Here is a 65,377-nt window from a genome sequence, read left to right as displayed (position 1 = left end):
CCTCCTTTGCCAGCCTTGTAAACCTCAATTGGCCCATACCAATCACAAAGGATCCTTATTTCTTCTTCCTCACACAATTGAATACCAACGATTTGACATTTGAGTATTTATTACTTCAATTAAATTGCAAGAAAGACTTGATGTGATGGTGATAATGAAATTCTATTATATACCACCAAAACATCTAAATATCTAAGCTAATGTTACAACGTTTGTAGCAAATGTTACAAAGTTTTCTATGCTTCTAGCAATTTCGTAATTACTTGGATCAACTTCAGAGCCATATGACCCTAAGACTGTACCAAAGGCCAAAGGGACATCGCCATTGACATATTCATAAACATTCACACACAAAATTAGAGTCAAGAACTGCCGTAAGCATATTCGATTACTTGTGGTGCAAATTACGACTAAAAGGTCAAATAGTTGTGGTGTGATAGGTATTTGAGTAAATTAGCGTATCGTAATTACAGCAAAAAAGTAATTGTACCGTATGTTACTGTATTGTGGATTAGGAATCAAGGCCGTACGAAACAAGGCATATAATTAAGAATGTTATTCATATTATGAATTAACAGAGAAAGAAAGAAAAACACAATTTAACTCTTTACGAGTAAATGTTGTTTAAATATGATAAATGTTTGTTGCTTAGAGGTTAGGACATGAATGCAATCGTCAATCTTGGCAGTGGGTGTACCAACATCGGCTAAAGAAAACGTACTCTCCCTTATAAATTAGAATTTTAAAAAGGGCTGCTTTCTTTTTCATCTAGAACCCAAGCACACAACCCAAATAAGAATATCTTAAACAACTTACAGCTTGCCTATGCAATAATTAAAAATAAAGTTTGCTTTATTTTAATCATTTTTGTTTTTTAATAAGCTCACAACCTTATCTATGAAGTGCACTAAAAGCAGTTCCACCGGGGGTGAGAAAGGCTAGCACCCAGCCAAAAAACCAGCTCGGCACCCAGTTAAACCACTCCAGCCCAGCTTTTTGACCGACACCTAGCCCAAGCTGGTCTCTAGGCCAGCCTAAAATCGACAGAGGCGTGAGCCGGCTCGTATGACGCCAGCATGATGTCGTGGGCTTTTTTAATTTTTTTCTACAATCTCTACCTGCACCGACCTCACCGCAATCTCCACCTCCATCACTCTCCGTCACGCCTTCGACGCCTCCCGATCCCTGGAACCCCATCTAATACACTCGTACGCCTTTTTCATCTACACCCCATTTCAAATCCCTCATTCCTCTTCCCTCCTTCCTGCTAGTCCTGGGGCTCCGGTTGCTCTACGCAGAGATAGCTCTCTTTGATTCGAGGAACAAGAAAGATACGCTGGTCTTTCGATCCAAATGAAATTGGGTGCATAATCAGCTTCCTCATTTGAAGAAGAGAACATGGAGAAAAATGGGAGAAAAAAAGAGAGAGGAGAGAGACGGTTGGTCGGAGAAATAAGGGGAGAAAGGACCGGAGAGGGAATGGAAGCAATGGAAAGGAAACAAAAATGCTAGACATTTCGAGAGAAAGGAAGAAAAAATAAAAATTAAATTAAATGATAAAATATTAATTGATATGAATAAAATAATATAATATTAGATGGGATGGGTGTTAGCGTATTTTTAGGGGTGGAGATGCTTTGGCCAATTACTGTTCATTAAGGTCTATTATTGTTCACTTAAGTGGATAAATGCGTTGGGTACTGGCGCAAAGTCTTTAGGGGTGGAATTGCTCTAAGTGACAACATAAAGAGCTCAAGATACGAATCCAAGTTAAGGTTTTTTTTAGTTGAAATTGTATTTGAGATTGACAAAATCCTTACTTTGATTTCTGAGATTTGAAATCTATAAAAGTGGTCATTGAGTTCGTCCACAGTCAATCATTTTGGTCATTTCGGGAAAAAATCTCTTTAACTAATCACCACAATGACAAAGTATCCTCAATTTTTGTCAAATCATTTTGGTCAATTGTTTATTAAATTAAGGGTATTTTGTCATTTTGGCCCTTATTCAACAATTTTTTTTACGGAATGATCAAAATAATTGACAGTGGATAAACTCATGGATCATTTATATTGATTTCAAATATTAAAGACCAAAGTGAGAAATTATATTAATATCACGATGATTTTAGCCATTGCCCCAAGTTAATTAGCCTATGCACAAGAACTATTATTTAAATTGTTTTTTCCTCCTCACTCTGATCCACATTTACAAATGCCAAGTGATTTATTTAGTACATACTACACAGGCCGGTCGAATCTATTCCTTTGGAAGAAGGCAAAAAACTAGGTCTAATAGATTGGACCATAGTTAAATAATACCTCTATTGTTCATACCCAGTCAGGTATTAATAAAATAGTTAATTAGCAAAAGATAAAATTATTTTCAATTTGTTGAATCTTTCGCACCTCCAATCAAATTATTAAGCTACGACCTTTTTTACATATTCTTTTATATAAGTGATATTTTATTAAAACAGTTAAACTAGTCTTAATTGTTGGAATAGATATTTTCACTTGGGTAATGCTAGAGAGATTATACTTTGTAGATCATATTCTGTGACGGTTAATGGTTGAATTCTTTCATTAAATCGTTAAAAATAGAATTCAACCATCAACCGTCATTTTATGTGATTTGCAAAATATAATTTCCCTAGCATTTTCCTTTGTGGTTGCAACATAAAAGCATTACATTCAAGCGGATATAGCCACATTTGGACCTGAATAAAGTTAGTTGGGTTAATCTCAGTTTACTACTCTAAAGTTTCTTGGTTTTCAATATTTAATACATGAAGTTTTTTTATCCCAGAGTGATACATAAAATCATAATTTTGAGACACTTTCATACATCTGTTAAGTTTGCTGTTAAAACAGTCATTAACTGGTGACGTGGTGCTCACATGGACAGTAACTAGGCGCCACATGTCATAGGGGCCCACATAAATATAAAAAATTTAAAAATTAAAAAAAAAAGTTTATGGTTGTTCCCTACCTCAACCCCCGACCCTATCTCTCCATTCTCTCGTCTGCATACCCTCTCTGCACACACCATTTCTTCCCCATCCATTTTTTATTTCTTTCTCTCTCTCAAATCCCTCTCTGCAACCTGCAATCTGCCATGCCATTTCCCCCTTAAATCTACCCATCTCCACCTCAATCTGATCTCTTTCTCATTCTCTCTCCGTCCTAATCCCACATATAATCCCCAACTGATACGATGTCGTCTCTGTGCTTAGATTTGACCTTCTCCTCCAGAGTCTACCCCGAAACCCTATTCCTCAATCGACGACGACCTCTTCGATTGCTTCTCGGACTCCCTCATCCTCCTAGTCTTCAACAAGATCGGCGACGTCAAGGCCCTCAGCCACTGCTGCATCATTCTCTGTAGCAGTGAAAGACAAGTATTTATCAAATATAGCCAAAAATTAATTTCAAAAATGTCACTTTTTATAAAAACTTTCAAATATATCCAAAATTTCATTTAAATAAACACAAATACCCTCAAATTTAACAATTAATATATAGTATAGGCTTTTTAGCTACTGTCGCCTCAAGCTTCGGTCCAATTTCACCTTCGCTTCTACACTCCACCACAACAACCCTATCCCCTTCGACCCCCTCATCACCGACATTGAGCGCCGCTACGGTTAGCACAAGTGGGAGTAGCAGAATTTCAATCATGCCTTCAACGCCTTTTTTCTTACTAATATCATTTTTAGTTTTAAATATAAAAAAATAGTTTTTAAAGTTAATCCACATGTCGTTATATAATTGTATTTGTGAAACCCACGTGGTGTCACATCATCACACTAACAGAGCAATTGATAGATTTTTCACAAAAAAAACTAAAATGATCACGATGGACATATTCAAAGAATGGATCTTTTGATATGGGTCCAAATTAACTAAAAATTAGACATATTTCAAAAGTCAAAAGTCACTAAAAATTGGATCTATTTCAAAGGTAGGCTTATAAAATTGGACCTATTTCAAATTTTCCCTTCAAAGAAAGACAAATGATTCATGATAACAAATTCAAGAACACTACTATTGATTATCATTAATTATTAAGGACCAGATTAACGAGTTATGTCAATGTCACGAATCATTTTGGCTAAAATACCTTTAATTATATTTGATTGTGAAATTTGAGGGTATTTGTGTCTATTTAAGTGAAATTTTGGATACATTTGAAAGATTTTATAAAAAGTGATATTTTTGAAATAAGGGTTAATTGTTGTCCACATAAGCGTCACGTCATCAGTTAACGACTGGTTTAACAAAAAAAACTTCATGTATGAAAATGTTCCAAAATTATGATTTATGTACCACTCTGAGATAAAAAAAAACTTCATGTATTAAATGTTGAAAACTAAGAAACTTTAGGGTGGTAAACTGAGATTAACCCGAGTTAGTTTTATCCTTAAGGGTCATGTTTTAGTGAGAGATTTTCAAGTCATAAGAGATTGAGATTAAGCTACTAAGGAATGCATCACAAGATGCTCATATAAGACATTAAAATTTTCCTAATACGAGCTTTATAAAGGCGTGCATGTAAGTGGATTTACTAAATCCCTCCTATTAATATATTGTAATTCATTTCTTAATAGCATGACCCAAATCTCTTAAATTTGAAAATTATCATCCAAACATAGCGTAAAGAAAATTGGACTTTCAATATTAAATCAATGTGTAATGGCCTAACTTGCAAGTGGGATAAAAGTATTTAGCGGCAAAATCAGGTCCCCAATGCTTTAGCTAGGGTTGGATACGGCTGAAGCAGTGACTGAATTGGTGGAACGTCACATCTTGAGCACATGCTCAAGTTACGGAAACTCAGGGTGGGGATCCTCATGAGCAGCTCATTCAAACTTGATCCAATGACTCCAATTATTATAACTTTTAGAGGGGTCTCTGTTTGGAGCCGTTGAATCAAAATTCAACAGTCCGAATGGACTGCTCAGGAGGATCCTCATCTTGAGCTCAAGAGAGGATCCAATTCCCCAAGTTACAAGTGCGTCAAGAGTTATTTATTGAGAAAAAATATTTATTATCTTTAGATGAAAAACACAAAATTCAAAATTATTACAATAATTGATACAAAATAAGAGCTTCGAATTCAAGATGCATGTGTTAAGAGTTGACGAAGATTTCATTTCTACCATTAATTTTACGTTTTGCTAGCTGTTACTTCAAGTTGCAAGTTTCAGGAATTGAAAGCTTGAAGCATATTCAACTTGAATCTTTGTATAAAACCAAGCGAGTTCAATTAAAAGTTTAAAACGTGTCAATGAAATCGGCAAAAGAGTGCGTAGTCGAATCTTCTTCTTTCTTGTGCGCCCTCCTTCAAGCTTAAGAATTATTCATCAATTTGAATTGGTCGTCTAAGAATTCAATATATTGTACTCACTTGGAAATTGGACTTCTTCTAGTGGGTGTAACCGTTTTTATAACCGAGATTATGGACTTCATATCCGTAAAACAACCGTTATTAAATTATTAAATTTAACAAATCAAATGAGAATCAAACAAAATAATTGAATCATATGATGCGGTAAGCCTATGGATGTTCAACTAGTAAGAAAAGTACTGTTTGAATAAATTAACAATAACTCGGTCATCAAAATTGAACGATACTTTGGTCTCACACCACAAATTTGGCCAAATTCTCATAGTTTTGAATTTGATCAAACTCCTAAACTATTATAATCGTTTTTTTTTTTTACAAACGATATTATCTACACTAAAGATGAGAGGATGTGCTGAGCCTCACAATGAGTTAGGAATATTCTAGTTCAAATTTACCTTTGACGAGAATATAACTTAAAACATTCTACTTACTAATAAAAAAGAATACACTAGATCTTAGTTTACTCATTCTTTGTATACCTATCAACATGTGGTTTGACATTCATGAACATCAGTTTATATATATTTTTGTATATAAAATATATGTTTCCCTTCACGTCCAAATTCTCTCTAGTGTATGTCTTAATTCACTAGACATATAAAGGGAGAAGTATGATTCTCTTCCCATTTCTTCTCTTCTATTTGAACGGTTACAGTTAAGTCATGTCGACGCTTTGTGTTAATTTTTTAATAGCAAGAAGAAGACAAAAAATAATATGTAAGAATAAAAAAGAGAAGAGAATGAAAATAGAAAGGAAGATAATTCTCCTATGTAAAAAGATTCTTTAACTTTGTTTTTTATTTCTTTCTTGATTCTTCGAGTGAATACGAAGATTTGCATTTTTCCTAGACAAAGGTAAGAACAAAAAGAAAAAAAAAAAGGTTAAAAAAGTGGATTAAGAATTCCACTAATTTGAGCAACCAAGTGCCCACTCGCCTAAAAAGATTAAATTCAACGTAAAGGGACCAACTGCATCATTATTATCCTGAACCACCCTGCCCCATTTTTTGCCTCCATACCAAAATTCGAAAAAAATAGATAAACAACCAAACCTACCGGTCTTCTTATTTTAAAAAGGTAAAACAATATAAGGGTGCGTTTGTTGTACCGGACTGTCTCGGACTGGACTAGTTGCAGGGACTAAACTGGACTGGCTTAGACTAGACTAAGCTAAGCTGGACTAGCTTAGTGAAACGTTTGGTGCAGTGTCGGACTAAAAATAAGGATAATGAAATAGTTATCAATGTTCGAAAGAAACGGGGGCTTTTGAGCTCTCAACGTCAAAAGAAACTCAACTAATTTTCAGACATTGCAACCACAGTTGGAATCAAACATGCATCCATAACCCACAATCTATGGCAAATAAAATTACGATTCTTCGTCAGTTTTCTCAACAACCAAACAACTTGTAAAATATCCATTGAAGAACAGCACAATCAACATTTCCAAATCTTTATCTTCAATGTAAGAACAACATAAATTCGAAGAATAAATGTAAAACAAAAAATGACCAAAACAAAAGAACCGATCTATATCACCAATTATTCAAATCCAGAAAACCCAATTGAACCCAATTAAAAATAAACCCAAACAATCCAATTTTCCAACAGATCTTTTAAACTAGACAAATTGTTAAAATCCCAGATGACAAGTTCACTGCTTGGATCCCAAAGATCAAAAGAGAGAGTAGTGCTTGGAAAAACCCAAATTGATCCAATTTCTCTAGCAGATCTTTGCAATCCGTTTTTGCCTTCAAACCTCTGTCTTCGAACCTCAACTTTCAAACCTAGCCTTCGGTCGTCAACCCCAGCCCTCAGCTGATCGTAATATCAAGTAAACTTTCTCCTTTCTAATTGATCCACGGATTGAGCCCGACCCATCGGTGGTGGTAAATAGATTTTGGGATTCAGGTGGTGGTTTGGGTTGGCGGTGCACAGAGATATAGCAAGGGAAGATCCATGTGGGGAGAGAGTGGGAGGATTTGACGGCGAGGTCGTCCAGTAGGAAGAGAACGCGACGCGAGTAGACAAAGTAGACGAAGCAAATAGCGGTCTTAGCAGTCCGCTTCATTTTGGGGGGACTATCTGAGACCCTCTAGCGAGGTCGATAGTCGGGACGAGTCCCACCTAGTCCCACTAAAGTTAGTCCTTGTGATTAACAAACACAACACTACACTAACTTTTAGTCTAGTCTAGTCTAGTGAAGGTTAGTGAAGCCAAACAAACACACCCTAATTGTATAAATCTCTACTGATTAATGAAACCTCTTTGTCAATAAAAAACATGATGAAAAGATAAATTAATCTTTTATTATACAAAAAAATAATGGGTAATAATGTAATTTCATATGTCTAAATTTTACTATTTTTTAATAAAGCCTCACCTACAGATGATGTTAATATACCTCCAATATTAAAAAAAAAAACACTAAAAAAAAACCTCTCACTCCTCCCACGTTTTCTCTCTGTCCCTCTATCCTTCTCATTTTCTAAAAAAATGTGTTCATACACACAAAATATGTAGGCAAATGCTAGTATAAAACACTTACTGTCAACCAAAACTCTATGAAATTACCAGTTTAGTCATCTAATTAAAACAGAACATTAATAAGAAATATGAGGTAGAAATGTAATTTCACGTAACCAAATTTTACTGGTTTTTTTTCAAAACATCACCTACATGTAATTATAACATATCTCTAATTTAAAAAAAATAATAAAACTTCTCACTCCCACATTTTCTATCACTCTCTTCCTCTCATTCTATTTCAAAAACAAAAATAAAAAATTTTCTCACACACTTTGTGTGTGCCTGCTAGTTTATATTAATAAAATAGTAAAAAAGCAATAAACCTAGGGACCTAGGAGAATAAAGCCCAAAAGTGTGGGGTTAGATAAGGGATTACACGCCGAACGAGCCAATGGCAATACGTAATTAAGAGAAGATTACTGGGCCTCTCGTCCTTTCAAACGCAAGCGTTTCCATAGAGTTTGTACGTGGCCTGCTCTGGAGTGGCCCCACAGCAGAAGCTGAACAAGCGGCTCCAACTTTCGTCCTGTTCGGCCAGTCCCCATCACTCCAGCCGTTGGATAAGATTCCCAATGTCAGAAAACCCACCAATCCTGCAAACCGGGATTTCCAGATAACCCCCAGATATCCTCCTAATTACCACCCGCCATCCCCCTTCCTGATCTATAAAACCGGCCCTTGAAACTCGATAGGTTTGCCAAATCCAACGCCCTAGGGGCCTTTAGGGAAAAAAGACCTCTCTCTCTCTCGTTTCTCTCTCCTCTCATCACTTACTTTCTCTCTCTACTCTCTCCAATGGCGACCGCATCCTATTCATCGAGAGCGAGAACCCGGTCCAATGGAAGCGGACCGGTGCTCCGCTCGCTCTCGCCTTCTGGGAGGTTCTACGCAGCTTCCAATGGATCCGCATCAGGTTTCGCTTCTTCGACAAGCTCCAGCTTCTCGTCTCCGGCTTCCACCTTCTTCCAACACCACCAGGACCACCACTACTACAATCAGCAGATCCACAATAACCACCACCACCACCACCGATCAGCGTCTCCGACGCGTGTCAATCTCTATACCTCCTCCTCTCCGTCTCCGTCCGTCCGATTCTCCATCGACCACCGATCCATCTCTCCCAACCATCATTCGAACCGATCCATCGCCGTTTCGAAGAAAAGCGGCCCGATTTCGATGCCGAAGAAGACCTGTATGTGCTCGCCGACGTCGCATCCGGGATCGTTTCGCTGCAGCCTCCACAAGAACCAGGGAGGGAGTCAAAACACCGGATCTTTCCCGTCGAACAGGTTGAATATGCGCAGATCCGCTATGACGAACTCGCTGGTTCGAATCGGTGGAGTCGAAGGCGAGTGGGTGAAGCGTGCCTTGACCGCCCTGATTCGGCCTTGCGCTCACCAGCAGCGGCGGAGAGCTGGGTTTCAGCCGCGGCCGAGCCGGCTCTCCGTCATGTCCACCGCCCACGACTAGAGGCGAGTTACGATTCACATCGATCTCTCTGATTTTTCATTTACAGAGTGACAGAACAGACAGGTTGGTTATTTTCGGCCATTTCTCTCTTTTTCCGATCTTTGAACCCGGCGAGTCGAACTCGGAGCGCACAGTGATCCGATCCGACCAGATACATCCGATGGCCCAGATGAGTCACCTCAACCAACTCGGACGAGTTATGAAGCGGCGGCGCCGAGTCAAGCCTGCGAGTTTTGCACTTTTGGGGATACACGGAACGGAACCGACGTCAAGTCAAGAAACCCTGTGAAAGAGAAACCCCATATTTGTAATTGATTGCTATCGAAAATTGGAAGGACAGTTGTTGGACAATCTGATCTAATCCCCCAATTAATCCCCCTAATTAAAATCTGATTAAGGACAAATTAACTAGCAGTTCAAACCATTAGTGACACCGCGGTTGAGTTCAATCCGTTTGTGTTTGCGGCGTTTGGGGTGTTCCGTTATGTTTGCCGTCTCCGTCCGTCACCGTTCCGTTCAGTGCGTTCGCGTTGTCCGATACGTGCGTTCCGTCCGTTCAGTCCGTCGTATTGGTATACCAGGTTTCGTTTGGGTCCGTTGAAGGTATATTCTTTTGAACTATTTGATTATTTATTCGATAATTTATTTTTCTAATTATTTACTCGTTAATTTATTTTCTCTGACTTTTGTTCCTGTTAGCTTTCGTGGTTTATTGCAGGTGTGAAGGTATTGGCTGATAATTTCCGTGGGAGATTGTTTAAAAAATATAAATATATATTCGTGGGACTTTTGAAAATTTTGAACATGACTTTTGGAACTGAACATTGGAGTTGGCGCCTCCCATTTGACAAATTGAACCTTCTTGGGAAGAATATATTATTATGACCAAACAAGTTAAAAAGAAATAAAATTGAGGTAAAAATAGATAATAATTGGATTTAAGGAATGAAAAATATAAGTTTAATGTTAACATGAAAACACCAAGAAAGCTGTGTTATTCAGACTTGAAACATTATTTAAATTTCAAAACACCAAGGTTATTGAGACGAAGAAGAAGGTTATTGAGACGAAGAATGATGTCACTGAGACTCAAAATATTATTTAGAAAAATGCAATGTATTATCTTTTGAATTGTGGGATTAAGATCGAATGGCGGGTTAGATTATAATTATTTTGGACCGTCGGTTTTAAGAGAGGAGGTAGATTGTCTGCTCTTCTCATCTTCTTCTATTTTGTGCAGTTACGGTTAAATTATATCAACATTTTATATTAATTTTTTTTTTAGAAATAATAAGATAAAAAGAAATAAAAATATAAAATATTGACGTGATTTAACCGTGAGAGCACGAATAGAAAGGGATGAGAGCACGAATAAGAAGGGATGAGAAATGAATTCAAACAGGAGGAGGGCGGACAATCTACCTCCTTTAATCCTTTAAGAGAAGGGGAGTAAAAGCCAAAGAGCGTGACCTGGCCCCATTTATATTCCTTAACGTTTAATCTGGCGCCAAGCGTGATGGGTGCCGTGATGGGGAGAATTAAAAAAATAAAAAAATAAAATAGTAATAATAAAAGGACCAATAATAAAAGAAAAAAAAATAAAGGAAAAAGCTAGATGGAATTGAGGGAAAGGGATCAAGAGAGGATCCATTCCTTCTAATTCACTAAATCAGGAAATCTGTGTCGTTGAAATTTAATACAACGGTTACAAACAGAAGCTCACTTTAAAAGTTATAATAACTTCAACCGTTAGATTAAATTTCAATGTCACAGATTTTCTAATTTGATGGATAAAGAAAAAGGGATCCGGAGATGATTCCTTTCCGGAATTGAGTTGGAGCCTGGAGGTGGTGGACCAGAAATTTGTATGATGGAAAGCTGACGGAGCTTTGGAGAAGCATCTCCAAAGTTCAAACTTTAATTCGAGGTGGTTGTTGGGAGGTCCATTATTCTTTGTTTCCTTGTTACATATTTACATAGAATTGCTTGGTGTGCAAGTGGCATCCACAATCCAACGTCCTTGAAGAACAAGGAAAGGAAAGGAAGGATGATGATATGTTTTCTTGCATCGAACGCATGCGGGGTCACTCTCTTGATGTCTAGGTTTGAGGTGGATGTGTACTGACGCTTTGTATCATTGCTCATTGGATTTCACGCTTCTAAAATTGTCTAAACTGTTAGATAAACATAATTTCGCTTATAAATATGAGATTATTTCTAAATTTCATCGAGCGCATGATGTAAGAGATTTGCAGTTCGGCTAATCAAAACCGTTTTCTAGCATCTAAATTTTGAGTGCGATTTCAATCATCTCGATATGTTTTACACTACTAAAAGAAAGGAAAAAAAAAACCTCCTAGTTCAATATTCTACCAATCAACTATATAATAACACGCAATGTACATGTTGTCCCACTTATTCCTTCTACACTTGTCACTTGGACTATAGGGGTTTAAGAACTGATGAGAAGAAGATCAAAACGAAGTAATATATTAATTTTTTTTTCTTTTCATAATTTTTTTTTTTGAAAAAAAGGAGGTAAAATTATAAAAATTAAATTGACATGAACACAACATGTAATTCGCATGCCCTTTGACTGAATCATCCTATGAAGTTAGGAGGATGAATCTATAATAACGTACACACAATACGTGTAAATATGATATGATAAGAGGTGAGAATAAAAGTAGGGGTGTGCTATCCACACATCCTTTTTTACTTCTCACACACCCTTATTAATTTTTGTCCGTCGATCTTCTTTAATTCATCTGATCCAACGGCCGAAAACCAAAGGTGTGAGAGAAGTAAAAAAGGGTGTGTAAGTAAGCTAGGGAGGAAAAATGGTGTTGGACCAAATTGATCACCATCCTAATTGGATGTTGGGAATCATAATGGTGTTGGACCAGCGCCATCCGCCAAGTCTCCACCGTCCTCTCCATCTTCTTCACCTAAGTCTGCACCATCATCAACGCCCCAATCGGCGCCAGCCAGTTCACCATCATCCAAGACCAAGAGTGACTCATCAGCTTCCGGAAAGAAGTCCACCAGTCCGGCTGCATCCCCCAAGTCTGAGACTAGTCCCTCTCCTTCACCTCTAGCTCCCAGAAGCCCGCCGAGGCTCGAACACCCCAAGCCTCGGCCAAGGCTCCCTCTAAATCTAATTAGAATCAAAATCCAGAAAGAAAAAGGGATATCCATGTGATCACCATATGGTCCAAGATCCCGAACTGTGAGTAATAGCCTCTAACATTATGGGGTCTGCAGAACAGGCTCATCTAGTTACTACTTAGTAGAACCAATAAATTACATGGTCGTTTTGTTGGCCTGACCATACACATCAAAGAACTGCAGGGGTCGTTTTCGATGAACATGGTATTTTTCTGATAGAAACTCTCTTCTACAATGCCCATGATCAACATTCAAGTTGCACACTTTGGATATGTATTAATAAAACAACACGTAGTTCGTCAAATTTGAAGGAAAAATAAACACGATAAGTTGGCATTACTTTGAAATGTAAGCACAAAAAACAACTGTTATCGGTGTACAATTTGTATGACAATCTGATACAGTAAAATTTCTTCATACAGCCATGTAAAGGAAGAAAATGATTTTTTTAATTGAATATATCTTATGCAACCAAAAAAATAATAATAAGGGAACAACCCTGTTTCTCTTAATGGGCAGTCTCCTGCAATGCCAAACTAAAATTTTGAAAAACATGGAGTTGACAGTTGGGTTGCGATCAGGAAAATACCTAGTACTGTTTCTTAAGGAGCTCTGTCAAAGGGCTGGGTATCATTGTAACAAACATCCCAAACAGCTTCCATGGCATCCTTTGCGGCTGCTTCTGAGCAATGCGGATTACAAATGACTGATTTCATAACTCTTCGTCTCACACAATCCTTCCAATGTCAAATCAAGAATCCAATGACAAGATACAGTCAGTCTACAAACAATAAATTAGAGCAAATGGAAAACAACTAAGAATATGGGAGATTTTCTGCATCTCCAGTTTATTTCAACCAATTACCATGATTCATTAAAACCCCTATTTTTTAATTGACAGTGAGACAATCAAAGAACAAGAGAAATCAAATGACTTTGTATTCGGTACAAATCCAAACTTTGTTATATATGAAAAGGGCTGTTTCCCCCTTCCTACAACCGTAGGTCTTTGGCATTCATCTTTCCAAATCAAAATAAGGTAAAGACTAGTTCGCTTTGTACGCAAAGAAAGTATCCAGAAGAGTATATCTTTAATTTTTATTTAAATTGAAGCCAAATAACTCACTTGTTCATGACCTCGAATCTTTACAAAACCCCGCAACAATTCCCTTTTATAGTGGCAGTCACCACTTAGATGGGCAGCACGAATCTGTTCCAGAATGACGGTATGTAAATACTTGTGAAAAATATAAATAAACTTGAGGTTTGAAGATTACACTACGTCCAGTACAAGAAAAAGATTCAGTTGCTATATCAACGCACACCTCACTGCAAGCATGATGAGCACAATTAGCCCAGTCCAAGTTTTTAGCACGACAATCGTCAAAAGCGTGGATTAGCTCGTGTATCACTACTTGGTTGACATCGTCTTGCATTGTCATGTGATTACTACACACCAGTATCTAGTACAAATGCAGACATAGAGAACAGATAAATATATCAGATTCAGAACAAGCTCATCCCACAAACATTTACTATTCCGAACTGTAACAGAATTCTTCTACAAAGAATCAATTGGCCGAGATAACTGAATGGCAAGAAACTATGTTCCGCCACTCAGTTCACTCGAAGATTGAAACTTTCGAAACACAATGTTCATTCGAAGTAGTAATATGCAGATTCTATTGCATTTGCTAAATTCCAATTGCGAAATGAAGTTTGCTGAAATCTGAAAAAATCAGAGCTTTTCAACTAAACAAATAGAAACGAAGAGAAATAGCGATTGAATTGTACCCCTTCGCCGCGAATATAACCGCCAGCAATCTGCTTATTGCAATTAATGGCCTTGATGAACCTGTCCCCAATCCCACACCCAGACTGCTCCAAATGCTTCAACAGAAATTTCACCATCGGAGCTGTCGAAGATAACAAACGACTGAGAAACCATGCTTGGTTGCAGATAACAAACGGAATTCAAAGATAAACCCTAGAAGACCTAAAACCCTAAACCCTGAGCAAACATTAGAATTCATGAAATGAATTTGTTTAAAGGAAAATAAAACGCGAGGGAAAGTAGGAACGTACTCCGGAGGCTCCTCTGGATCATGGTTTGGCATTCCTCCAACTTCTTGCCGCCGTTGACGGCGGTGGAGAAGCTTGTGGATCCGGGTTCCTGTGGGGGTTCAGCCGCCATTGATTGTGTGAATCGAGTTTAAAATTCTTTCTATCTGGCAGAGGAGCAAAGAGAAGGTGTTGGTCGGGTCATCCGGTTTGGATTTGAATAAAAGGTTGTGTCCTGGGCTTGTGGGTTTATCTGGCCCACGTTCACTGGGTTTCACATTGCGCTCACCAGCAGGCGGAGAGCTGGGTTTCAGCCACGGCCGAGCCGGCTCTCCGTCATGTCGACCTCCCACGACTAGCGGCGAGTTACGATTCACATCGATCTCTTTGATTTTTGTTTTACAGAGTGACAGAACAGACACATATTGGTTATTTTCGGCCATTTCGCTGTTTTTCCGATCTTTGAACTCGGCGAGTCAAACTCGGAGTCGCACATCGCGGCCGCTGCTAATCCGATCCGACCAGATCCTTCCGATGGCCCACATGAGTCGCCTCAACCAACTCGGACGAGTTATCAAGCTAGCAGGTCAATCCATCAGCGACACAACAGTTGAGTTCAATCCATTTGTGTTTGCCACGTTTGGGGTGTTCCGTTATGTTTGCCGTCTCCGTCCGTCACCGTTCCGTTCAGTGCGTTGTTCTCGGCGTTTGCGTTGTCCGTTACGTGCGTCCGTCCGTTCACTCCGTCGTATTGGCTTACGGGGTTGCTTTTGTTTTCGTTCAAGGTATATTCTTTTGAATTATTTGATGATTTATTCTTTAATTTATTTTTCTCTAATTATTCTTCGTTCGTTTATTTTTTCTAACTTTTGTTCCTTGTCGCTTTCGTGGTTTAGTGCAGGTGTGAAGGTAATAATTTTCGTGGGAGATTAGTTACTACAACAACAAAAATATTTATGGGACTTTTGAAAATTTTGAAAATTAACACTTATGGAACGGAATTTTGGAATCAAACTCAGAACCTGCGGTGGGAAATACTAGCAATAAGAATCGAACTCAGGATTTACAATGGGAAATACGAACCTGGAATTCATTCTCGACTACTAATCACCCGTGATGGTTAAGCTGGATGGAATTGAGTTAGTGGGCCATACATCTATACTATTATTAAGAGAACCCTGCTTGTCAAATTTTTGTTTTTTTTTTCAATTTTACCCTCACTTTTGATACACAACACTTACATAAGGAGGGCAAAATAGTAATTTTGTATCTTTTGATAAAATGACAATCTTATTCCTATTTTTCATATTTTACCCTCACTTTTGATACATAATATTTACATAAGGAGGACAAAACAGTAATTGTGTAATATTAAGATAAAATATGCACTTATTGAGATAAATTGTTCTATCATCATTTTTTTCATACTATTTTTAAAATTTTAAAAACTAATCACACTCCTTAATAAATAAATAAAACAAAAAAAAAAAATGAAATTGTTCACATACACACAGTGTGTGCTTACGGGCTAGTTTGTATGATGGACAGCTGACCGACATTTGGAGAAGCATCTCCGAAGTTCAAACTTTAATTTGAGGTGGTTGTTGGGAGGTCCATGTCCACTATTCTTTCTTTCCTTGTTCTATATTTACAGCGAATTGCTTGTGTGTGTGTGCAGAAGAACAAGGAAAGGAAGGATAATAATTTGAGGTGGACATGTACCTCATCCCACGCTTTTATATCTTTTGCTTGATGGGCTTTAAGTTCACCAAAATTGTCTAAATCGTTAGATCAACATAATTTTGTTTATAAATATGAGATAATTTATAAGCTTGCATGAACCGCAAAATGTAAGAGACTTGCAGTTTGATTAGTCAAAATTATGTTTTGACATTCGATGTTTTGAGTTCAGTTTCACTCTTCTTGATATGTAGAAAAAGGAAAAAACAACTTCCTACTTAATATTCTATCAATCAACTATACATTACTTTTTTTCTTTTCATTAAAAAATATATATATACACACACACACACACACTTGGATAAAACGAGATAAAATAGTGGAAACTAAATTACATGAACACGAGACGTAGTTTGTGTGAAATCTATAATCACGTATACACACTATGTGTGAAGGATGATATGATAAGAGATGACTGAGAATAGAAATAAATGAAACAAAGGAAAAAAAATGGAAAAATTAGTATCCGGTCCCTAGTTCTTACTGTTCATTGACTAAGACCTTATTAGTTCTCAAAATTTGATTCAAGTCCTTAGCAATTAATGTGATAATGAATTTATATGTTTATTATATAATTTTTAATATAAAAATTAGTAATTAATTTAGGGTTTAATACTCACACCTCTATTAAACTTCTAATTAATTTTCAATTCAAACATTTCCAAAATAATAATAAATTAAATTAAATTAAGTTTGTACCTATTAGTTTTTTTTATATATTTATAAAGATTCTCAATTTTTTAATCTTAAATGTACCTATTCTCAAATATATCAATTTGTTATATTTAAAATGTACCCTTTTTTTTAATATAAAATCCTTTCAAAATTTTTAATCCATGTTTAAACTTATATGGGTACATTCTTCTTCGTTGATTTGAGAATGTATCCATGTTTTTGTACAATAACTTTTTTTGTTAATTTTGGTTATTGTACCCATGCATATATGTGTATATACACACACACACAAAATATAATAGAGAGTATAATTTATATTTTATTATTTTTAATCCCATAAATTATGGGTTTTATTTAAAATCTAATTAATATAAACAATTAAAAATTTCAATTTTTAATTTTTAATTAAAAAAATATAGTAACTTACGTTATTACATTAATGTTAGGGACCTCAATAAAAAACTAAAAACTAACAAGGTTTCAATCAAAGAATATTGATAATTAAGAACCGCATTCAAAGTATCCCAAAAAAAATAGTGGTGGACTAATCCAGAATTGAGGGTTGGAAATAATATTTGAACACAAAATGGCATATCTTATTTTTGTATGGCAATAGAAATGACCCATCTTATTTTTGTATATATATATATATATATATATATATATATATAATATCTTTGAGTCGCTAAAAAAACAACGGAAGCATCTCCTCAGTTTACATTTTAACCCAATTAATTATGATATAAAAATTTCAAAGCATCAATATCTTAACTTTTTTATCAAGTACACACATTAGTAATTCATAGTTTTCGATCCTCCAAGTGATTTTGGAGTTGCCATCCATATCAATGCAGAGCATCAGGTAACAATAAAATATGATTTGACTCTAGGCTTTGCCAAGTATGGGGTTCGAACCCATTACGCTTGTGAAAACTAGGAAGCACATGACCGTTAGCCTTGTAATATTTTGCACATAACAATATATATATTATATATACATGAAAACAAAAGTTTGGGGCTAGCAAAATACGAGAACAGTGTGCATTGACGCCACTTGCATACAATTTGAGCCGGTTGTGGACGCTAGTAATATTTAGGTTGTTTTATGGTCGTCAAAAATATATTATTGTTCTCGATTATAGTTCAATATTTAGTTTTCTCAAATATCTCAAAAGAATTAAATTTAACCATAGTAAACTTATAAGTTGTTAATTCACTCACTCAGTACCTATCCAACGTTTCGTATATATACCAAAAGGTCATTCAATAGTGAGGTGATAAAATCATGATTCACGTTAAACTGATCTATTTACATACAAATCTCATGATCGTTAATAAACGAGTTTATCATTTTACATCTAGTTTTCTAAATTTGGGCTATTCACCAAAAAAATAAAATGGGAACAATTTGGGCCATGTTCAATCCTTTTTTGGGCCTTTACAGGCCCATAATACATTCACCGACCCAACATACATACCATGTGCGCGCGGTCCCGCCCCCGGTTTTTTTTTTGTACAAATCTGACGGCCCAGATTCCCTTATCATCGTTTCCTTCTCCAACTTTCACAACGTCGTCGTCTCCGTCCTTTCCTATCTCTGCAACATTTTGCGCAAAATTTTCCCATGTCCCGCTTACGATCCCTAATTCGATCCACACCGTCCATCCACAAACGCATCCCAGTCCGCCAACTGTCCGCCTCACCACAACCGTCGTCGCCTCTCTCTCTGATCGCCGCGTCGAACTTCGAGTCAAACCCTCCCCAAAACCCCTTCCATGGCTCGTTCCTCAAATGGATCTCGGGCTTCGCGGTGGGCTCGGGAGTAGGTCTTCTGTACTGGTCTTCCCCCGATTCCGATTTATTCAAAACGTCATCGTTCGCTGACTGGTCAACGGCGGAGTCGGGACTGGCCGTGGAGGATCGGCCGTCACGGTCCTTTTTACGGAAGTTGTCTTTGCCCGAAATTGGCCCTGGGTTTCTCTTCGGAGGCAAGTAAAGTGGCTTCTGAATACTCTGAACATTTCAATTTTGTTTGGAATTTTTATTTTATTTTTTGATTTAATTTTGTTAATTGGGTCTTGCAGATGCTTATAGGAGAAAGATTTTCTTCAACTACGAGAAGCGCATAAGGTTGCGGAGTCCGCCGGAGAAGGTACTCACCATATTAATAAGATATGAGAACATAATTAATTTCAGATTATCTGATAACTCATTGTTTATACAGTCTAATTTGGAATTTTTATCATTGCATACTAAGTTAATTAAGCCTAGGAAATAATTGATGGCATCGAAAGGAGTTTCGAGAACTGGGTGCAAACAAAAACAGAACTTTAGTTGACAATGCCCGACGGCATAGATGTCACGATTCCTAAACACATTCCTCTAATACTGAATTCGACGCGCACTCGTTGTTTTTGCTCATTGTATGTTAGATCTCGTCTATTGTTAAGTATTGTACCCTTTCATGTTGTTTTACTAATTGTTGTTTAGGCTATACGATGGCCATCTTAATTATTGTCACTTTTAGTTTTATTTACCCAGTATGTTGTAGCATGTATCCGTCTCTCCGTTTTTTTAAATCTGTTCTCTTTCTCCTTGTAACAATTATGCGATTGAAAACTCGAGTTAAACTTTTCCTAAGGAGAATTATCTAATGATATAACTTCCTGTTGACCGATGACTGTTGTTTTACATGAAGGTTTTTGAGTACTTTGCATCCTCTAGTACTGCAGATGGAGAGTTACTTATGACACCGGGAGATCTTATGAGGGCAATTGTGCCCGTCTTCCCTCCATCTGAGTCCAACCTTGTTAGAGATGGATATTTGAGAGGGGAAAGGAATCCTGGTGATTTGCGCTGTTCTCCTTCTGAATTTTTTATGCTTTTTGATGTAAACAATGATGGGCATATTTCTTTTAAAGAGTGAGTTCTACTTTTACGTGTTATGGCTGATGAAGTAAGCGGATGTTGGATCTTTTCCTCCTCTAACAATGTTCTTCATCACAGGTATATTTTCTTTGTAACACTACTCAGCATCCCAGAATCAAGTTTCTGTATCGCTTTTAAAATGTTTGACCTCGATGATAGTGGGTTAGTACTTGTACAAATTTCAAGCTAAGTTTCGTAATTGTTCTTCCTTGTTTCCACTATGGTTGTGAATCTGATTTGACTCTTTATATCGATACATAGACAAATTGATAAGGAAGAGTTCAAGAAAGTGATGGGTTTGATGCGAGCCTGCAATAGACAGGGCGCTTACCACAGGGCGGGACTTCGGCCTGGGCTAAAAGTCCATGGTTCCGTAGAAGATGGAGGGCTTGTGGAGTACTTTTTTGGCAAAGATGGGAAGGATTCCCTCCAACTTGATAAATTTGTCAAATTTTTGAGAGATTTACAGGATGAAGTAAGTTCCCAATCCTTTTCATTCCCTTGAATTTTAGAATGTTTGATTTATGTTAAATTTTCCTAGATCGCTTTTATTGCATAAAATTGGTATTGTACTTTCAGACATGACAGACCTAATATACGTTTTCTGGTGTGCATTTGTTTTCAAATTTGTGTAGAACAATTTACGAAAAGAAAGGGGGCTTACGGAGTAAATTATGGGGACTGACTAAATAGAAGCACTCAAATTATATTTGTAAGGGCTAATATACATCTAGAAGAATATACATAGAATTCTTCCAGTCTAGGTTTTTTGGTTTGATTTTTCAGCCTGACCTTATATTACAACAGTACGAGATTTTCGGAACTTACTTTGTCTTCATACCCATCTGGTTGATGATGCTACCCCGCCATGCTTTGATTATGGAATGCATGGAGTGCATTTTTTCCCTCAGAAATTTGTTCTTATTTGCACACTGTGATGCCTTTGTAGATGGTGAGGTTGGAGTTTTCCCACTATGACTATAAACTACGAGGAACCATATTAGCAAGGGACTTTGCTTTGTCCATGGTTTCTTCTGCCGATATGAGTCACCTAAGCAATTTGCTTGATCGGGTTGAGGAATTGAGCAATAAACCACATCTTAGAGACGTGCGCATCACATTTGAGGAATTCAAAAGTTTTGCCGAGCTCCGTAAAAAATTGCAGCCTTTTTCTTTGGCTCTTTTCAGCTTTGGCAAAGTCAATGGGATGCTAACGCGAGAGGATTTCCAACGTGCTGCTTCTCATGTATGATGCTGATATTTGTTTAATTCTTTGATCTCCATAGCAACAGATTGTCGTATCCAAATTATTTATGGTAATAATGTTGATTGAATGATGTGTACAATATCAGGTTTGTGGCGTATCTCTCACTGATAACGTGGTGGAAATCGTCTTCCAATTGTTTGATTTCAACCAAGATGGAAATTTAAGCTTGGATGAGTTCGTTAGAGTTTTACAGCAGCGAGGAAGGGACATTGCTCAACATGTGGAGACGGGAATCATGATTCATGACTCTTAAACCTGGCTACTTGGACCTGTGGTTGACGTTAGGATGATACTGGTTTGATAGTTCAAGGGGGCTCAGTACTCATGTAAATTCGCAAAGCTTAACCTGTAAGTTGCTAAGATTAAATTATAGCTCTAACGGTGACTACAGTTTACTGTTGTAGTGCTCCTTTGACAGAAACTTGTGTCTCACATGTCGTATACACCTCTATCTCTCTAATCACGTGCCAAGAGAAATAAAGAGAGGAGGAGCATACAACATGTGATGCGTAAGTTATTTCCGAAACTCTGGTGTTTAATGTAAAAGTCTGAAGTTCCATTATCTAGTTATTCCACAAAAGAAACTGAAAAGATTACGATTCACATATTGCTTCAATTAATGTCGTTTTGTTTCTATTTTTAATAAGCTATGAACGTTGCGTTTCGTTTAAAGCAATTATTACACCCCGTGGAATTAAAGTGATTCATAAACCAAACTTTGTGTTGGAAAATATGGAGAAATTCTTGCGTCCGGCAGTCGAGACCTCATAAGCCATGCGGCAGGCTCACAAAAACAGCGGGACGGTCTGTATTTGCTCCCGGTCGGGTTAGTCTGATGCCCTCTACCGGCTGCCGCACACAAGAACCCCTCCTACATGTGAGCTGCCAATACATGTAGGTCAACATTGCCACCGTTTTTACCTGCATTATTCGAGCATCCCCACTGACATGTATGCCAGCACCATCCCACCAGGCGCCAGCTTATCTCAATCATCACTGCACTTCACATCCCACATAATATCTGTAATAGCAAATCAACCAAACACACAATCATCATGAGGATGCTATCTGCTATGAAAACAAGGATAACCGCGTGTTACAGTTAGTTGCACATGTGCGCGTGAATGGTTTCTCGCTATTGATCTAACACATGTGCGTGTGAATGATTTCTCGCTATTGATCTGTAGTGGATTATGCATTCATCAATGGTCAAGATTCATCCATGCCTATGCCACTGAACATGTATCACTGTCCATCAAAACAATGCTGCAAACCAATAATATTAGAAAATTGTTATAGGAGTAAAAAGAAGAATGTGGATTTCCACGATTTTCTTGCTTAAATTTACTGATTTAATAATGACTTTATACATAAATGACGTAAAAATGGTTGATGTTGTTGGATCTGTAAATGAAGTTTGATGTTGTTTAAAACAACGATCACTTGAGTACTTGGATCGTTGACCACCAGAATGGTTGTTTCTAAAATTATTAACGTTGTGTACGCAATAATAAATTGGATCGTTTCTCTATTTGTTGCTTGGGATATGAATTTCGAGTTCGATACTCGATAGTAGCGTTTAACATATACAAACAAAATGTTTTTCATAAATATGGTGCGGAAAAAACCAAAAACACAAGTGGTGGCGGGGCAAGCGAAATACGGCGGTTAATGACACGCGCGCTCCTGAACGGTGGGAATGACCATGCCACTTTGGAAGGTTGACCTTGCCAGTTTGGAACGTGGACTTTGATTCGGGAAACCCTAGGGAGATAGAAATTCCCTTTGCAGGAGGAAATGATGCGTCGTTCCATTTGCATTTTCTTCTGCAGCCACCGATATCCACTCTCTGTTTCTCTCCCAACAATTCCAGACCCCGGTCATTAAAATTCAATCAAATTCTGATTTGGGTTTTTCTTTCTATCTGGATTAGCATCCACCAATTGCTGGTTCGGAGCTCTTAGAACAGCTACCAGGTTAGTGATAATTTTTTTTCTCTATTTTTTGTGGTTAATTTCTGGAATTAAAATTTGGGGTCTCGGTGTTTAATTTCTGGAATTTTGATTGAAAAGTTGTGTGTACAAATTACTTTAGCTTCAATTTTTGGGTAATTTTATTTTTGTGTCTGTTAATTTGATTCAGTTGTTTTTGGTCACCATCATGCATGAATTTGAATTGGGTTTTACCAGATACAATTGATTGATTATTGTATGTTCCTTGGTTTTTTGGGTGTGTGAATTGTTATAGGAATATCAAATGGGAAAGCCAATTGGGAAGAAGAAAGATCATGAGGTTCAAAAGCCAGGGAATGCTGGCAGTAAGCACAGCAAGTCCTCGGATCGAAACTCGAAAGCCTTTGATGAAGACACTGCAATCTTCATCAACATGTCCTATGAACTCAAAGAAGAAGGTAACAAGCTCTATCAGAAGCACGATCATGAAGGTGCGATGTTGAAGTATGAAAAGGCCCTCAAACTCCTTCCACAGAATCATTTTGAAGTTGCTCATCTGCATAGCAGCATGGCGGCATGCTATATACAAATGGGTATTGGGGAATATCCTCGAGCTATCAACGAATGTAATTTAGCGTTAGAGGTATCGCCAAAGTACAGTAAAGCGCTGTTAAAAAGAGCATATTGTTATGAGGCTTTGAATAGGTTGGATTTGGCATTGAGAGATGTTAATGCTGTGCTGAGTATGGAACCGAATAATCTAAGTGCGTTGGAGATTTTGGCGAGCGTGAAGAGGGTGATGAATGAAAAGGGTATTGTTTATGATGAGAAAGAGATTGGTATTGCTAATGTACAGAAGCCTGCTGCTGCTCGTTTTCATAAGGTGGTGAAAGAGAAGTTAAAGAAGAAGAAGGGTAAGAAAGTTGAGCAGAAGATGGAGGATAAGGTCGTTGTGGAAGAGAAGGTGAGTGCTGATAAGGATAAAGAAGTGGTTACAAAGACTGTTGAGGAAGATAAAGTGGTTACGAAGCACGCTGAGGAAGAGAAACTGGTTACAAAACATGTGGAGGAAGAAAAAGTAGTTGCAAGGCCAGTGAAGCTGGTGTTTGGAGAGGATATAAGGTGGGCACAACTGCCAGCGAATTGTAGCATGGGGTTGGCGAGGGAGATAGTTAAGGATCGATTTCCTGGCTTGAAGGGTGTTCTTGTTAAGTATAGAGATCAAGAGGGTGATTTGGTTACAATCACTACCACAGATGAGTTGAGGATAGTTGAATCTTCCTGTGATATGCGGGGCTCACTTAGATTATTCATATCAGAAGTCAGTCCTGATCAAGAACCAATTTACGAGGGATTGAGTGATGGGGAGGTGAGTATGGAAGACAAAAAACCAAGTAATGTTGTAGAGAATGGGGATACTGAAAACGATAGAATAGTGGAAAAAAGGTCTACTTCTGTTGAGGACTGGGTTATCCAGTTTGCACGATTGTTCAAGAACCATGTTGGGTTCGATTCTGATTCGTATTTGGATCTTCATGAGCTTGGTGTGAAGCTATACTCCGAGGCAATGGAGGACACTGTAACACTTGAGGATGCTCAAGAACTTTTTGACATTGCTGCAGATAAGTTCCAAGAAATGGCGGCTTTGGCATTGTTTAATTGGGGAAATGTCCACATGTCTAGGGCAAGGAAGCGAGTTTCCTTTCCTGAAAATGCTTCAAGGGAAACCATTACTGAACTGATCAAGGCTGGCTATGACTGGGCAAAGAAAGAGTATAAGAAGGCAGAGGGTAGGTATGAAGAGGCTGTGAAAATAAAACCCGACTTTTATGAAGGTTATCTTGCTCTGGGGCAACAACAGTTTGACCAAGCAAAGCTTTGTTGGTACTATGCTATTGGAAGCAAGAATGAGCTAGAAACAGAGCCTTCTTCAGAGGTGCTTAAGCTTTATAACAAGGCTGAGGACAGCATGGACAGGGGCATGCTGATGTGGGAGGAGATGGAAGAGCGGCGTCTAAATGGACTGTCCAAAGAAGAAAAATATAACACCCAACTGCAGAAATTGGGTTTGGATGGCCTAATTCAAGAGGTATCTGCTGATGAAGCTGCAGAGCATGCGGCAAATATGAAGTCACAGATATACCTCTTGTGGGGAACCTTGCTGTATGAGCGTTCTGTTGTGGAATATAAGCTAGGGCTACCTACTTGGGAGGAATGTTTAGAAGTTTCTGTTGAAAAGTTTGAACTTTGTGGAGCTTCTCCAACAGATATTGCCGTGATGATAAAGAACCACTGTTCCAATGAAACTGCACTGGAAGGTAAGTATCACATGTTAATGCAAATTTTTTACGGCTTTTAGAATTTAGAGCTGTTCGAATTTGAGACATATGATCAATTTTCATTCAAATGCAGGTTTAGGGTTCAAAATTGATGAGATAATTCAGGCATGGAATGAAATGTATGATGCTAAAAGGTGGCAATTTGGCGTTCCCTCTTTCCGGCTTGAGCCATTGTTGCGTCGGCAAGTTCCAAAACTTCATTCTATCTTGGAGCATGCTTGAAATTTTTGTGGATAGTTGGTATCCTTTCGAGGCTTTGCACAAATGCCTCAGGTTGCCTTAGTTCAACTTTTGCAGATTGCGTGGTTGCACAGGTAACTTGTCCTTTCGAATTAAAGCATGTCAAAATTGTCTTTGTTACACCTAGAATATTGATTTGATTACAGTTTGAATAGCTGAATTCTGATGGATTGATATGGATTTTAGAGAGTGCAAAATATGTTGAAAAGCCATTCTTTAACCAAAAACATGTTTTTAACCTGACTCATAAAACTTAAATGCAGTCATTGTGGTCTATCTTGTCAAGTACTTTAGGGCATGTTTGACGTTATTAGTTTTAGTTTTCATTTTTGTGTTAGAGAGAGATTGGAATACATAGGAAAGACGTGTATAGCGAAATATGCAAACGGAAACTTAAAACCAAAAAGCTTTTAAGTTTTAGCTTTCAAGATATTGTTTTGTTCATTCATCTTATGTCTTCCCCTTTCTCTCACTACCCTTTTACATCTCTCCATTTTTCCATATACTTTCCTCATCTCAAGAAAGAAAAGTGAAAACTAAAAACTAATAACGAAATGGCTATCAAAAGGGCTCTTAGTTTACCAATCATTAAGTGATTGTTTTTTTATTATAATTTTATAATTCTTCAAATCTTCATGGTCAGTGCAAAATCATATGAGTACGACTGGATTGAATGAAACATAATCTCTCTAGTTTCTTTTCTTTTGGTGATTGCAGGTCTTTTTTCTTTTCTGTCAGTGGACTGTTCGTTCATCTGCTTGTTTGCTACGGGAGCAAACAGAAGGTTTGTGTTGTTTTTGAATTCGAGTGAGGGTGATTGGGTCACAAAGTCACCGATCTCATTGGTTTCGTTTGTTCTAAGAGTCATTAGAGTAATTTTCCACAGATTGGGGTATAGGGTATATGATTGATTGGATTTGTTGGTTCAAAGAATAAGCAAAGTGGGAAGTTGGTAGCATAATTTTGCTTGTTACTCACTCAGCCTGCTCGGCCAGATTTGTTGTTGTTTGTCGTCATGTCGTTTGTAAGTTGCAAGTCTTGTAAACTTTGTAAGCTTTTGTGATTGTTATAAAATAGCAGTGAAAGATTTTATTCCTTTACCTTTACAAGAGATACGGAGATTTTTACTATGCTTCGGTCTATGACATGCAGCAGAGGAACGTGCTTGATGTGTGGCCAAGGATTCCGGTGTATGGTAAGCTCATGTGCATACTAGAAAACCCACGCTTAGTATCAGTCTACTTGAGGAATTATCAACGGGAAAACAACTTCAGGTGTATTTTGGTAGCCGGCATCGTACCTCAGCCTACACAATCACGTGATAAGAAATATAGATTTATAAATTTGAAATTTTTGGCCCTAATTTGATTAAGCCTCTTGTGAATTGTATATATCTCTCTTATAACGTGCTTAATCGTGTAACAATTTAGTCGCTTAAAAGTTTTACTCCAAATTCTAGGAACGATTAGAATAACATGGTAATATAATATGGCGTAGAACGTGTTACGTTTTGAAATTCTGGTTTGAGCAATAGTTTACATTAAATTAATGTAAACTATTATTTCCAACGTATTAATTTAAACTACAGAGAGTATGACTAGAACTTTAACATACGAGAATAATTTAAGAGTTGTTTAAAAGTGCTGTTAAAATGATTGAAAGAATTTTTGGAGAATATTTTTAAGTTCCCAAAGTACTATTAAACACCTTTTTAAAAAAATTCGCTTGTATTTTAACTACAATTGATTTCATAAACATTTTACAAAAATTACTTTTATTTAATTTAAAAATACTTTGAAACAAATTCTTTCGATTTAATAAGAAACTTGCAAGTGCTACGAAGACGGAAGTAAGACGGAACGTCACGGAAGTACACGTCACCCCACCCACTACAAAGTCCAAGTCCCAAAAGCTGTCTCCTCCCATAAGAAAGGTAACTTGTAGAAGCATCATCTCAGATTCTGATTTCTGTCCGTCTCTCTCACTCTCAGACTCTCTCAGTTTTACCTTCATTCGTTGCACCTGATTAGGGTTTCGTTTGTTCTCTCAAATTCTATCCATGGAGAAAGTCCGAAGAGCATCGCACGCCGGTTCTTGGTACACCGACAATCGTCAGTCTCTATCTCTCTCTCTCTCTCTCTCTCTCTCTCTCTCCCCCCCCCACTTTCTGTTTGGTTCCCAAGAAAATAACGCCCCTCTGATTGATTTTTTTGGCCTCCTTGAATACAAGAAGCGGAATTAGTGATTTGGGTCGGCAGTAAAACTAAAAAGTCACCAGATTTGGAGCTTTTGAGAAAATTAACTCATCCGATCAATTTGTGTGAAAAAAAATCAGTTTTTAATCTAAAAGTTTTGATTTTTCAGCTAAGAAGTTATCAGAAGAGATTGAAGGATGGCTGAGAGCATCTGGGCTCAATAAATCTCCTGATGTTCGAGGTGTCATTGCTCCGTAAGTTCATATTTTTGCTGTTCCTGCCTTTTTGTTTGTTTAAGCACTAATTAGTTGAAAACTTAGACTTATTTATTTACGTTTATTGTGGTTGAATTTATTTTCTGTGGGTGGCTCTGGGATTACAGGCATGCAGGGTATTCTTATTCGGGTCGTGCCGCTGCCTATGCATTTGGCAACATTGACCCAACAAACATGTAAGTTGTGTTCTTCTCGGGTTGTCTTTAATTAGTTCTCTCTAATACTGTTTTGATCATGTAGTGTAAAAAATATGAGCTGGTTATGTTCAGATAATTGTGCGTTGGCTCATGATCGAACCTGTAAAGCTTGATTGGTATGGGAAATGAGCTGTCTGCGAATTGTGAGATTACTGACCAACTTGCCTTTTCAGTAAGCGGGTGTTCCTGCTCGGTCCATCTCACCACCATTACACTCCAAAGTGTGCTCTTTCTACGGCCACGGTTTACAAGACCCCCATTGGGGACCTACCTATTGATTTGGAAGGTACTGTGATTCTTGTTTACACCTTTAGCAGTGAATGCAGCAGCATGACCTGATCGCAAAATGTAGGGATCATGTCTATTGTTTGTGCTGATTTCTCTGTTTCCCATTTTAACCAATACCTACCTATTAATAACATAACAATGAAAATATCACATGTTTCATTTACAGGAATTTACTACTTTCCTGTTAGCTTTTGTGATGGTTTTCTAAAATTCAGTTTGTTTTCACTTATCAGTGATTGAGGAGCTTAAAGCTTCTGGAAAATTTGAACTGATGGATATTCGCGTTGATGAGGCTGAACATAGCATGGAAATGCACTTGCCTTATCTTGCTAAAGTGTTTGAGGGGTATGTTTATTCGCTATAGTTTTATTTGTTGTTCTCATGTAGCACAGTTCTATTTTATAATCCTCTTTGGCGTGGCTGACTTTTTGACGATACTGATGCAGGCACCAAGTTAAAGTTGTGCCCATATTGGTTGGTGCTCTTAAAGCTGAAAGTGAAGCCATGTATGGACAGTTCCTTGCAAAATATGTGGATGATCCACAAAACTTCTTCTCTGTGTCATCAGATTTTTGTCATTGGGGGTCTCGGTATGTTCCACTCAAAGTTCTATATACGAACGAGTATTGGCATTGTTAGCTAAATGGACTGCTACTTTTGTCCAAGATGTCAGTGCATATCTACACTCATGTATGCAGACATGCATCTTCTGCAATATGCATTATGCACCTCTCTCTCTCTCTCTCTCTCTCTCACACACACACACAAACACACACACACACAGAGCGGTGCGCGAGCATGCAAACTTGCATTCACAAACACAACTTTTTGTTACAGTAGGACAGTTAGGGAGACTTTTAGAGCTTATATTTTGTTTTGTCTTTGTTCTAAGGAAAATAAAGAAGTGCTTGGTTTCAATTTAAATGTTTCTTCATGGATGCTATGTTATGGTATCCTTAGTTTTGTTACATGATATTTGATTGTTTTGCTAATTCTCTTCTCTTGCCATGCTTTGTGTACATATAATTGAAGCCAGACTGTCACTTGTTTACCGTGCCTAATCTTGTTATTCTCTCTCAGGTTCAATTACATGCACTATGACAAGAAACACGGGGCCATACACAAATCTATTGAGGCTTTGGACAGGATGGGAATGGAAATAATAGAAACTGGAAATCCAGATGCGTTCAAACAGTATCTTTCGGAGTTTGATAACACCATTTGCGGGCGCCACCCAATTAGTGTTTTTCTGCATGTAAGTACCTCAACTATTCCCTCTAATTTCTGAAGAGGAACAAGTTCAAATAGATTCCCTCAAATTTCTCAAAAGGACATTAACCAATACAAGAATATGGCACCCCAAATGAAACAGGGACCTGTTTTAGGATTATATTGCTGTTTTCAGCTTGAAAAGCTATGCCTATCATTAAGAAGTACCGTTGTCGTTCATGTTTCATTGACCTTTATACCATTTTGTCTGGAGACAAATAAAAGGTATGCTAGGAACTCGGTAATCAAATTGTACAATACTGTAACGAAAGCAACCTAAAGATATCCCTGTTATGTGTAGCACTTACCTATTCGATATTGACATACTGAAGTCACCAAAATCATGTTGAGAGGGAAAATGTTAGGGAGATTCCATTTTTTTCAAGAATTGAGCTTAGTTTACCTGGGCTACAAAATGTTTCTTCATTGATCATTGCTCATAACTTCTTGGACTATATTTCTCAATGTATTCAGATGCTGAGGAATTGCTCAACAAAGATAAAGATCAATTTTCTCCGATACGAGCAGTCAAGTCAGTGCAAAACCACGAGGGACAGCAGCGTAAGTTATGCATCTGCGGCAGCAAAGGTAGATGCTTAAAAGATGTAGTATCCTTTGAGACATTCAGCAATTTGATTTTCATCGAATTCATTGTAATGTTCAACTCAAGTAAATATGCATTCACGAACAATCATCGGGTTCCCGTGCCCCCCCTGCATGTAGATTGATACTAATAATGGATTGCGCTCTTTGATTTCTTATTTTTAGTTTGGATCGGAGTATGTCTTTGGTTATCATCATTTCTCCTAATGACAAAAATGATACGGCTGAAATGTAGCCAAGTTCATATTGACACCCTCCGACCTCCACTGCCTCAGACCAAGCACCCACCATTGTAGTTGTAGATGTGTGAGAATCTCGTTGCTCCAACGAGAAAACGGACAAAACTGGTAAGCCTAACTGATGGTTTACGGTGTTGGTTGAGCAGAAGCCAACCGACGGTGGCGGTTGGGTTTGGCAGTTACGGTGTTGGTAAGCTTAGAGCTACCCCATTACATACAATCGGGACTGAGGAAGTTGGAACCCCCGACTTACTGCTACATTTCATTCAAACAAAACAATACCAAATAGTCCTAGGCAAAATTTAAAAGCCTGTAGAGTAATAAGAGTTAAATAAAGATATGTGAGCACATAATTACTCTACTAAATTCAGTAATACATAACAAAGATACAAACTGGAGAACCAAACACACAAGTACATTTCCAAAATCAAGAACAATGCAAATTTTTAATAAAATCAAGAACAACGCAAATTTTTAATAAAATCAAGAACAATGCCTAATCAAGACTAGATTTCACAAACCCTAATTTAAATTTCACAAACCCTAAATCTCAAACCCTAAATTAATTCCAAAATTTACCAAATGTCCCGGATTCTGAGGTGAGGAGGTTGTTTGAGGTGAGGTCGAGGAGGGTGGTGAGGTTGTCTGAGCGAGGTCGCCGAGGTGTGGTCGAGTCGAAGTCGAGAGGCGCAGAGAGAGAGGCCCAGAGGGAGAGAGCGAGCGACGGAGAGAGAGGTGCAAAGAGAGAGCGACAGAGAGAGAGACAAAGAGAGAGAGGTGCAAAGAGAGAGCGACGGAGAGAGAGACAGAGAGAGAGAGTGACGGACGGAGAGAGAGACAGAGAGAGAGAGAGCGACGGAGAGAGAGAGTGACAAAGTCAAGAGGCGGAGAAAGAGAGTGACAGAGTTGTAACTCTGAGGGTTTTTAATTTTACATATATTAAATTAAATGGGTAAATGGATACCCGTTATAACCATGAATATTACCCATAACCGATGGATACCCGTTATAACCGCGGATAATACACATAACCACCCATTTAAATTTCATGGATAAACGGTTGTACCCATAACCGTTTATTTGTTTAAACGGTTACCCATAACCATAACCATCAACTTTAAATGGGCGGGTAACCGCGATTACCCATACCCATGGGTATTTTGCCTATCCCTACCCTTTACAGATAGGAAGTGATTCATCCTTGCCAACTAATCACAAATTGACAGATAACTGAAATGACGTAGCGAAAACACCATAATTGGTTAGGAAGAAATGATCCTTTTTGAGAAAGGGAAAGAAATGATCCTTAGATATAAAGAGCCAAAGTATTTTTCATATTGAAACGATATTCGCCCACGGTTTTTCTCCTTCTCAAACCCTGTTTATTTATGTCCCTGCCCTTGATAAGTTTTTCAATTCAAAGGACACAAATAAATATAGGTGAGTTATGGAAAAAAAGTGCTTGCAGAGCGAATGCCAGAAAAGTAGGGAAAAAGGAGCAGAAAACAAGGGGACTTTAATTTTTAGTTTTTTAAATTATTGTTTAATTAATATTATCCTTATTATATTAATGATCTTCCATTTTGGAGGGTTATTTAGTTGCGATTTTAATGAATTTTAAAAGAGTTATCGAATAAATCTAAGGAGTTTGACAGTGTTTTAATATACTTTTATAGAGACTGAATTTAGAGTGAATTCACACTTAGATTTTTAGGGTACTTTAATAAATTTTTTTAAAATTCTAATTGAATATTCTTGAACTTACATGAATTTATTTAAAATTTTGACTGAATACCCTTAAAATTTTAAACTTTTTAAAATCTTTTAAGATTTCCACATCACTTCATCTTCAGGCAAAATGTTTAATAGAAAATTAACAAATAAATGTGTTATTATTCACATCTTGACAATTTTTACGGTTGCTCTTAATTGTCGTCAATTAAATTTGACATGTAACACTAACACATAATGTTGAACCTCTAATATGGCTCACTACAACATTGCCCCAACCGTTCTTTTTCAAAGAGAGTTGTCGCATAAATTAGTTAAGAACTTGTCATTCACAAGATTTGAAGCTAAACCCTATTACTGAGTGACATCGAGAGATTTGTATATAGGTTTCTTTCCTACCTTGCCATTCGGTAGGGAGTGAAAATAGTTCTTCCACAACAAATAACTCATACTTTCATTTGGGAAGTGGGAAACGACTAACTCATTTTTTTTTCTTGAACAAACGATATTATCTACATTAAGAGAGTGAGATAGTAAGAAACAACGTCATACCTACTGATTACGCATGACTATGAACCAATATTCAAAAAGCCTGAAATGCAACTTGTCTACGCAGCGGAGGTGCTAGAGGTGCATGTCAATTAATATTTCTAAAAAGGGACTAATAATTCATTAATTTCACCACATGTAAATGTTTTAGTTAATTACTCTTCCAGTGCCTGCCTCCAGAAGTCGTGCCAACATAGCTCAAAAATGACGTTCGTCGAGTAGATGTTGTCAAGCACTGTGGTGAAGCCCTTCATGTATTCTCCACGAATGAAACATTCTTCCAAATACGGCAAGCTGAACCAGATTCTCGCTTCAGGCTACTCATATAAATAATTAATGCAGTTAAAAAAATCATTACTTTTTGTTAACCAATGATTGTAATCTCACAAAAATTGATAAACTATGATGATTATTGTATGTTGCATTTGGCTTTATGTGAAATTAAATTAAAAAATAAAAAGGAAAACTAATGAAAAAGACTTAAAACTTGGAGTTTTAACGATAAGGACAAAATAAAGGGTAAAGTGAATAGTACCAGGATTAACTTTTTATTGTAAAATGTGGTTTTTCGTTAAAATGAACAGTACCAAGAGTTTTTCGTTAAAGTTCCCAAAATAAAACTCACACGCGAGCTGTTTTTCCATAAATGTTGAGGTCAAAGTATTGTAGAATGGAGTAAATTGCATGTTCTTGTGAAATAGCAGCCATATTGTAGCTACTATATCATTTACTCCATTCTACAATACCTTGACCATAACATATAGTATTTATGCTTTGGTTCCTAAACGTCAAAAGGAGTCAAAAATTAGGATATAACACCAGAAAAATAACAGTTTACACACTATTTAGGTAGATCTTAACTGAAAGATAATATCATCTAAAAAAATTAATCATATCATCCACAACCAAACATGTACAATAATATCATCCATTAAAAAGATAATATCATCAGAAGAATAACACGAGAATAACAGTTTACACACTGTTTAAGTAGATCTTAAATGAAAGATAATATCATCTAAAAAAAAAAAAAAATCATATCATCCACAACCAACACGTACAATAATATCATCCACTAAAATGTACTATAATATCTACATGCGAGCTAGCTAGATGCCTATAATTAAAATCAAACAAATAGGAGTAGTGGCTTCCAAAAAAAAAAAACAAACAAACAAATAGGAGTAGTGAAAGCTTATGCTCTAGTGGCAAAAGGTTTTATACCACATTCACAGCAAAAGTCCGACTCACCAACAACCCTTTTAATTAAAACCAATAGGATTCGGTAAATCCTCTACAAAAATAAAAAAAATCCAGTTTTTAGGAAAGAGTATGAATTCGATATCTTATATAATTAAATACAATGAATACGGTGTAGATCTAGACATGCATTATATTTGGAAAACTAATTACGAAAGAACACTCATAATTTCTACATAAAATAGCAACTTTCTTAAGGAAAATTTCTTATTTATTGGCTAGCGGATTCTTTTTAATATATTTCTTATGAAAGCATATTTTTAGGGATATAAATTCTTAGCTGATGCCATCACAAGCGTTGGACTTACATTCCAAATACGCATACTAAGGATAGAACTTTATCTGTTGTTGTTTGAAATGTTTTCTTATATGACTGTATTGGAACATGTTGTAGCCGTGGATTCTCTACTTAATTACAAAAATAATGGCATAACTTGAACTTTGTCAAAAATAACTTTTAAACTTCAAAAATATTTGACGAAGAGTCATGTGTTAATTAATAAAGTTATAACATAGCCACACAATTGATTTTCACACATTATTTTTATTTCTTACACACCTCTTTATTTCTGACATTCAAATTAAATAAAATAATAGATAAGATTAAACATGAGTGTGTAAAAGAAAAATATTGTGTATTTATCACTTCTCTATTTTTTAACCAATATTATATAATATATGAACGACAAAATGAAATGAAATAATTGTTAACACCATTTTTTGACGTAGCATTATAATCAAGAAAGACTTATTTTTAACTATGATACTTGCACCTTATACAAAATCTCACTTTATCCCTTGCTCATTTTTGTGTGTCTCAATTTATCCTATGATGTTAACTCGGTTACATAAACCATTAAATTGTTGACGTGACATGAATATTTTAGTAAATTTGCTAATTAATAATTAAAAAATAAAAATAAATTTGATTGCCCCCACCACCTGTAAATTCCAATCGGATTTGGAGATCAATCCTCATAGGCTTGATGGTTAGACCATTTTTTGTAGACTGTATGATATGACGGTTGATGATTGAACGATTTTTTTTGTTTTTAATGATTTAAAGAAGAAGTTCAACTATTAACTGCCACATCATGTGGTCTACAAAATATTATCCCTCTCGCATCACCTAAGAGATTTGAATTAAGCTACAGAATATCATAATAATTTGGTTTCAAACTTATCACCTATCTGAATCTAACTTAAAATCTTTCATTTATAATAAAAATATCTCTAGATTGTAGTTCTAATAACAACCACTTTATGTGATTAAAGTTTAATAATAAAGCATAGTGAATTTGAACGAAATAATAAGTTGGTTAACTTATACAATAGTCTCGAACAAGTAGGTGGGAAGAGAGTATGATAACGACACTGATAGAAACACGGGCTTATATAAGTACAGTACAGATATCAGCTCATTTTTTAAACTCTTTAATAAATTCTTTTAAAATTGTAATTGAATATTCTTGAACTTTCATGAATTCATTTAAAATTCTGATTAAATGCCCTTAAAATTTTAAACTCTTTCAAAAAATTTTGAGCTTTCCAAATCACTCCATCTTCTGGCAAGGGGTTAAATAGAAAATTAACAAATAAAAGTGTTATTATTCACCTATGATAATTTTTACGGTTGCTCTGAATTGTCGTCAGTTAAATTTGACATGTAACACTAACACATAACACTGAACCTCTAATATGGCTCACTACAACATTGCCCCAACCGTTCCTTTTCAAAGAGAGGTATCGCATAAATTAGTTAAGAACTCGTCATCCACAAGATTTGAAGCTAAACCCTATTACTGAGTGACATCGAGAGATTTGTATATAGGTTTCTTTCCTACCTTGCCATTCGGTAGGAAGTGAAAATAGTTCTTCCACAACAAATAACTCATGCTTTCATTTGGGAAGTGGGAAACGACTAACTCATTTATTATTATTTTTTTGAACAAACGATATTATCTACACCAAGAGAGTGGGATAGTGAGAAACAACGTCGTACCTACTGATTACGCATGACTATGAACCAATGTTCAAAAAGCCTGAAATACAACTTGTCTGCGCAGCGGAGGTGCTAGAGGTGCTTGTCAAATTAATATTTCTAAAAAAGGACTAATAATTCATTAATTTCACCAAATGTAAATGTTTTAGTTAATTACTCTTCCAGTGCCTGCCTCCAGAAAGTCGTGCCAACATAGGGATCAGAATCCTCTCATGAGCAGATGGAAAGGATCCTCCTAACCAAGCCCATCGGGCTGTTCAATTTTTATCCAACGGCTACAAACATGGGGTCCTTTTAAAAGTTATAATAATTATAATCGTTAGATAAAAATTGAATAACCTGATGGGCCTGGTCAAGAGGATCCTCTCCATCCGCTTATGAGGGGATCTTGATCCCCAACATAGCTCAAAAATGACGTTCGTTGAGTAGATGTTGTCAAGCACTGTGGTGAAGCCCTTCAAGTATTCTTCTGCATTATAGAAATCTCCACGAATGAAATATTCTTCCAAATACGGCAAGCTGAACCAGATTCTCGCTCCAGGCTACTCATATAAATAATTAATGCGGTTAAAAAAAGCGTTACTTTTTGTTAACCAATGATTGTAATCTCACAAAAATTGATAAACTATGATGATTATTGTATGTTGCATTTGGCTTTATGTGAAATTAAATTAAAAATTAAAAAGGAAAACTAATGAAAATGATTTGAAAACTTGGAGTTTTAACTATAAGGACAAAATAAAGGGTAAAGTGAATAGTATTAGGATTAACTTTTTGTAAAAATATGATTTTTCTTTAAAGTGAACAGTACCAGGAACTTTTCGATAAAATTCCCAAAATAAAACTCACACGCGAGCTGTTTTTCCACAACTGTTGAGGTCAAAGTATTGTAGAATGGAGTAAATCGCATGTCCTTGTGAAATAGCAGCCATATTGTAGCTACTATATTATTTACTCCATTCTACAATACCTTGACCATAACATATAGTAGTTATGCTTTGGTTCCTAAGTGTCAAAAGGAGTAAAAAATCAGGATATAACACCAGAAAAATAACAGTTTACACACTATTTAGGTAGATCTTAAATGAAAGATAATATCATCTAAAAAAAAATATCATATCATCCACAACCAAACATATACAATAATATCATTCACTAAAAAGATAATATCATCAAAAGAATAACACCAGGAGAATAACAGTTTACACACTGTTTAAGTAGATCTTAAATGAAAGATAATATCATCAACAAAAAAAAAAATAAATCATATCATCCACAAGCAAAACACGTACAATATCATCCACTAAAATGTACCATAATATCTACATGCGAGCTAGCTAGATGCCTATAATTAAAATCAAACAAATAGGAGTAGTGAAAGCTTATGCTCTAGTGGCAAAAGGTTTTATACCACATTCACAGCAAAAGTTCGACTCACCAACAACCCCTTGAATTAAAATCAATAGGATTCGGTAAATCCTCTACAAAAATAAAAAAAATCCAGTTTTTAGGAAAGAGTATGAATTCGATATCTTATATAATTAAATATAATGAATACGGTGTAGATCTAGACATGCGTTATATTTGGAAAACTAATTACGAAAGAACACTCATAATTTCTACATAAAATAGCAACTTTCTTAAGGAAAATTTCTTATTTATTGGCTAGCGGATTCTTTTTAATATATTTCTTATGAAAGCATATTTTTAGGGATATAAATTCTTAGCTGATGCCATCACAAGCGTTGGACTTAACATTCCAAATACACATACTAAGGATAGAACTTTATCTATTTTTGTTTTAAATGTTTTCTTATATGACTGTATTGGAATATGTTGTAGCAGTGGATTCTCTGCTTATTAATTAAAAAAAATAATGGCATAACTTGAACTTTGTCAAAAATAACTTTTAAACTTCAAAAATATTTGACAAATAGTCATGTGTTAATTAATTAATAAAGTTATAGCATAGCCACACAACTGATTTTCACATATCATTTTTATCTCTTACACACCTCTTTATTTTTAACTTTCAAATTAAATAAATCAAACGAAAATATTAGATAAGATTAAACATGAGTGTGTAAAAGAAAAATATTGTGTATTTATCACTTCTCTATTTTTCAACCAATATTATATAATATATGAACGACAAAATGAAATGAAATAATTGTGAACACCATTTTTTTGACGTAGCATTATAATCAAGAAAGACTTATTTTTAACTATGATACTTGCACTTTATACAAAATCTCACTTTATCCCTTACTTGCTCATTTTCGTGTGTCTCAATTTAGGCTAAATAGCCAAAATGGTCTATGAGATTTGTATAACTCATCACTTTGGTCTCTAACATTTCAAATCAATAAAAGTGGTCCTTAAGATTATCCACCATCCATCATTTTGGTCATTCCGTGAAAAACTCCGTTAAGTGTCTAGGAGCTCGTGGACTGAAGTTTGGGCAATTTTCAAAGCTTCGTAACTCAATTGTTTCTTAACCAAATTTGACCCATAATATATCAAAATGAAGATAGGAAAGTGTAGAATAAGATTATCCCATTTGAAAGCCCAGTGGTTGCCGGAGATAGCTGGAAAATAGCCTCAAAGTTGACTGGTCCGAAGGAAAACTGGAAAACTCACTGGAAACTGGGTAAACTTTAAACGTTCATAACTTCTTCAATACTCAACGAAATCAAGTGATTCAAAAACTAAAATCATACTTATCAATCCGAAGAAGAGAATGGTACCTTTTTAGGTGGCTAAATCACCGTGGTTTGGCCGGAAAACGGCTCGAAAGTGGCTGTCCTGGTCTCGAGTTAGCCACTTTCGAGCCATTTTCTGGCCAAACCACCGCTAGTTAGCCATCTAAAAAGATACCATTCTCTTCGTCTCGTTGAGAAGTATGATTTTCATTTTTGAATCACTAGATTTTCTTGAGTATTGAAGAAGTTATGAACGTTTAAAGTTTACCTAGTTTCCGGCGAGTTTTCCAGTTTTTCCTCTGACCAGTCAACTTTGAGGCTATTTTCCGGCCATCTTCGGCAGCCATTGGGCTTCCAAATAGGTATAATCTTATTCTACACTTTCCTATCTTCATTTTGATATATTATGGGTCGAATTTGGTTAAGAAACGATTGAGTTACGAAGCTTTGAAAATTGCCCAAACTTCTGATCAAGAGCTCCGGGACACTTAAACAAAGTTTTTAACGGAAGGACAAATTGATGGATGGTGGACAATCTCAGGGACCATTTTTATCGATTTGAAATGTTAGGGACCAAAGTGATGAGTTATGCAAATCTCAGAGACCATTTTGGCTATTTAGCCCTCAATTTATCCTATAATATTAACTCGGTTACATAAATCATTAAATTGTTGACGTGACATGAATATTTTAGTAAATTTGCCAAGTAATAATTAAAAAATAAAAATAAAATTGACTAAACAAAAAAACCAGCTTATCACCCCACCACCTGTAAATTCCAATCGGATTTGGAGATCAATCCTCATAGGCTTGATGGTTAGACTATTTTTTGTAGATTGCATGATATGCAGTTAATGATTGAACTTTTTTTTTTTAATGATTTAAAGAAGAAGTTCAACTATTAACTACCACATCATATGGTATACAAAATGTTGTCCCTCTCGCATCACTCAAGAAATTTGAATTAAGCTACATAATATCATAATAAGTTGGTGTCAAACTTGTTACCTATCTAAGTCTTAACTTAAAACCTTTCATTTATAATAATAAAAAATATCTCTACAGAGCTAATAACAACCACTTTATGTGATTAAATTTTAATAATAAAGCATAGCGAATTTGTACGAAATAATAAGTTCCTCAACTTATACAATAGTCTCGAACAACTAGGTGGGAAGAGAGTATGATAGCGACATTGATAGGACCACGGGCTTATATAAGTACAGTACAGATGTCAGCTTTATCCAGGCTACTGTCCAAAGTGGTGGGTCGCGGTTGGTGCGACTGGAGAGGTGGCTGAAAGAAACGTACACGCTTGTTTGCCATGCCGAGGTTCCGGAGGAAGATAAATTTTTAGTTGTGGTACGAACACAAGTGTTATATCACGTGTTTTAATATGATTGGTTGAAAATTTTATTTTTTAAGTTATTAACTTTTTAGCACACCTATCTTACTATTTGTATAATGACACATAATGTATCACCTGATATACCGATTACACTGAAAAATCTCTCTAAGAGGAATTCTGTGTTGCTTTCTACTTCAGTTTACTCTTCTCATCGCTACAACCAAGATGTGCTTTCAATTTTCTAAGTTTCTTTTCACTTTTTAATAAAAAAAATCTTTAACTTTTTATTTAAATGAACACATACATTTTAATTTTCTCTCAATCGTTTATAGACACATAAACCAAATAATACAAAAAAAATAGAAGTTTTAATTTTCAAAATTTCCAAATTTCCAAATTTCACCAGCTTCGCACTAAAGGTTAAATAGAGAAATAATATAAAAGTTGGAGTTATTATTCACGCGGTTTATGACGTTATTCTGCCTTCTTGACAAATAATTTTACTGTTATTCTCAATTGTCAAGAGTAAAATTTAACGTGCTGTATTCATATCTTTTTATTTTGGACATTTTGCATAGACTATGTAAACTCTTAACAAACTCATACTCTTAATCCTCTAGCTTAGCCCAATACTGTATTGCACAACCGATTCAAATTAATAAATAATCGCTCCCATTTCTATAAATTGAATTAATTGATAGAAGATACATTTATGTTCAATGTACACTAATTAGCAAAACACCATCACATCAAACAATGTCCTGCAGCCTCCTAATTACATATAATTACGACCCAATATCCGAAGCCTGGAATAAGCCTGAAATGGACTTGTACAAGCAACGGAGTTGTTGGAGGTTGTAACGCTGCTATAGATGCTCGTCGAATTAGCAGAATTGCGGGTGGGGGAGGGAGTGCTAGATTGGCAAGGCCGCCGCTACTGTAGTGGTTGGGAATTCGATATCGAATTTTCCCAACCAGCAGTGGATTCGCCTCCAAACATCTCCTTATATCTATCATCGCCGCAGTTCTTGCTTCTATGAGGTCTCCATAGCCCTGAAGTCGTAGGTAGATTCTACATGCAGGAAGCAAAGCGCGATATATGAAAAATAAAAAAAATCAGTCATATAAAGCAGTAACTACTTTAGTGTGTGTGCAATCACAACGATCGAAATTGTTCATTTAAAAAAAATATATATATTTGTACCATCTCAAAATATCACTCTCTAATAAAACAAAATTTTACATTGTGAAACTAATATCTCTCATTAAATGCTCGATTAAGATTATACAAAATAACAAAAGTCGTCGTTTTCCTTACCTAACGTCGTGTAAGTTCATAATCTCGGTCGCCTGTGCAATCAGGTTTTGATTGTACGGTAGGAAGGTTGTGAGTTCTTCATGGAGAAGTTCATTTGCTTCCTCATAGTTATTCCTGCATGTGTACAAAGTTATAAGTAAATATAATTAACATTGCTAAAAAGAACTAATATTTCGTTAATTCCTTTAAATATAGGGTTTTAGTTAATTACTCGTCCAGTGCCTCCAAAAACTTGTGCCAACGAAGCTCAAAAATGACCTTCGTTGAATAGATGTTGTCATGCACTGTGGTGAAGCCGTTGAAGTACTCTTCTGCCTCGTCAAACTCTCCATGAATGAAACATTCTTCAAAATATGGCAAGCTGAAGAACAAGCCGGATTCCCCCTCAAGTCTACATGCATAAAGAATAATGTAGTTATTATGATCATAAATAAAAAGGAAAGACCAGTAAAAGAATCTCAACCCCAAGACATAAATGGTGACAAACATCTACGCAAGCGTTGATGGTTGCTAGCCATTATTATGTGTGAGATTTATACTAGGGATCTCAAGTACGTAAATGGCTAACAATCATCTCGCGCGCATAGACAATAGTTGTTCTTGGCATTTGTCTTGAGAGAAAATTAATATGGGAAAGAAACTCACGTTCGAGCTGTTTGTCCAAAATTGTTGAAATCAAGATATTGTAGAATGGAGTAAATCACATCTCTTTGTGAAATAGCAGCCATGTCGTCAATACAGTAGCTCTGATTTGGTTCCTAAATGTCAAAATAAGTGAAAGGTTAGTAAATAATGTCATCCACACCAAAAAAGAATTCAAAATCAAATCACCGACAACCAAAAAATGCATGTAAAATGATCACATCCACCAAACAATATACCATAACATCTGCATTGCAAGCTAGCTAGAAGCCTACAATAGTTTTTTTTTTTTTTTTAAGAGAAGCTAGAAGCCTAGAATTAAACTAAAACAAATAAGATTTGTGTGAATTTACTCTCTAGTATCGAAGCGCTTTATACTATATTCACAACAAGAGTTTAGCTTACCAACCACCTGTTGAATTAAAACCAGTAGGATTTGGTATCCTAAAAACATGTAAAAAAAATTTAACTTTTAGGAAAGAGAATGAATTCAATAACTAATGTAGATAGATATGATGGATACGGTTCAGATCTAGACATACATCGTATTAGGAAAGGTAATTAAGAAAGAAAACTCATAATTAATTTTCTACATCAAATAGAGCAAACATTTCTAAATAAAAAAAAGAGAGAAGAGAAATGGTTCTCACTTCTTAAACTCTCTGAGCTTGATGCCTGCCTCAATTTACTCTTAAGCTCGAATTATCATTCACTGCATCTGCATGAAATGGCTTGGCAGAGGCCTGAATTTATAGGAGAGGGCGAGGGGAGAGTGGTATCATGACCATTGGCGAACATACGTTTGTTTGGGTTACATGTAGCAGGGATTATGTGGTCATTTTCGTTGAGCACTCTGTGGGCTATTGACCACCAGACTCAGGAGGGGGTCTGTGAAACACGCTCTCCAGATGTGTAAATGGCAAAAGTTTATGGTTCTCACAATCATCTCATGCACTCTTCTAGTATAACCAATTGATTAAATGTTTAATCTGCCCTAAATATAATTCTCTCTCTCTCTCTCTCTCTCTCTCTCTTCTATTTTTATGACATTATACAAATTCTTTTGGGAAAAGGATTCTCTTCGGATCCACTTTGTGGGGATTTTAGGGATCCCAACATCCTAGCCGTTCATTGTACATCGTGCGGCTAATTTTCATCAGATACTATTTGTATTTAATTTTAAATAAAAAATCAAATGATTTCTGATCGCATGATTACGATGAACTGCTAAAATATGGAGATCCCTAGGATCCTCACAAAATAGATCTGAATGGAATCCAATTCCAATTTGTTCAGTTGAAAATAAACTCATGTATTATAATATAGTTGTCAAATATTTAGAATATAGTGAAAATTTTTCTAATAAGTGAAGTCATAACATAGATTTTTGTTTAATAAATTTAAAAGTGAATTATCAATTAGATGAATATTACGAGTGATAATTTTTATGAACTTAAGAAATTCCTATTAAAAAAGATCTTAATAAATTCTTGCACTCCATATTTTGTAATATATAACACATAGTTAATTATGCAAAATATTTACATTTGAATGTTAGTAAATATGAAAATATTTACATTTTAGTGTTATTGTTAGGTCTCTCATGAAGTTCACGATTAAGTAGCGCGTGAAGGGACCAAGTTCAAACAATGTTTAAGAATACAACATAAATACGCAAGTAACATTTACAAAGATATGGGAAAACACTTGAGATCGTGAACAAGTAAGCATGCCAATTCAAGTTCGTAGTTAGGCCATCTCCAACCGATGGCTGGTCAGAGGGCTCGTTTTAGCCCTCTGGCCCTCCAAGATTCTCCAAGATATTAATATTTTAATGAACAGTACAGGGCCATATTTGCCTCCGTCTCCAACCGAGGGCCAGAGGGCCAGAGGGCTCGTTTTAGCCTTGTCACAAAAAACCGTCTCCAACCGAGGGCCAAAGGGTCATAGGGCCAAACATAATTTATATGTTGGTTAATGTTATTTAATGTTATTAAATGTTTTTAAAAATGTTGTTTAAGTTTCATGTTGTTAAATGTTTTTTTATGTTGGTTAATGTTATTTAATGTTATTTCATATTGTTTAATGTTGTTTCATGTTACTTAATTTAATTTAATGTTGTATAAATGGCCTAGGAAAAAAATAGAATTGAAAAAAATTATGAAACAAATTTTGTGAAATAGAAGTTATAGGAAATAAAATATGAATCAACTTTTGTAAAATAGAAGTTATAGGAAAAAAATAGAATTTAAAAAAAAATTGAAACAAATTTTGTAAAATAGAATTGAAACAAAATATGAAACAAAATTTGATTAATATGAAAAGGAAAAAAAAAGGGAAAAAAAAAGGCCTAATAATACAACGGCTAGTAGCCGTTGTATTAAAAAACATTCAAACTATTAGTGTCGGTTATAACCGACACTAATAGTAGAACTATTAAAAAAAAAATAAAACCTGTTTAATGTTGTCGGTTTTAACCGACAGCAATAGAAAACAATAAAAAAAAAATAAGCCAGCCTGGGGCTGGCTGGCTGGCCGAAAGCAGCCAGCCCTCCAGCCCTCTCCGATCCCGTGGGGCCCTCCCAGATTCCAGAGCCCTCTGGCCTAGCCCTCGGTTGGAGACGGTTTTAGGGCTATTTTCGGCCCTCTGGCCCTCTGGACCCTTCGGTTGGAGATGGCCTTAGTTGTTGGGCTGGCATAGGCATAAAAAAAAAAAATTACAGTTGAGTGGGGCTAACGTACATTAAAAAGATAAACATCGGTTAAATTATTGGTATTGTATTAACTTTTATTGGGCCGATACTGAATGTAGCTTTTCAATGGTCAGGTAAGAGTTGTAGCTTTTCAACCGGGCGAGATGTCTGATTAGTTATGTGGCTTCATACTTTATCTCGAGTTAGCCTACTCTTGGGCCTGTCACGATGAAGAGTTGGCTCCGTTCCTAACACAGTCGGATTAGTTTTTCGATCTCTTTTCTTGGCGAATATTCTTTTTTCTATAGCTCATACTTAGCCAATTTGTAATCTATTCTATATTTTCTTTTCTTGAAAATTGAATTTTTTACTAAATGATGTCATCAAAGTAGCTCAGTTTCAAAGCATTTGTATTTTCAAGGTTGTCTTATTTTTCAGACCTAAAACTGCTTATTTATCAAGGAAAAAAAAACAAATGAATTTCTTTATTGGAATAAAATTCAACATTATATTCTAATTAAGTAATTCGACACATATTACATAAGTTACAAATTAAATAACAATTAACCAACTAAGCTTATTGTATATGTAATATTCTTTTATCCATAATAACCCTTGATGTTGCTTTAATAAGAAAAAAAATGATGAAACAAAAAATAAGGAAAAATAAATTAATAGAGTTCAAACTAGTTTCTGTGAGCAGGTAAAAATGTGACTCCCTTTAACATGTAGCTGCTAATACTTTTTTTTGCTTTGCCAATAAAACGCTTCAAGTTGCTAATACGCTACCTGCATGTCAAGAATTTATCATTCTAAAAGCTTATATTAGTGTGAACGCAATACGATTAAGCCCCAAGTAGACACTGTAACGGAAGGAAAAATTAAACTGCCTTAGCGCGTGAAGCCCCTTAATTTGGCTTTGTGTTCAGCTACCACAAAGGTAAAACCATGTCACTAATTAGGTTCAAATTAGTGGCAAATTGCAAGTTGTGCCACTAATTAAGAACTCCAGATCTTGTTCATAAAATGCATGGCCATGTGTGTTACATGCATTACTGTCATTTATGTGAAAAGTTGTGTGGGAAAAAAAGGGACCAATCTTCTTTATCTTTGCAACATTTGACTTTGTAGAAAAGGAGGAGTGGAAACAAAACCCTTGAACGGAAAGGTAAATACTCCTTTAAACAAAATAACAAGAAAAGAAAAGAAAAGAAAACCCTTGAACGGAAAGGTAAATACTCCTTTAAACAAAATAACAAGAAAAGAAAAGAAAAGAAAAGGTAATTAAATACTTTTTATTTTTTAAGAAAAGTACGATCTTCATTGATACGTCTTTTGAGTCTATTTGGATACGATCTTTAATCACAGTTTCTAGCTTAATAAAATGCATCATTGATGAACATATTAAATAGGTTTTCCAATTATGTTCTCTATTCATTAGTTCAAAAGTTCAGATTGAGTTGTACTATTTAATTTCGCTTCTCGTGTTCTTGTTATAGGCGATTTTAAGTTGACAAGAGTTTTATCTTTATAGATATGTCGTGTTATATCAGCTTGTCACCGTATGATCATTATTGATAGCCTTTGTCATATCAGATGGTCTCTCCATGGTGAAGAAAGTTGAGGTTTCACTGTAAATCTAATTGGCAATATGAGGATTAGCTAAACATCTTATAAGCCCTTGAAAGACTTCTCCTTTAAACAATGTGAGACTTTTTTACCTTCACATTATTTCTCTCTTCAACGATGTAAGACTTTTTTACCTTCACATTATTTCTCCTTTCAACGATGTGAGACTTTTTTACCTTCACATCTTCACACACCCATCGTGTGTGATGAATTTTCAAGCCAAATACATGGGTAACACAAATTGGATGACGTGAAATACGTGAGGCGTTGGGCTTCACACGTGGGTCAACTTACTCAATTACTATGAAGAAAGTTGATGTTCCACCATATAACCAATTGACAATATGAGGATTAGCACAACCTATTATAAGCCCTTGCAAGGTTTCTCCTTTTACCGATGTGAAACTTTTTTACCTTCACATCTAGCACTTGGTTGTATGTGAATCCCACATTGAAAATTTGGAAAAACCTCGCAGTTTCTTGTTAGACTTAACTGAATATTCTAAAGGCATCAATTAACGCTGTTTTCCTTTTCGCTAGATTTAACTAATATTTTATCAACTTGACGAAATGTACTAATGGCGTGTGTCGGCTCCAAAACGGCGCGTGACAGCTCCAACCGACGAGGGGTGGTACACTGTACTTCAACATCAAAATAAAACTTCTAGAGTCCCACATCGACTGCAAACAAAACATGGGACTCTCCTTGAGTATAAAAGAAGATCACTTTCCCACAATTGATCCCTAATGATATTATTCTACTTAATCTATTATTAGAACTCATTAAGTGATGATTATATCTAAACCCTTGTATCATGTACATAAACTTTACGTTATTAATGGGAACTCCTCCATCATGTGGACATAGCCCAACATAGGTGAACCGTGTACCTCTTGCGTTTACTTCCCTTATCTCTTATCTCTATACATGCTACCCTCACTAAGTGACTGAAGCAACCTAACAAAGGTCACATATTAACACTTTACGATATTCCAAAGTCAACTTGGTTTTGTGCATTAACAATCAAAATTTCATAATCAAAACCGTTTAGTTTTTTAGTCCTCATTTGAAGATCATCCTTACAGAAAGTCATTCAAAACAAAGATTGTTTAGTCAACCAATTGGATATAATAAAATGGACAGTTTCTCATTAATATGTTACCTGATACCTACATCGTTGATTTATTTGATACATTTGAATGATTAAACAATCTCCAATTCGAATCATTTTTTGCAACATTGATCTTCAAATAAAGATTAAGAAATTGAAGGTTCTGATTATAACATCTATGTGGTTATGATACGTTATTTGCAATGGGAATGAGCTTATTCCTCAAGAAGGGAATACAAGTATTATTCATTTATTATGTGTTTTTATCAATTTTTATCTAATATTTATTTTGTTTTCATCTATTTATTTTTAATATTGAAAACTCATATTCTAACTGTCAAAAAAATTCTCATTTTGTTATTTTCATTTTAAAAAACTAAATACTCACAATAGGTACTAAATGAGTTCCCAAACATGTTTATGAAACAAGCCTTATATATATTTTTGAATGTCATAACACACCAATGATTGAATTTTTACTTGTTTTGTGGTGAATTTTCACTTATTATGCTACTCACCTTTTCCCCAATAAAATTCCATAAAAGAAAATTACCTTTTTTGTTTTTAGTTACTATATATTCGTTGTGAATGTTTTACTTATTAGTTTTCAGTATTTTTCTTCTTCTTCAAGTTTTCTGCAAATTTCTTTTTTGATACTAATTTCTGAAATTAGTAGTTGAAAAACATGAACATGAGGAGAAAAGAAGAAGAAATTGGATAGGGAACAGGAACGGCAAGAATTCTTGAGTTTTTTACATTCCTTTTTATAATTGATTATTCATTAGTACACAGGGCATAACTGTCGTACCCAGTGCATAAGGCTCCCGCTTTACACAGGGCATAACTAAACAGAAAAAATTATGGTGGGTTAAAAAGTTGGCGGGATTAATGAGATACTAGCATTTGCCTACACACTTTGTGTGTATGAACATATTTTTTTTTTAAACGAGAAGGAGAGAGGGAGGGAAAGAGAACGTGGGGGGTTTTTTATTTTGATTATTTTATTTTATTTGATTTAAAATTTTTTTTAATGTTGAAGGTATTTTAACATCACCTGTAGGTGAGACTTCAATAAAAAACAGTAAAATTTAAACCTATGAAATTACATTATTGCCCATAATTTTTTTTGTGTGATAGAAGACTAAATTGTCTTTTCACCATCTTTTGGTTGACAAAGAGGATTTCATTAATTAGTAGAGATTAAGAAATGAAATAAATCATTTTTAATACATTAATTACCTAATTAACTGATAACAGAACCCACATGGCAACTAATGAATGAAAAAACAAATAGGGAAGACAAGAAGAGAGGGTGCATTTTTGCTCACCACTGTACCATTAATTGAGTTTAAATTTTAAGATTTATGTCTATCACCATATAGATCTCAAAATTTATACTTACCTAGCGATAATAAATAGAGTGGTGAGCATCACTTTCACTTAAGTATGGTGAGCAAAAATAATCCAACAAGAAAGTAACTAGCATTCTTTTAGACCGTCAAATTTTAACCATAAAATTGAAATTTGTAGGCTTATATAGCACTTTGATAGTTTGATCTTCTTCTTTTTCAAATTTTGTTCTTCACCTGATATGTCAAATTTAAACTATTATTTATTTTTTATAATTGTAATAGGTATTTTTGGAACAAAAGATAATAATAAAAGCATTTATTAATCTCTAAAAATAAATTTGAGGTTGATATAAATCCACGTCATGCCACGTAAAAATTAATATTTTGGTTGAAAAACACTAAAAGTGTTTTTTTTTTCCGTTATTGCTTATGTTGACTTTTTAACTTCTTTGGATGATCAAATTGTATGGTTTAAAGAACCACCTAATGTAATTTCTGATCTGCTTTTTTAGGATAGTATTACTATTTAATTTAGAGGTGCGTGACGCTCTTTTTCTCTTGAACCGGGTTGAAAGCCCCGTCAAGATTTTTATCGAGGCCCACTACTAGCATCCTATCCTCGTTGCTTGTATGTTTCCTTCTCATTAATGAATATCGTATTTCTTTCATAAAAAAGAAAAAAAGAAAAAGATACTCTTTATTTTTTATAGAATTTTATCTGGAAATCTTAGCTTGTAAGTAAAAGACAGAGGGTGACGAACACTCTCTCAAAATGGGCGGAGAAACGGACAAGCACCTCAACCATCACTGTCACTTTTGACAAAGCTGAAACAGCTGTCAGAACAAAGGCTTTACCGAGTGGGTCCCACAGACACTTGTCTCGCATGGCTTATCGATCAGCCATTCGACTTATATGATATGCCCGTCAGCTTATACCTCGTAGGTACCGCCTTGTTATATATAACTAGTCCCATTCACATTTTATCAGCAGCATGAGGAAAGAGCGCTCTCAAACATAGAGAAAGTAGAGAGAGAAAGTACAGACTAGAGAGAGAGAGAGAGAGTTTTCAGTCGTCTCCTTCCCATCACCGGCCCTGTTCTTCTCTGTTTACAGGTAAATCTTTGTGTTTTATTTTACCTTTTACCTCTGAAAAGGGTTAGTCTTTTGCTTCATTTATGCCTGCCTTTCTCCCCCATCACCACCTCCTTTCTACCCTCTTGAATTGTACTGGATTTTTTCTCTCTCATGGGTTGCAAATTTTGCATGTTCTTAAATCTGGATGGAAAATAATTTCTGAGCTGCCATGGAAAGAAAGCGTATCTATTTACCCGATTTGATTAGAGAAAGAAGTTTTTTTTCACCCGAAATTTTGATGCTTCTAGTTCTATGTGATTTTGTTGCATCTACAGTATACTTTGGTTGATGTGGAGCCTCGTCTTTTCCAAGAAATATCAGGCCCGTTTTGTATCTTACTCAAAATATTTCATCATGTCTCAAAATATTTTTAAGTACATCTCTTGAAAACAATTTTCTTTAATGTTCAAAATTTTGTTTGGTATGAAATTTAAAATTATTTTTAAATCTTAAAACTTAAACTGGATAAAGAAATCTAAAAAAAAAGGTTGAAGAAAATGGGTGAAGATGAGAGATGGGAAAAGAAAGAAAGAGAGGATCGGAGGAGAGAGAAATAAGAAGGAAGAGAGAGTGGATCAAAGGAGAGAGGATGAGAGAAATAAGAAAAAAGAAGAGAGAATGAGGAGAGAGAAGAAAAAAGAAAGATAGATCTGGAGTGAGAGGAGAGGAGAGGAGAGAGAGAAAAGAAAAGAGCCGGTTTAAATTTTAAAGCTTCAAAAACTCACTTTTAGTGTTTTTAGAGAATGAACTATTTTCTTAATTTAGTTTTGACTACAGTTTTTTAAATGGTCATGCCAAACAAACTTTTTAAGCCTACAACTTAAAAAGTGTTTATGAGTTTAAAAAGTTGAATTCAAGTAGAGTGTCAAACAAACTCTTAATTTCTTGGAGAATTTTTGCAAAGATTGAACCTTTTTTTTATAATCTAGCATGGACCATGACTGTTTTTCTAATTTTATTCCTTTTGGTATGTATAATCTTTATTTCCTTGGGTATGAAAATTGTACCATTTTTTTTTGCATAAAAAATGTGTTTTTTTTTTCTTTGTTATTAATTGGCTTATTTGCAGGTTGAAGAGAAGAAGAAGCCGTTACGATGACGTCCTCTCTCAGTAAGGACCTCATCTTATTGATCATGCAGTTACTTGATGAGGAAAAGTTTCAACAAGCTCGTCATAAGTAATTTTCTGACCCGAATTACCGTGTCTTTATATTTGTACATGTTTTTGCAGCTCATGCTTTTCTCTAAATTTTTTTTTAAATTTTTTATTTTGATAACAGACTTGAGCAAGAATCTGGATTGTACTTCGATATGAAGTATTTTGAGGAATTGGTGCTCGAAGGGAAGTGGGATGAGGTCGAGCGGTATCTCTTGGGGTTCACGAAAATAGATGACAACCGATACTCAATGAAGATCTTCTTTGAAATTCGTAAACAGAAGTATCTCGAGGCATTGGATAAGTAAGCATTTGATTTGTCAAGATTTGCACTTTGTTTATAAACAGATGCATTGTTTGTTTTTGTTTTGGATTTGTTATGACATTGTATCTGGTTTAATCATTTGGAATTCATCAGGCAAGATAAAGCCACAGCAGTGGATATCCTAGTGAAGGATCTGAAGATGTTCGCGGGTTTTAATGAAGAATTGTTCAAGGAAATCACTCAGCTCCTCACATTAAACAATTTCAGGTAAGTGTTATGCACAAATTTTGCGAGCTTCGAGTTGGTTGTAGTATGATTCTCTCAACTGGCATTATGAAATTGATTGGGGTTATGCAGGGAAAATGCTCAGCTCGCGAGTTACAGAGATACAAAAACTGCGAGAGCCATTATGGTCATGGAACTTAAGAAGCTCATCGAGGCCAATCCTATTTTCCGTGACAAAACACAGTTCCCTCAGTTAAGACATTCAAGGTTGCGGATGCTCATTAACCAAAGGTACAACAGTAATATGCCATAAGAAAAATAAGAGAATTTGTGTTTCCTTCATGTTAGGGGATTGTTTTTCCTGTGATTTTTTTTATGAAATTTGGTTTGTGTACGGCCAGAAAAAAGAAAAAGGTTCTATTCCAGTTTGATGTTTTCGATCTTTTACCAGTCACCTTTATATTGCAAATGAACTGATTTTGGAATGAATATGGCAGCTTGAATTGGCAGCATTCCCTTTGTTCAAATCCTAGACTGAATCCTGATATAAACACCCTATTTGTGGACCATTCTTGTAAGAATTCCAATGATTCATTTGCTCAATTAACCGCAAACAGTCAGCTGACGGGTTCTGCACCAAAAGCTGATGGTATTCTTCCTATGAGTGCAAATGGGGTACTGTCCTCAGACTACTTGATTTATAATTTTGCTTTGGAGTGAAGGATTTTTTCTGACCGTTATGTTATTTTTACGATCACTTGAATTTCACCTATCAGCCCTTCCAACAGCCGCTAGCTCCAGTTCAACCTCCTCTATCCACATGGATATCTATTCCCCAAAACCATCCAGCAGCTTCGGGAGGAGGTAATGGTTTTGGTAGTCTAACAAATCCAGGTAGTCTTTCTTTTATTTCTATGTAATTTTCCCCAGGGCTTAGAGAATGAATAAGCTTGCATTGTCATTTCTGTTAAAATTCTATTGCCTGGTCTAGCTTCATCGGTGAGGGGTCCTGGGGATTCTGATGATTTGTTCAAAACGCAATTTACTGGGGATCCAGAAAGGGTAAGCTTAAAGTCCGTCTACATGAGCACAGAATTTGAATTTGGACCATACTTATTTATACACTCTGTAGGGTATGATGCAAGGGATCAATCTAGGACAAAGTAGCAGTGCGTTCAACGCAGCAGATTTCCCAAAGACTGTTGCTCGGACCTTGAATCTGGGGTCAGTTCCCACAAGCATGGACTTCCATCCTGTTCAGCATACACTACTTCTGGGTTGGTTTCTCTGAGGTTTCCTTTAATGATGGACGATTACTTTTTCAATCAAAAGAGAAGAAATACTACTTCTTAGATTATAGGTATTTGTTTAAGCAGCAACAAGTTGACAAGGGGCTTTTTTTTTTTTTTTTTTTTTTTTTGTACCAGTTGGAACTAACACGGGGGACATAAGTTTGTGGGAAGTTAGTTCTAGGGAGAAATTGCTGTCGAGAAGTTTTCAGGTATGGGATATCGGAGCGAGTTCAATGATGCTGAAGGTATGTTCCCTTATCAACCGAGTCATACAGATGACATTTACATTTTATGTCACTGGAATCATCTTAACCTATTTGATTCTAATGACACTCAGGCAACTCTGATCAAGGATCCATGCGTCTCAGTAAAGCGTATATTATGGAGCCCTGATGGTACTCTATTTGGTAAGTTCTCGATTTGGTAAGCTTGAATACGATCCACGGTAGTTTTTTCTAGAAAACTTTAAGTGCAATTGTTCTTTCAAACAGGAGTTGCATATTCTAAACACATTATCCAATTATACGCTTATTTTGGTGGGAATGAGATTCACCAGCATTTGGAGGTAGGTTCTGCATCTTCTACCTTTTCAGTATATTTCATTTTGCTGTTCTCTTTTCTAATACTTTTATCAATTTCTAGATCGATGCTCATGCTGGTAGTGTTAATGATTTGGCATTCTGCAACCCGGCTAAGCAACTTTGTGCCATAACTTGCGGTGATGATAAGGCCATTAAGGTTGGTTTTGAAGAAGTGGTGATATAATAGGTCGTGGAAAACACGATAAACTTATACATCGATTTGTGTTTTATAGGTGTGGAATGCAACTACTGGGTCAAAGTTGTATACTTTCGAAGGTCATGATGCTGCCGTGCATTCTGTGTGCCCTCATAACAAGGAAAATGTCCATGTAAGGACTTTGCCTTATCATTTTTTTAATCCCTTGATTTGTCTCTCTTCATTTGCCTTCTATGAATGATTTACTCTGTTTTGAAATTCAGCTTATGCCCTTGTGTTTCAGTTTTTCTTTTCAACATCAGTAAATGGAAAAATAAAAGCATGGCTATACGACAATATGGGATACCGGGTGGATTACGATGCTCCTGGTCACTCAATCACAACAATGGCCTATAGTGCAGATGGTAAAAGGTTGGTATACCACTCCCTTCTAATGTTATTGCGACCTACATCTATATTCTGGGCAACAAGAAAATTCAATCTTTACATTAAACGCAATGCAGGCTCTTTTCATGCGGGACAAGCAAAGATGGAGAATCTCATGTTGTTGAATGGAATGAAAATGACGGTGTAATAAGGAGGAACTACGTAGGATTTCAAAAACCATCTATGGGTGTTGTTCAGTTTGATACAAGCAAGAATAAGTATTTAGCTGTTGGCGATGACTATGCAATCAAAGTTTGGGATATGGATAAAATCAATATTTTGACTACTATTGATGCTGAAGGTGGTCTACCAGTAAGTTTCCTTTAAAACTATGAATAACGAGCAGGAATTATATTCTGACGAAGTTATGGCTGTACTAAAACGTGAACATTTTCCTTTTGAAGGCTAGTCCTTGCATTCGCTTCAACAAGGAGGGCTCTTTACTGGCTGTTTCTGCAAACGACTGTAAAGTCAAAATTTTAGCTACAATGGATGGTCTTCAGCTGATGCGCACTATTGAAAATCACTCGACTATTGCTACAAGAAATGGATCTGAGACTGCAAAAAAGGTCAGCTTATCAAAATTTCTATTAATGCCATGAATAGAAGAATCTTTACCTCTTTCGATAAGCTCTGTGCAAGGTGCAAACTTTCAAGGATTGCAACTGTATTTAATGATGCTGGTTGCATCATGTTTTCCTTGTGCAATTTTGTACCACGCGGTCATGCGCAACGTTTTTGCTTCATCGTTTAAAATTCTGAATTTTCAATTTCAGTAATCTGACTATTTAGTTCTAGTCTACAATAAATCGAGCATGTTTTGACAGAGTGGTAGCACCAGAAACATGGAGGAGGTGAAACCAACTAGATTAGCTGAAGAAACAAACACAAGGATCTGGAAACTCACTCAGATTACTGAAACTTCTCAGCTTCGGACCTTGAGGCTCTCGTCTATAATGAAAACAGACAAGGTTGGATGTCTTAACTGTATATCATTTAGCATCAGATACTCTCAATTATTGCCCATGCATTTTGCCGATAACTAGGCAGTAGTTCACTGTGATATTCTGGTATCTCATTGACTATGCACTTGTGATTTGACAACTACACTGCTTTTGTTTTCTTTTTTAATCACTGATTTTCTAGTAAAGAAAAAGAAAGTTCCTGATTGTCTTCTCTTGTCATCGTTACAGATTTCAAGGTTGACATACACTTATTCAGGTAATGCCATTCTAGCATTGGGATCCAGTGCCATCCATCACCTTTGGAGGTGGTCACGGGATGACCATAGTTTGCGAGCAAAGGTATAAACTCTGTATCTTCTTAGATTCTGTTACATATAGTTCAAATTTGATGATTGTATCCTTCCTGTATTCTAAAGCGAGGATTATGGCTACATGCAATTTTATGTCGCTAGGCAACGACCAAGGTTACCCCGCAGTTCATTCAACAACCTTCAGGCATTCTAATGACGAATGATCTTACTGGTGCTAAACCTGATTGTGCACTACCTTGCTTTGCTTTGTCTAAGAATGATTCGTATGTCATGTCAACCTCTGGAGGGAAGGTATCTTTGTTCAACATGATGACATTCAAGGCAAGTTTTTATATCTCAACATAATTTGGTTGTGGTTCAGCTGCTTTTACACATATTATCTCATGAAACACGAAATTTTATCTTCCCGAAATTGGTTGGGGCTCTTGATCAGTGACGAGTTTATTTCTTTAACTACAGACGATGACAACTTTCATGTCTCCACCCCCTGTGGCAACAAGTCTTGCTTTCCACCCTGATGACAATAATGTAATTGCTGTTGGCATGGATGATTCCACCATTCACATATACAATGTCCGCATAAATGAGGTATGTGGTTTTGTAAAGCCCAGTGCACGAATTACTGCATTCATGTTTACTATATACATAATTACATATATATCTCGGTGCTCACTTTGTTCCTGGTGTTAGGTTAAGATCAAGCTTAATGGTCACTCAAAAAGAGTCACGTGTCTTGCCTTCTCCTATGTTCAGCATACACTTGTTTCTCTTGGAGCAGATGCTCAGGTTAGTAATTCATCCTCATGTAGGCATCTCGATGTGATTTTCAGTTTAATGAAAAGAGAGAATTGGAAAATGTACACTTTCCTACCATGGCTTAGATATCGAAAATGTCAGAACAAGTATGGTCGTTATGAATAATTCTACACAAAAAAGATTTTTGTTTGGTTTGGGTAACATAATTTTTGTATTTTCTTTCCCCAGCTTATTGTGTGGAACTCTGATAAGTGGGAAAGGGGGAACAGTTGTTTCTTGCGAATTCTGGCTGGAAGGACTCCTACAGCAATGGTTGAAGCTCAGCTTCAGTATCACAAGGATCTGATGCACATCCTTGTAATCCACGAGAGTCAACTTGCCTTATATGACTCGTTGAAACTTGAATGTGAAAAGCAGGTACTTTTATTGCGGCACGCACATTATCCAGTGAATCACTTAGCTCTAACTAGCCGAAACAATGTAGAAACAGTTATGATAAAGTACACCAGTTTACATGTTTTTTCCTTCAAACTATTACATGTTTTCTGTTTCATGTTTCAGTGGATTGTAGAAGAACCTGCAGCACCAATCTCGCACGCAACATTCTCTTGTGATAGCCAGCTCGTGTATGCAAGCTTTATGGATGGAACCGTGCGCGTGTTTACATCAAATCTTCAACTCCAATGCCAGATTAACCCCAATGCTTATCTCCCACCTGATGTCAGGTGATTAACTTTCCCTTGCTACATCTCGATTGATAATTTGTATTTCTATTCCTACACCAAGTTTAACAAACAGTTACGGTCATGATTGACTAACTTCTTTTCTATATTTTTTCGGCAGCAGTTCCGCATCTCATCCTCTAGTTATAGCTGCACATCCCCAAGAGCCAAACCAGTTTGCCATCGGACTAACAGATGGAACAGTTGTTATAATCGAGCCACTCGAATCAGAGGACAAATGGGGTATGCCACCACATGTCCACAACGGCCTCCATACTACTGCAACTGAAGGAAGCTTGGGGATTGGAAGGCAACTTCTCCCTTCTGAAAAGGCCTAGTTGGGACTTGCCGACTTGGATTTATTTTTCTTTTCTTTTGGCCATTTCTATAGTACTCTGGAACTTTTTATTTCTGGGGCTAGTCCAATATGCCCAGAGTAGTAATTGTCTCAGACTTTCTTTGCTTTGCTACAATGACTCAGTTCACCCTCATTCGAATTAGATCATATTTCGGTTGGTTTTGATATTTTATATATATAGACCATATTACTTTTTAATTTATGGAAGGGTATCAAACATGGGTATCTGAAGAACATGTTTGCCAGATGAAGTTGAAGCAACTTAAAACAAACAGGGTTTATGGAGAAATTAGAAGGCTGCCGGAGAGTCGAACTGCTTTTTGTCGATAAAAAGACAGTGCTTTATTTAGCCTTGAAACCCAAGAAAGACATGGACATATTATAGTTCATGCACTGGAGGTAAAGGAAGAACTGATCTGGCCGTATATCTGTCTTTCTATCTATCTATCATTCCACCGGCCTCCACAAATTTCTTGGTAACTAAGGAGTTTCACCACACCAGCAACACAGCTGAGATGATAATTACTCGATCTGCTTGCTGCTGAAGCTGCCAGAATACGGAGGAGAATTAAACTCTGATGACAAGTCTGGCTAGCACAACAACACGGGCACTTACAGTAGAGGACCGAAGCTGTTAGTAGAAGACGGTAGTTAACAGTCACAAAACCTAATACCAAAAACAAAACTGTAGTAACAGACTGTAAAGAAATATATATTGCAGGCCGCAACTGAAAATCAAAACAATTTTCCAACTCCACCAGCGGTGACTCGACTGTATAGACCCAAAACCATCGTCCATGGCCTCGATTTTCGTTCCAGAACCTCCGCCCCTCCCTCTCTTTACACCTTCTGCTTCTGCTCCCGCTAATCGGCTGCCGTTCTTGCTGCTTCTATCTCGTCCGACGTCGGAGGATCTTTATTTGGTTAATTTTTCTGATTTTGTAATATCTTAGGGTGAATGATTCCTCTCTAATGGGGTCTGTGAGTGTTTAGGATCGAAAGGATGAAATTTTAAAATGCGATTATGTTAAGCTTGCATGCTTCTTCACCTTGCTGCAATTTGTACGTTTTACAGAGACCTTTATTAAACCATAGCTTGCATGCTTTTCCTGGGATAGTAGGGATTCCGTGATCGTGACCGTTCATCGTACATCGTGCGATCACTTTTTGTTAGTTACTATTTATATTTAATTTTAAATTTTAAATTTTGAAATGATTTCTGACCGCACGATGTAAGATGAACGGTCATGATTACGGAATCCTTATAACCCCAGAAAAACGATCGTGAATCCGACGAGGATCCTTTTTCCTAAAAAAATACCTCATATGCATGGCACTTGATTATTTTAGAAAGAAAAACCGACTTACATCATCTAGAAGGAAGAATAGTAAAAACCTAGTTAAATAAAGAGGCGTTAATTGACGGAAATTTAGTTTAGGGTTGAATTCTAAACTCAAGTGCAAGTTCAAAAATAATTCTAAATTTTACTTAAAAAATAAGATCATTTTTTTCTAACATTTTGGATTGAATAAATAAAATAAAAAAATTCTGGTAATAACTACTGATTGTTGTTGGCGGAGTGTGTTTTAAATTTAGCTTCCGTCAATTCTTTTGACGGAATTTCAGAGCCGGTCTAAAGGCTTACACGAGTAACACGACATTAAAATCTTCCTAAATTTCAGGGACTAAAACCGTAATTAATCCCACAAAAAAGTCAATGAAGTTAAACTTAACCCGACAGCACCTTCGTATCAAAGCAACGACGGCCAAACCATAGCCTTCGGATCACATCTAACATCCAAGATCTTATCTTTAGCTACATATCCTACGGTCAATATCTCTCCGTCGTTTTCGTCCACTGTCACCCCATCTTTTGTGTTACTCCTTCCAAAACCAAGGTCCTAGTGGCTACGGTAGCATCAAAATCTCTTTCCCAATTTACAATAATCCTCAAAACCCTAGCAAAAAAACCCAATTCCCAAAACCCTAAATTCCCCCTCTCCTCAAATTCTCTCTCAATTAGGGATTTTCTCTTTCTAGAAACTCGTTTCTGGGCATGGAGATGGACGGCCTCTGCTCAAACGGCCTCGTTTTGGACGGTTTTCTCTGCTCTGTGGTGCAGGCTTTGGTGGCTGAGGCAGCCATTGCTGCTGCTGCCAAGTCTCTTGCTTTGTCCTGCTTGATGGTATTCTCTCCTACTTTACAACTATTTTGGCTCAATTTTTTGTTCTGAATTGTTTTTATTTATCAATTTTATGGTTTTTGCTTAATTTGTTGTGTTTTGTGCATTGGGGGGTTTTCTGTTATTTTTTTTGTTTCAAGAACTAGGATTTTCTTCCATACGTAGCTTAAGATTCGATTTTTGTGAATTTTATTTATATATTTTGCTTCTATTTCTGTGATGTTTGGTTTTCATGATTTTTGCTCTACTTAAGGACTATATGAATTTGTTGAGATGCTTTGTTGGTTTCCAATTTTTCGATTTTTTCTCCGAATCTTGTAGGATAGTTGTTTCTCATACATTTTTATAATTATATGATTTCTGATATGCTGGGGTTTTAATTAGTGTTTTTTATTGTTTAGCGAGTATTTTCGTACGGATTCAAACTTGATCTGTGCCACAATCTGTTTCTTTCCAAACTTGATTTGCGTTTCCCTAGATCTTGACTTTGTCAAAGTTTGAATCGTATGACCTGGAAGTAGACTGAATATAATTAACTTGGGGTTCAATTATATGATGGCCTGATCCATGTTTTGTTTGTCGCTTTAACTTTACGATGTCCTCCAGATGAGATACTTCCTGTGCCATAATGATAATGCGCGACGTTAGCCTTTAGTCCTAAATTATCTTGAATTCCTTGTGTTTCATGGTGGTTGGCACATGGTTCTGCTGAAACTAGAGTATATTTCTGCTTTAATATTGTTCTTATAAAGGTCGAATATGTCGCAGGGTCGTAGAAAAATGTAGTCTACACTCAATTTGTCCCCATGGGGAGGGGAGGAAAACGATTGTCATGTACTTATATGTTGGCTTACAAATATAGAACTAGTTTTTTCAAATTTCAGGTATGACTAGCTTCCTAGTTTATTAATCAGGTTGTTCAAGTGGAGAGGAACACAAATTTTACCTTTCTAGGCCATAGTTCAGGTCTTGAACGGATAGTGTTGCTGGGGTAGGTTTTAAGTTTCCTTCGCTTTTTCACACTGTTTTAAATTGAAATCTGAAGGCCTTTGTTATTGGCTTGATCGTCTATCTCTTATCTTATCTGAAAATGAAAGTAGCCATCAGTGATACTTCCATTAATGTATAAAAGTCCAACTCCTCTGATCGAGTAAATGAGGCTATCCTAGTGAGCATTTAAGCTAAAGTCGTTTCTGACCCTGTGTGTCTGTAGCATGACTTCTTATAAAGCTGCGTTGTCGTTGTAATCTAGTTTCGCCTTCTTGGATTATTGTCCCTTTTGCTTCTGACTTGAACTTTTTCAGCTGACTTGGTAAGGAAACTACTTAATTTTACTTGTATCTCCATTCACATGTTTGTGGTTTTTTCAGATGGGATCTGTGCGAAACAATATCAATGTTTTTCCCAAAGAACCTGAGGCAGTCACGGGGTTAGTGTTTGGACTTGCCATTTTATCTTTTATTCTTGTGATAGGGAATTTAGTGAAACCAAAATTTCTTTGCAGGTTTCCTATCACTGAGCTTTATGTAGTGGAAACACCTGGTCCTGAGAACAAAGATGCAAGTGAAACTGAGGACGACGATGACGACGATGATGATGCTGCCGGTGATGACCAGGATGAAGATGGTGGCAACGAGGATGACGCCTCAGGAGAAGACAATGAGGGTAAAGGTAATCCAGAAGGCGAGCCTGAGGCCAATGGTGATGGTGTAAGCGAAGAGGATGGTGATGATGATGAGAAAGAAGATGAGGAAGACGATGACGACGATGACGACGATGATGATGGTGATGATGGGGAGGAAGAGACTGAAGACGAAGAAGAAGAGGACGAGGAAGATGAGGAGGAAGACATTCCTCAGCCACCTGCTAAGAGGAGAAAATGAATTTATTTATTTTTTTTTTCTCTGAACTTGCCGCATTTTTCAAGCTATCGGGAATTTGGGGTTGTAGGAGTTGAGTAATTTAGGTGGCAGGTCCACATATGCTAGAAATTTTTACAGTACTTGTTAAGCTATCAGATTTCTTAGTTGTACACCTTTAATAATTCCCTCTCTCTCTCTCTCTATGGATAAAAATCACAGTGGCGTTTCGTCTTTTAAAATCATTTCCCGTTAAGATATAATTGCCAACTGAAAAAATCCTACCTGATTGAGTTGGTAGTATACCCGACACGATAGATCGATTCTCTAACCAAACTGTTGGGCAGATTTTCGTAGTTGGACTATTTATTTCGGCATGTATTACAGTTGAAATTAAAGCATCAAAACCTCTAGCCCCCCCTCTCAATTAGTTCTCAACATCCACCGCTAAAAGATTTAGGCAGCATATGCACAGGAGGATCCCAAGCACCAGCGGCCAAGCTATCGCCTCTGATGAGGACGCACTCGTCCCCTCGCTTTTCTAGGATTGCTGGATCAACAGGTTCCACAGTCTGAAATCCTTGGCAACTCAAGACTATGTGGTTTCGAGCACAATTGCAGTTGTTCGTCACAACAACGTTCCATTCTGGCTTGCCTCTTACCTCTCTCCCACTCCGGTACGTGCCGATGTTGAGGTTGTCCAAAGAACAAGCACAAAAGCCTACAAATTTCATCAATCAAATTGTTGAAAAGAAAATAATTTGGAGTGTCGTGGCATTGAGTATAAGATTTGCGTAAATCATGTGTAAGTGTGTCTAAAGGCGCATTGTGTTAATATCAGATACAAGGATGTTCTATTCATTCGTTGTATGCAAGATTTTCTCTATATATAGAGAATAGAGTCTACTCAGGTTGACTTCATTTGTTACTCGGGCAAATTTTTAGTCGAGAAATGCGAATAGAGGCTACCAAAGAAAACAAATAGATAAAAGCATTGCACTATCACGTTACCATTCTGGCTTGCCTCCTACCTCTCTCCCACTCCGGTACGTGCCGATGTTGAGGTTGTCCAAAGAACAAGCACAAAAGCCTACAAATTTCATCAATCAAATTGTTGAAAAGAAAATAATTTGGAGTGTCGTGGCATTGAGTATAAGATTTGCGTAAATCATGTGTAAGTGTGTCTAAAAGCGCATTGTGTTAATATCAGATACAAGGATGTTCTATTCATTCGTTGTATGTAAGATTTTCTCTATATATAGAGAACAGAGTCTACTCAGGTTGACTTCATTTGTTACTCGGGCAAATTTTTAGTCGAGAAATGCGAATAGAGGCTACCAAAGAAAACAAATAGATAAAAGCATTGCACTATCACGCTACCATTCCTAGCGAGACTGAAAAGAAGAATCACGATGAAGGACATGACCAGGGTAGCCATTTTACAGAAGTTTATGTGCGAACTTTTGGTTTTGAAATCCTTGGTGGAATATAGATGGTGTTTGTATGGTCTAATTTATATTCAACGGGAGGGGACTCAAATCTACAACTATGGTAAGGCAGTAAAACCAAATCCAAAGTTACATCTTCCAATATTTTGATGTGTTGGAGTTTCATTGACATAATTATAGCAGTCAACAACATATGTTATTTTATTATCTTTTTTTGTCATATTTGAGCTACATCATACTATGGTAATTTGATATTAACCTCTTCATCCAAGAGACTCAAAGTTAAAACCTACTACTCATGATAACAGGTGAAAGAAACACTACTGGATTACAATATAATAATTAACATTAATTTTTTTAAAATCTTCATTATATCATTAGTTTAAAAATATTGAAGTATCAAAGAAAAATATACCGATGGTTCAATAGTAGGAGAAATTATAAGGTAAACGGTGCAAGTTTTGAATGGAAAAGACAGAGAAAATACCTAAACAAAATATCGTAACTAAAGTGCTCACAACCATACACCAAAATTCGAATCACCTTCTTCGTAGAGAATATCACATTGTCGAGAAAAAGAAACATCCATGTAAATAACTGAGAATTATTTGTGCAGTATAAACTCTGCATGTATTACATCTGAAACTAAATTTCAAAAGTTGGAAGTCCAATAACCAGTACATTAAGCTCGAGGCCACCCTTACAATTATTATTCCTCAAATCATCACTAAAAGCTGCAGATTTAGGCAACAGAAGGAAGGGAGGATCCCGAGCATATACGAAAATCTGACTGAAGTACCGGCCTCCAAGAAACTGCCCGTGATGAGGAAGCAAATCGTCACCTTGCTTCAATAGGATTGATGGACTAACAGGCTCTACTGTCTGAAACCCTTTGCAACTCAAGATTATGTTTCTTCAGGGTGCGTTTGGTACGTGGGACGGGACGGGACGGAGCGGGACGAGGCGTTCCGTCCTGCGTTTGGTGCGCCAAAAATGGGTGGAACGGGTTGTTCCACGGGACAGATTTTGGGTGTTTTTGCGTCCCACCTCCCCCCCTGGAACGGGTTTGTTTCACGTCTGTGGAACACAATGTTTTACCATTTTAAGACAAATATACCCCATGTCTTTTTCAAAAATTACACCTTCGTTCCGTCCCGTCCCGTCCCGTTCCGTTCCGTTCCGTCTGCGTACCAAACGCACCCTCAAGGACACTTTGCAGTTGTTGGTCGGTCATGACCAAGTTCCATTGTGCTTGCCTCGGACCAATCTCCTGATTGGGAAGTACTGGTATTGAGGTAGGACAAAGACTAAGAGCAACCACAAAACCTTACAAATTTCATGAATCAATTAGTACAAAAAGAAAAAAGATGAGTTTCGTTGGGTCAGAAATGCTTCCTCGTGAATCACTAAACCCACATCGTTATTGAATAATAACATAGCGTATAAATCATGTGTACATGTGTATAAAAGGGAGTTACTATATACATTCGTTGTATGCAAGAATAATCGACAGTGTGAATCATTTAAAAATGACTACATTCATTTGTTATTTGGACACAAAAATGTAGTCGAACAATACAGATAGAGAGTCTACTGTAGTAAAATCAATATATAAAAGCAAATATACTAGTATTTACCTTCGTTAATGAAGCTGAAAAGTATCACAATGAAAGACTTGACCAAGGCAGCCATTTTAGAGAAAGTGAGTGTGCTGAAACCCTTTATGAGTTTTGAAATACTTGGTTGAAGACACTTTGTTTTGAAATACTTTGTTGAAGAGAGACGGTGGATGCGTACATACATGGCCTGATTTATATAAAATTCGGAAGGGCATTCGAATCGACAACTAAAAAAAGCAATAAAACATATTGAATGTGTGCTACATTGATGGGGAAAATTATTTCTGATTATATCATCAAAGCGTTAAACGGCCATGAAAGTAAACCAAAACCCTTGTACAGATAAGGGCAAATTAAACCACAAAATATTTCTCTGTCAAAATTATAAAAAAAAAAAAAAAAAGCAATATTGTTCATAAAATTAAAAGAGAAATATTGGGGCAGTAGAAAATCTGCATTTATTTAATTTGTAGCCAAAATTCCAAGTTGAAGTACAATTATTTGTTCAAAAGCTTCAAATTAACCTATAGGCCTCCACCTCAATATCTCTCAACAAGCACCAACAATATCAGCAGATTTAGGAAACATAACAAAAGAAGGATCCCAAGCATAGGAAAATTTGACGGGAGCACCGGGAGCCAAGGTACTGCCCCTTTAGAGAAGGCACACGTCACCTTGCTTCAAGAAGATTGACGGATCAGCGAGTTCCGCAGACTGAAACCCTTTGCAATTCAAGAT

The 65,377-nt window shown here is 36.3% G+C and overlaps 8 protein-coding genes across 10 annotated transcripts; 6 read left to right on the top strand and 2 right to left on the bottom strand.

Annotated features, from left to right (window-relative positions):
* The first annotated feature begins 8,628 nt into the window (after window positions 1-8,628).
* LOC103456247 (uncharacterized) lies at window positions 8,629-9,758 on the top strand. The gene has a single exon (XM_008395930.4). It carries the CDS (start codon window positions 8,733-8,735, stop codon window positions 9,405-9,407), a length of 675 nt encoding a protein of 224 aa, XP_008394152.1. The 5' UTR covers window positions 8,629-8,732; the 3' UTR covers window positions 9,408-9,758.
* Window positions 9,759-12,879: 3,121 nt separating this feature from the next.
* Window positions 12,880-15,445, bottom strand: LOC103456248 (mitochondrial inner membrane protease ATP23). The gene is made up of 5 exons (XM_008395931.4): window positions 14,661-15,445; window positions 14,370-14,491; window positions 13,901-14,038; window positions 13,702-13,785; window positions 12,880-13,312 (listed from the first exon to the last, which is right to left on the bottom strand). The coding sequence occupies exons 1-5, from the start codon at window positions 14,767-14,769 to the stop codon at window positions 13,178-13,180; spliced, it is 588 nt and encodes a 195-aa protein (XP_008394153.1). The 5' UTR covers window positions 14,770-15,445; the 3' UTR covers window positions 12,880-13,177.
* Window positions 15,446-18,580: 3,135 nt separating this feature from the next.
* LOC103456230 (calcium uptake protein, mitochondrial) lies at window positions 18,581-21,849 on the top strand. Its single transcript, XM_008395907.4, has 7 exons — window positions 18,581-19,039; window positions 19,136-19,203; window positions 19,750-19,973; window positions 20,058-20,141; window positions 20,241-20,454; window positions 20,929-21,225; window positions 21,332-21,849. Exons 1-7 carry the CDS (start codon window positions 18,676-18,678, stop codon window positions 21,497-21,499), a joined length of 1,419 nt encoding a protein of 472 aa, XP_008394129.1. The 5' UTR covers window positions 18,581-18,675; the 3' UTR covers window positions 21,500-21,849.
* Window positions 21,850-22,883: 1,034 nt separating this feature from the next.
* On the top strand, window positions 22,884-26,877 carry LOC103456229 (protein PHOX1-like). Its single transcript, XM_008395906.4, has 4 exons — window positions 22,884-23,222; window positions 23,494-25,516; window positions 25,611-25,851; window positions 26,495-26,877. The coding sequence occupies exons 2-3, from the start codon at window positions 23,503-23,505 to the stop codon at window positions 25,757-25,759; spliced, it is 2,163 nt and encodes a 720-aa protein (XP_008394128.1). The 5' UTR covers window positions 22,884-23,222; window positions 23,494-23,502; the 3' UTR covers window positions 25,760-25,851; window positions 26,495-26,877.
* A 763-nt stretch (window positions 26,878-27,640) lies between these two features.
* LOC103456228 (uncharacterized) lies at window positions 27,641-30,762 on the top strand. Its single transcript, XM_017322590.3, has 8 exons — window positions 27,641-27,888; window positions 28,142-28,226; window positions 28,355-28,423; window positions 28,618-28,730; window positions 28,966-29,077; window positions 29,179-29,322; window positions 29,813-29,987; window positions 30,476-30,762. Exons 1-8 carry the CDS (start codon window positions 27,837-27,839, stop codon window positions 30,599-30,601), a joined length of 876 nt encoding a protein of 291 aa, XP_017178079.2. The 5' UTR covers window positions 27,641-27,836; the 3' UTR covers window positions 30,602-30,762.
* Window positions 30,763-41,206: 10,444 nt separating this feature from the next.
* On the bottom strand, window positions 41,207-42,481 carry LOC139191664 (protein TPR3-like). Its single transcript, XM_070812654.1, has 4 exons — window positions 42,399-42,481; window positions 41,965-42,144; window positions 41,754-41,867; window positions 41,207-41,507 (listed from the first exon to the last, which is right to left on the bottom strand). Exons 1-4 carry the CDS (start codon window positions 42,479-42,481, stop codon window positions 41,207-41,209), a joined length of 678 nt encoding a protein of 225 aa, XP_070668755.1.
* Window positions 42,482-50,152: 7,671 nt separating this feature from the next.
* On the top strand, window positions 50,153-57,728 carry LOC103456221 (topless-related protein 1). Of its 3 annotated transcripts, none has more exons than XM_070813673.1 (25): window positions 50,153-50,295; window positions 51,386-51,494; window positions 51,597-51,776; window positions 51,891-52,004; window positions 52,095-52,253; window positions 52,460-52,637; window positions 52,739-52,856; window positions 52,954-53,024; window positions 53,095-53,239; window positions 53,390-53,463; window positions 53,592-53,661; window positions 53,746-53,819; window positions 53,897-53,992; window positions 54,069-54,164; window positions 54,276-54,403; window positions 54,496-54,730; window positions 54,823-54,987; window positions 55,246-55,389; window positions 55,612-55,722; window positions 55,836-56,015; window positions 56,154-56,282; window positions 56,385-56,480; window positions 56,679-56,867; window positions 57,012-57,175; window positions 57,294-57,728. In XM_070813673.1, exons 2-25 carry the CDS (start codon window positions 51,412-51,414, stop codon window positions 57,508-57,510), a joined length of 3,216 nt encoding a protein of 1,071 aa, XP_070669774.1. In that variant the 5' UTR covers window positions 50,153-50,295; window positions 51,386-51,411; the 3' UTR covers window positions 57,511-57,728. The 3 variants fall into 3 exon arrangements, with proteins under 3 accessions (XP_070669774.1, XP_070669773.1, XP_070669772.1); XM_070813672.1 differs by having other exon boundaries at window positions 53,390-53,499; window positions 57,297-57,728; XM_070813671.1 differs by having other exon boundaries at window positions 53,390-53,499.
* A 1,596-nt stretch (window positions 57,729-59,324) lies between these two features.
* Window positions 59,325-61,757, top strand: LOC139192167 (uncharacterized). The gene is made up of 3 exons (XM_070813670.1): window positions 59,325-59,716; window positions 61,084-61,142; window positions 61,218-61,757. The coding sequence occupies exons 1-3, from the start codon at window positions 59,588-59,590 to the stop codon at window positions 61,594-61,596; spliced, it is 567 nt and encodes a 188-aa protein (XP_070669771.1). The 5' UTR covers window positions 59,325-59,587; the 3' UTR covers window positions 61,597-61,757.
* The last annotated feature ends 3,620 nt before the right edge of the window (window positions 61,758-65,377 follow it).

The sequence above is a fragment of the Malus domestica genome, chromosome 15 (genome assembly GCF_042453785.1).
Source record: "Malus domestica chromosome 15, GDT2T_hap1".
Taxonomy (NCBI): Eukaryota; Viridiplantae; Streptophyta; class Magnoliopsida; order Rosales; family Rosaceae; genus Malus; species Malus domestica.
The sequence above is the reverse complement of the archived record's forward strand: the minus strand, read 5'-3'. Positions and strand labels throughout refer to the sequence as shown.

Excerpts from the sequence above, each read along its gene's own strand:
- LOC139192167 (XM_070813670.1), top strand. The coding sequence starts at position 59,588 with ATGGAGATGGACGGCCTCTGCTCAAACGGCCTCGTTTTGGACGGTTTT. Across the intron at positions 59,717-61,083 it reads TTGCTTTGTCCTGCTTGATG|ATGGGATCTGTGCGAAACAA; the intron begins GTATTCTCTCCT and ends TGGTTTTTTCAG. Across the intron at positions 61,143-61,217 it reads GAACCTGAGGCAGTCACGGG|GTTTCCTATCACTGAGCTTT; the intron begins GTTAGTGTTTGG and ends ATTTCTTTGCAG.
- LOC103456228 (XM_017322590.3), top strand. The coding sequence starts at position 27,837 with ATGGAGAAAGTCCGAAGAGCATCGCACGCCGGTTCTTGGTACACCGAC. Across the intron at positions 28,731-28,965 it reads CCTACCTATTGATTTGGAAG|TGATTGAGGAGCTTAAAGCT; the intron begins GTACTGTGATTC and ends TTCACTTATCAG. Across the intron at positions 29,078-29,178 it reads CTTGCTAAAGTGTTTGAGGG|GCACCAAGTTAAAGTTGTGC; the intron begins GTATGTTTATTC and ends ATACTGATGCAG.
- LOC103456230 (XM_008395907.4), top strand. The coding sequence starts at position 18,676 with ATGTCCCGCTTACGATCCCTAATTCGATCCACACCGTCCATCCACAAA. Across the intron at positions 19,040-19,135 it reads CCCTGGGTTTCTCTTCGGAG|ATGCTTATAGGAGAAAGATT; the intron begins GCAAGTAAAGTG and ends TGGGTCTTGCAG. Across the intron at positions 20,455-20,928 it reads TGAGAGATTTACAGGATGAA|ATGGTGAGGTTGGAGTTTTC; the intron begins GTAAGTTCCCAA and ends ATGCCTTTGTAG.
- LOC103456247 (XM_008395930.4), top strand. The coding sequence starts at position 8,733 with ATGGCGACCGCATCCTATTCATCGAGAGCGAGAACCCGGTCCAATGGA.
- LOC103456221 (XM_070813671.1), top strand. The coding sequence starts at position 51,412 with ATGACGTCCTCTCTCAGTAAGGACCTCATCTTATTGATCATGCAGTTA. Across the intron at positions 51,777-51,890 it reads TATCTCGAGGCATTGGATAA|GCAAGATAAAGCCACAGCAG; the intron begins GTAAGCATTTGA and ends GGAATTCATCAG. Across the intron at positions 53,240-53,389 it reads TCAGCATACACTACTTCTGG|TTGGAACTAACACGGGGGAC; the intron begins GTTGGTTTCTCT and ends TTTTTGTACCAG.
- LOC103456248 (XM_008395931.4), bottom strand. The coding sequence starts at position 14,769 with ATGGCGGCTGAACCCCCACAGGAACCCGGATCCACAAGCTTCTCCACC. Across the intron at positions 14,039-14,369 it reads GTTATATTCGCGGCGAAGGG|ATACTGGTGTGTAGTAATCA; the intron begins GTACAATTCAAT and ends CATTTGTACTAG. Across the intron at positions 13,313-13,701 it reads AGATTCGAGGTCATGAACAA|GATTGTGTGAGACGAAGAGT; the intron begins GTGAGTTATTTG and ends TGACATTGGAAG.
- LOC103456229 (XM_008395906.4), top strand. The coding sequence starts at position 23,503 with ATGGGAAAGCCAATTGGGAAGAAGAAAGATCATGAGGTTCAAAAGCCA. Across the intron at positions 25,517-25,610 it reads CAATGAAACTGCACTGGAAG|GTTTAGGGTTCAAAATTGAT; the intron begins GTAAGTATCACA and ends ATTCAAATGCAG.
- LOC139191664 (XM_070812654.1), bottom strand. The coding sequence starts at position 42,481 with ATGGCTGCTATTTCACAAAGAGATGTGATTTACTCCATTCTACAATAT. Across the intron at positions 42,145-42,398 it reads TTTGGACAAACAGCTCGAAC|ACTTGAGGGGGAATCCGGCT; the intron begins GTGAGTTTCTTT and ends TTATGCATGTAG. Across the intron at positions 41,508-41,753 it reads ATGAACTTACACGACGTTAG|AATCTACCTACGACTTCAGG; the intron begins GTAAGGAAAACG and ends TCCTGCATGTAG.